General features: G+C 47.9%; 1 protein-coding gene across 1 annotated transcript; it reads left to right on the plus strand.

The window, feature by feature from the left end:
* The first annotated feature begins 828 nt into the window (after nt 1-828).
* Nucleotides 829-60,221, plus strand: LOC136631433 (nicotinamide N-methyltransferase-like). The gene is made up of 3 exons (XM_066605721.1): nt 829-929; nt 46,811-47,018; nt 59,759-60,221. Exons 2-3 carry the CDS (start codon nt 46,921-46,923, stop codon nt 60,201-60,203), a joined length of 543 nt encoding a protein of 180 aa, XP_066461818.1. The 5' UTR covers nt 829-929; nt 46,811-46,920; the 3' UTR covers nt 60,204-60,221.
* Nucleotides 60,222-72,089: the final 11,868 nt, after the last annotated feature.

Here is a 72,089-nt window from a genome sequence, read left to right on the forward strand (position 1 = left end):
ACTGCTTTCATTTTCAAAATGGCCTCTGAAGAATGAGAGCTGGAATCCAATTGGTTACTATGGATAATGACTCTTCTCTTGTATTAGTTGTAAAAAAATTCCCAACACATATTCAACATTATTTTACAGCAAGATGGCTCTGTTCCTAAAAACAACATAGAGCTGTAAATTTCTCACTACAGACCTCTTTACCCTTTGTCTGACTACACATAACAGCAACACACACTCCAGTTCCACTGTGCAAGCATAACGATTGGCCGCAAAATCAAAAGCCACCATCTTTCAAGATTCAGCGGTGAATGGGATAGATGGTCTCCCGTCTGTAAAAGCTCAGTTTTCAAACTGTGCATTTTTTATCAAGTTAAATTAAACAGTCATAATAATCTTATTTATAATCATAAAGGTGGGATAATCATCCAAGTAATATGTTAGTAGCGTTCCCATAGACCTGAATGGGGGTTCAATACATTACAGCTCTATTCAGGTCTGTGAGAGGGCCCAGCACTTGGACTCCTACCAATGCAATTCTTTGAACTATTAAATGTTTTACCTCACTGAAGACACACTCTAAAGTCACACGGTGTCTAGAGCGCCTGTGAACTACAAATACAGACACCAGCATCAACATAAAGCATTTGCACAGCATGTCTCTGATCACACATCAGTCAGAAACCACCTGATATACTGTGAATGACTGGAGTCATAAGATCCAATACATTCCACTAAATGGTTTAGAAGAAAGAAATTGCAGGATTTCTTCACAGCATACAAACCTGTGACAATATTCTACACCTTCCTTAAATATTATCTTGCTGAAGAGCTGAATATCAAAGAATGTATAGGAAGACAATTTTCCCATGGAGATGTCAGCATCATAGACGAATCCATGGTTGACCCCATGAAATAACCACATGAAGTGTATTCTTCAGGTATGTACAACCAAAATGCGTATGAGCTCTGGGACATAGTCATAAGGAGGGAAGATTGGTTTTACAGGGTCTAGTGAAATACAGTGCATTCAGCAGGGGATACTTAGAGGGGGTGTAGAAGTTGTATTCTCACCTTGTGAACTCCGTGATCTTTATGTGACAGTTGAGGGAAAGCCTGGTACTTATCTTGAATGGAAGCCCATTATCATCTTATGGTACTTAGATTTATAACATCTTCACAAAAATCTCTTGGAAAAATATAATTATACTAAAAAAATCCTATAAGTCATCAATAATATACTGATATTCAAGAGTATATCAGCAAGATTACTCATATAAACTGAAAATATACACCAGAATTTCAATATATGCAGCGGGTATAAAAGCAAATAAATAAGTAAAAGGAGTTTTAATTAACAAAAGTGGAAAAAGCAAAAACAAAAAAAGATTTTGGTATTGTGATAATCATACCAGCCTGTGATTTATGCTGCATGATTATGGGCTTATTCAGACGGGCGTATATCAGTCAAGTTTTCTTGCCAGGCCAATATATGCTGCCCCTCTCTGCAAGGGGAGGAGGCGGGACGGGAACTAGTGCACTGAGCTCTCGCCCTCTCTCCGCCCCTTTCCGCTGTTTGCAATGAGAGGGCAGGACGGAGGCAGAGCTAAACTCCACATCCTCCCATTGCAAACAGTTGCAAGGGGCGGAGAGGGAGCTCAGTGCATTAGTTCCGGTCCCATCCTGTCTCCTCCCCTTGCAGAGAGGGGCAGCGTAGATCGGCCTGGCATGAAAATCCGACCGATATATGCCCATCTGAATCAGTCCTAACTCGGAAAAAAAAGAAAAAAAAACACAAAAGACAACAGCAGAATTGAAGTACAACTCGCCATGCAAAAAAACAAGCCCACATATTGCAATGTCAACGGAAAAATTTAAAAGGTAAGGCTTGTGGAAATGAAAATCCCTGTTTTCCCCCTGTTCAGAAATATACCCATAATGTTATATCTGGATGCACAAAGGAAAAGGAGCACCCAGTGGCTTTTGAGATTTTGCTTCTAAGTGTTTTCACAAATAAAAGTGAACACTCCCTGAGACTTTTTGTATATCATGTAGGCATTATAGATTGTGATCTGATTAAGGTAGATCGCTGCCTTTTTGTACCAGGCCCTAGTCCTTTGCTTCACCTGGTCAGACAGGTCTACACCCCCATAAACTTGTTGTATTCTGTGATGCAGGCAGGTTTCTTTTGCACGTGGCAGAACTCCCCCTCCCTTACCACTGATGAGATGACTGTGTACACAGTCAAGATCATGTAGACATTAGAGATGAGCGAGCACCAAAATGCTCGGGTGCTCGTTACTCGGGACGAACTTTTCGCGATGCTCGAGGGTTCGTTTCGAATAACGAACCCCATTGAAGTCAATGGGCGACCCGAGCATTTTTGTATTTCGCCGATGCTCGCTAAGGTTTTCATGTGTGAAAATCTGGGCAATTCAAGAAAGTGATGGGAACGACACAGCAACGGATAGGGCAGGCGAGGGGCTACATGTTGGGCTGCATCTCAAGTTCACAGGTCCCACTATTAAGCCACAGTAGCGGCAAGAGTGGGTGCCCCCCCCCCCAACAACTTTTACTTCTGAAAAGCCCTCATTAGCATGGCATACCTTAGCTAAGCACCACACTACCTCCAACAAAGCACAATCACTGCCTGCATGACACTCCGCTGCCACTTCTCCTGTGTTACATGCTGCCCCCCCCCCCCCCCCACGACCCAGTGTCCACAGCGCACACCAAACTGTCCCTGCCCAGCCTTCAGCTGCCCTCATGCCACACCACCCTCATGTCTATTTATAAGTGCGTCTGCCACAGGAAAAGCAGGCACACACTGCAGAGGGTTGGCACGGCTAGGCAGCGACCCTCTTTAAAAGGGATGGGACAAAAGTCCACAATGCTGTACAGAAGCAATGAGAAATCCAATCCTGTGCCACCTCCATCTGGAGCTGCACACGTGGGCATAGCAATGGGGAACCTATGTGCCACACACTATTCATTCTGTCAAGGTGTCTGCACGCCCCAGTCAGACCGCGTTTTTTTATAAATAGTCACAGGCAGGTACAACTCCGCAATGGGAATTCCGTGTGCACCTACAGCATGGGTGGCTCCCTGGAACCCACCGGCGGTACATAAAAATATCCCATTGCATTGCCCAACACAGCTGAGGTAGTAATGTCGTGCTTAATGCAGGTGGGCTTCGGCCCACACTGCATTCCCCAGTCAGACTGGGGTTCTTTAGAAGTGGAAACAGATGCATTTACAACTCCCTGTGGACCCACAGCATGGGTGGGTGCCAGGAAGTCACCGGCGGTACATAAAAATATCCTATTGCATTGCCCTACACAGCTGAGGTAGTAATGTCGTGCTTAATGCAGGTGGGCTTCGGCCCACACTGCATGACCCAGTCAGACTGGGGTTCTTTAGAAGTGGACACATGTAGGTTAAACTCCGTGTGCACCTACAGCATGGGTGGCTCCCTGGAACCCACCGGCGGTACATAAAAATATCCCATTGCATTGCCCAACACAGCTGAGGTAGTAATGTCGTGCTTAATGCAGGTGGGCTTCGGCCCACACTGCATGCCCCAGTCAGACTGGGGTTCTTTAGAAGTGGACACATGTAGGTTAAACTCCGTGTGCACCTACAGCATGGGTGGGTGCCAGGAAGCCACCGGCGGTACATAAAAATATCCCATTGCATTGCCCAACATAGCTGAGGTAGTAATGTCGTGCTTAAAGGAGATGTCCCGAGGCAGCAAGTGGGGTTATACACTTCTGTATGGCCATAATAATGCACTTTGTAATATACATTGTGCATTAATTATGAGCCATACAGAAGTTATAAAAAGTTTTTTACTTACCTGCTCCGTTGCTAGCGTCCTGGTCTCCATGGTGCCGACTAATTTTTGGCCTCCGATGGCCAAATTAGCCGCGCTTGCGCAGTCCGGGTCTTCTGCTGTTCTCTATGGGGCTCCGTGTAGCTCCGTGTAGCTCCGCCCCGTCACGTGCCGATTCCAGCCAATCAGGAGGCTGGAATCGGCAGTGGACCGCACAGAAGAGCTGCGGTCCACGAAGATAGAGGATCCCGGCGGCCATCTTCAGCGGTAAGTATTGAAGTCACCGGACCGCCGGGATTCAGGTAAGCGCTGTGCGGGTGGTTTTTTTAACCCCTGCATCAGGGTTGTCTCGCGCCGAACGGGGGGGGGGTTAAAAAAAAAAAAAACCCGTTTCGGCGCGGGACATCTCCTTTAATGCAGGTGGGCTTCGGCCCACACTGCATGCCCCAGTCAGACTGGGGTTCTTTAGAAGTGGACACATGTAGGTTAAACTCCGTTTGCACCTACAGCATGGGTGGGTGCCAGGAAGCCACCGGCGGTACATAGAAATATCCCATTGCAGTGCCCTACTCAGCAGAGCTAACGTCAGATACAATACAGGTGGGCTTTGGCCCACACTGCATGCCCCAGTCAGACTGGTAATATGTACCTTAACTGTAACCTCGTTGGTGGTAATGTGGTGGTGACTGCGGACCTAGTAGCGCGGTTTTATGTAGTTGGTTTTCGGAATGTGGCCATGATTAAGTGGGCCGTGGCGGGGGGATGGTGGTGGTGCTCTCTTGTAGTGTCGTTAAAGGTGAAATTCTTGCACTGCCACCAGACGGACCAATGCAAAGGTATTTGCCAAGAATGTTTTCATTGTTGGAGGAGGAGGGGGATGTTTTGGAGGCACTATGTGTCCTCTCCACGTGTCCGTGGTAATATGCACCTTAACAATAACAGCGTTGGTGGGAAATGGCCTCGCCGCCATCATGTCTTTGTGAAGCCTCTGTTTCCACACCCCAGTGACATACCATTAGCTGCGGTATAGGCAGAGCCCAGATTTATTAACATTTCAGCGGTAGTATTAGGGACAGGCCCCACTAACATATCACTAGCAGCAGTATAGGGGGAGCGCAGTCTTAGTTCCATTTCAGTAATAGTAGCACTCAAGACAGGCCCCAGTAACAATTCCGAAGCAGCAGTATAGGAGGAGCGCAGTCTTAGTTCCATTTCAGTAATAGTAGCACTCAAGACAAGCCCCAGTAACAATTCCAAAGCAGCAGTATAGGAGGAGCGCAGTCTTAGTTCCATTTCAGTAATAGTAGCACTCAAGACAAGCCCCAGTAACAATTCCGAAGCAGCAGTATAGGAGGAGCGCAGTCTTAGTTCCATTTCAGTAGTAGTAGCACTCAAGACAAGCCCCAGTAACAATTCCCATTGCAGCAGTTTAGGGAGATAACAGTCTTTTTCACATTTCAGTAGCTGCAGTATAGACAAGGCCCCAGTTACATTTATGTAGCAAAAGTGTAGGCCAACCCCACACACCTTTCTGTACGATGAGTGCAGGCGAAGAACATAGAAATTACTATGATTACACTGTAGGTGAGGGCCCAAAAAAATTGGTGTAGCAACAGTACTAATGTACCTCAGAAAAAATTGGCCATGCCCAACCAAGATGGCAGGTGAAACCCATTAATCGCTTTGGTTAATGTGGCTTAAGTGGTAACTAGGCCTGGAGGCAGCCTAGCTTAACGAAAAATTTGTTCAAGTTTAAGTTTCATCGCTTGTAAGAGCATTAAAACGTATAAAAATTGTTTGGAAAAATTATATGAGTGAGCCTTGTGGCCCAAAGAAAAATTGCCCGTTCGGCGTGATTACGTGAGGTTTCAGGAGGAGGAGCAGGAGGAATATTATACACAGATTGATGAAGCAGAAATGTCACCGTTTTGGATGGTGATACAGAACGATGCTTCCATCCGCGGGTGCAGCCTATGTATTGCTTAGGTATCGCTGCTGTCCGCTGGTGGAGAAGAGAAGTCTGGGGAAATCCACGCTTTGTTCATCTTGATGAGTGTAAGCCTGTCGGCACTGTCGGTGGACAGGCGTGTACGCTTATCTGTGATGATTCCCCCAGCCGCACTAAACACCCTCTCTGACAAGACGCTAGCCGCAGGACAAGCAAGCACCTCCAGGGCATACAGCGCGAGTTCAGGCCACGTGTCCAGCTTCGATACCCAGTAGTTGTAGGGGGCAGAGGCGTCACGGAGGACAGTCGTGCGATCGGCTATGTACTCCCTCACCATCCTTTTACAGTGCTCCCGCCGACTCAGCCTTGACTGGGAAGCGGTGACACAGTCTTGGTGGGGAGCCATAAAGCTGTCCAGGGCCTTAAAGAGTGTTGCACTGCCTGTGCTGAACATGCTGCTCGATCTCCGCACCTCCCCTGCTACCTGGCCCTCGGAACTGCGCCTTCTGCCACTAGCGCTGTCGGAGGGGAATTTTACCATCAGCTTGTCCGCCAGGGTCCTGTGGTATAGCAACACTCTCGAACCCCTTTCCTCTTCGGGAATGAGAGTGGAAAGGTTCTCCTTATACCGTGGGTCGAGCAGTGTGTACACCCAGTAATCCGTAGTGGCCAGAATGCGTGCAACACGAGGGTCACGAGAAAGACATCCTAACATGAAGTCAGCCATGTGTGCCAGGGTACCTGTACGCAACACATGGCTGTCTTAACTAGGAAGATCACTTTCAGGATCCTCCTCCTCCTCCGCCTCCTCCTCCTCCTCAGGCCATACACGCTGAAAGGATGACAGGCAAGCAGCATGGGTACCGTCAGCAGTGGGCCAAGCTGTCTCTTCCCCCTCCTCCTCATCCTCCTCATGCTCCTCCTCCTCAACGCGCTGAGATATAGACAGGAGGGTGCTCTGACTATCCAGCGACATACTGTCTTCCCCCGCCTCCGTTTCCGAGCGCAAAGCATTTGCCTTTATGCTTTGCAGGGAACTTCTCAAGAGGCATAGCAAAGGAATGGTGACGCTAATGATTGCAGCATCGCCGCTTACCACCTGGGTAGACTCCTCAAACTTTCCAAGGACCTGGCAGATGTCTGCCAACCAGGCCCACTCTTCTGAAAAGAATTGAGGAGGCCGACTCCCACTGCGCCGCCCATGTTGGAGTTGGTATTCCACTATAGCTCTACGCTGCTCATAGAGCCTGGCCAACATGTGGAGTGTAGAGTTCCACCGTGTGGGCACGTCGCACAGCAGTCGGTGCACTGGCAGATTAAACCGATGTTGCAGTGTCCGCAGGGTGGCAGCGTCCGTGTGGGACTTGCGGAAATGTGCGCAGAGGCGGCGCACGTTTCCGAGCATGTCTGACAAGCGTGGGTAGCTTTTCAGAAAGCGCTGAACCACCAAATTAAAGACGTGGGCCAGGCATGGCACGTGCGTGAGGCTGCCGAGCTGCAGAGCCGCCACCAGGTTACGGCCGTTGTCACACACGACCATGCCCGGTTGGAGGCTCAGCGGCTCAAGCCAACGGTCGGCCTGCTCTGTCAGACCCCGCAGCAGTTCGTGGGCTGTGTGCCTCTTCTCTCCTAAGCTGAGTAGTTTCAGCACGGCCTGCTGACGCTTGCCCACCGCTGTGCTGCCACGCCGCGCCGCGCGACACCGACTGCTGGCGACGTCCTGCTGCTGCTGACACATCTAGATAGCGAGACAGAGGTTGAGGAGGAGGAGGAGGGTGCTTTAGTGGAGGAAGCATACACCGCCGCAGATACCACCACCGAGCTGGGGCCCGCAATTCTGGGGGTGGGTAGGACGTGAGCGGTCCCAGGCTCTGACTCTGTCCCAGCCTCCACTAAATTCACCCAATGTGCCGTCAGGGAGATGTAGTGGCCCTGCCCGCCTGTGCTTGTCCACGTGTCCGTTGTTAAGTGGACCTTGCCACTAACCGTATTGGTGAGGTCGCGTACAATGTTGCGGGAGACGTGGTCGTGTAGGGCTGGGATGGCACATCGGGAAAAGTAGTGGCGACTGGGAACTGAGTAGCGCGGGGCCGCCGCCATCATACTTTTGAAGGACTCCGTTTCCACAACCCTATACGGCAGCATCTCAAGGCTGATAAATTTTGCTATGTGGACGGTTAACGCTTGAGCGTGCGGGTGCGTGGCGGCGTACTTGCGCTTCCGCTCAAAAACTTGCGCTAGCGACGGCTGGACGGTGCGGTGCGAGACATTGCTGGATGGGGCCGAGGACACCGGAGGTGAGGGTGTGGGTGCAGGCCATGAGACGGTAGTGCCTGTGTCCTGAGAGGGGGGTTGGATCTCAGTGGCAGGTTGGGGCACAGGGGGAGAGGCAGCGGTGCAAACCGGAGGCGGTGAACGGCCTTCGTCCCACCTCGTGGGGTGCTTGGCCATCATATGTCTGCGCATGCTGGTGGTGGTGAGGCTGTTGGTGGTGGCTCCCCGGCTGATCTTGGCGCGACAAAGGTTGCACACCACTGTTCGTCGGTCGTCAGGCGTCTCAGTGAAAAACTTCCAGACCTTAGAGCACCTCGGCCTCTGCAAGGTGGCATGGCGCGAGGGTGCGCTTTGGGAAACACTTGGTGGATTATTCGGTCTGGCCCTGCCTCTACCCCTGGACACCGCACTGCCTCTTGCAACCTGCCCTGCTGCTGCCCTTGCCTCCCCCTCTGAAGACCTGTCCTGAGTAGGCGTTGCACACCAGGTGGGGTCAGTCACCTCATCGTCCTGCTGCTCTTCCTCCGAATCCTCTGTGCGCTCCTCCCTCGGACTTACTGCCCTTACTACTACCTCACTGCAAGACAACTGTGTCTCATCGTCATCGTCCTCCTCACCCACTGAAAGGTCTTGAGACAGTTGCCGGAAGTCCCCAGCCTCATCCCCCGGACCCCGGGAACTTTCCAATGGTTGGGCATCAGTGACGATAAACTCCTCTGGTGGGAGAGGAACCACTGCTGCCCAATCTGAGCAGTGGCCTGAGAACAGTTCCTGGGAGTTTTCCTGCTCCTGAGCATGTGTCATTGTAGTGGAGTGAGGAGGCTGGGAGGAAGGAGGAGCAGCAGCCAGAGGATTCGGATTTGCAGCACTGGACGGCGCAGAACTGTGGGTGGATGATAGCTTGCTCGAAGCACTTTCTGCCATCCACGACAGGACCTGCTCACACTGCTCATTTTCTAATAAAGGTCTCCCGCGTGGACCCATTAATTGGGCGATGAATGTGGGGACGCCAGAAACGTGCCTCTCTCTAATCCCGCAGCAGTCGGCTGCGATACACCTGGATCAGGAGCTCGGCCTGTGCCCACACCCTCACTTGGGCCTACGCGTCCTCGGCCACGTCCACGTCCTCTAGGCCTACCCCTACCCTTCAGCATGCTGTATTACCAGTGATTTCCCAGGCAGAAAATAAATTGGCGCAAGCCTGCAGGACAAATAGAATTTTTCCCTTTTTTTTTTTAAAGGGAAGGCTGGCCCACTGACTATATTCAATCAGATAAGAAATCTGTTCCAAAGAAATGCAGTTATATGAAGTGCAGCAGAGCAGTGATTTTCCCCAGGCAGGCAGGAAATAAATTGGCACAAGACTGCTGTTAAACGTAGCTGGCTGCGTATGATTTTTTTTACTATCTCCACCCACCACACACGTACACAGAACGCTGAGGACTGACAGAGGCAGGCCACATAGAATTTTTCCCTTTTTTTTTTAAAGGGAAGGCCGGCCCACTGACTATATTCAATCAGATAAGAAATCTGTTCCACAGAAATGCAGTTATATGAAGTGCAGCAGAGCGGTGATTTTCCCCAGGCAGGCAGGAAATAAATTGGCGCAAGACTGCTGTTAAACGTAGCTGGCTGCGTATGATTTTTTTACTATCTCCACCCACCACACACGTACACAGAACGCTGAGGATTGACAGAGGCAGGCCACATAGAATTTTTCCCTTTTTTTTTAAAGGGAAGGCCAGCCCACTGACTATATTCAATCAGATAAGAAATCTGTTCCACAGAAATGCAGTTATATGAAGTGCAGCAGAGCGGTGATTTTTCCCAGGAAGGCAGGAAATAAATTGGCGCAACACTGTTGTTAAACGTAGCTGGCTGCGTATGATTTTTTTACTATCTCCACCCACCACACACGTACACAGAACGCTGAGGACTGACAGAGGCAGGCCAAATAGAATTTTTCCCTTTTTTTTTTAAAGAAAAGGCCCACTGACTATATTCAATCAATAATATATGTCTTCTGGCCCTGCCTACACAATTCTCTCCCTGTAGTATTACTGCAGGACGCAATGCTCTGCACAGCCGATTTTGAAAAAAAAAAATGCAACACTGCTAACAGCAGCCTGCACAGTACTGCACACGGTTAAATGTGGCCCTAAGAAGGACCGTTGGGGTTCTTGAAGCCTACACTCACTCCTAACACTCTCCCTGCCTAACCACCACTTCTGTCCCTGGACTATTACTGCAGGGCACAATGTTCTGCAGACAGCCGATTTTGAAAAAAAAAAAATTGTGCAACACTGCTAACAGCACCCTCCACAGTACTGCACACGGATAGATGTGGCCCTGAGAAGGACCGTTGGGGTTCTTGAAGCCTACACTCACTCCTAACACTCTCCCTACAGCAGCACCAGCAGAAGCACTTTCCCTCAGCTAACTCACAAGGCATCTGAGGCGAGCCGCGGGAGGGGCCGACTTTTATACTCGGGTGACATCTGATCTACCCAGCCACTCACAGCAGGGGGGTGGTATAGGGCTTGAACGTCACAGGGGGAAGTTGTAATGCCTTCCCTGTCTTTCAATTGGCCAGAAAAGCGCGCTAACGTCTCACAGAGGAAAGTGAAAGTAACCCGAACACCGCGTGGTGCTCGTTAAGAGTAACGAGCATCCCGAACACCCTAATATTCGCCCGAGCATCAAGTTCGGACGAGTACGTTCGCTCATCACTAGTAGACATCCTTCTTGCCATGCCACTTAATGGCAAGCAGTGGGTAATTTGCAAGCGCATGTGATGGTTTTCTGTTCCTTGTGTCTGAACACCAGTTGCTGGAATCCACCTCTGTTTTTTATTACTGTCCCACAGACCCCTGTATGTGCGGCATGGAGAGATTTTAATAGTGAGACACTAGTGTAATATTTGTTTATACACTATTCGCTCCCAAACCATTTTTTCATTAATTTCAGCAATTTGGGGGATTAAAGTATCAGTTTTTAAAAAATCATAGGTATTGCCTGTTGTGTTCTCGCTCAACTTATATAATTTGACATTGTGTATTACAGCTGGCACCTGCCCACAACAGTTCCGGTTAGCTGCTCGGCTAACTGAAGCGGTTAACCATTTAAAACCTGCAGTCATTTCTGACAGTGGCATTTAAATCCCCCGACCGATGTTCTGGTGTCCCGTATGGCCCCCCAGGATGAGACTGGGGCTTGCCGTGCGGGTGTCATGGAAGCGGGGGACCCAGGTCTGTCATAGTAGAATGCCTATCAAGCCATGCCTGTGGCATAGCTTGATTAAATGCCTGTCAGATAATTGTATAATGTAAGGCTATGGCATTTCATCATACTGCAGGAGCGATCAAAGCATTGCAAGTTCTTGTACACTCTGGGGACTAAAACAAAAAGTAAAAACAAGTTTATTAACCCCTTCTGTGGCACGCCCGGAAATTTTCCAGGACGAGCTCACTGCCCATAGTGATATAGCCCAGAAGATTTCCGGGCTATGTTTTACTATGGGACCATGCAGGGTACTGGTGTATTATGTCGTCACCAGAAGTAAGTGGTGGCGACATAATACAGCTGTCAAGCAAAGTACTCCAGACCCCAGCTTCTGATTAGCTGGGGGCGGATTTAATTCCCCCAAAGGCAGTTCATACACGCCAGGGAGACAGCGCTGAGTCTGCAATCGGTGCCCTGCCAGAGGAGACCGAGACAGCAGGAGCACAGCAGAGGCTGCAGAGAAGAACCCAGAAGGCAGGAGCAGAGCTGCGACTGTGGGATGGCAAAGGGCAGACTTGCCGCAGGACACCTCTGACGATGCGAGCACTGCAGGCACAGCCAGTTGCACCAGAGGGCAGGGGCAGTAGCGATCTCAGCGAGCAGGAGCTGAGTGGAGAGTCTGGGAGTGGCAGCAGCACAGGGAAGAATGATCACTGCAGTGAGTGACCTGCCAGCCCAGACGAAGCAGATTGCCACACAGCAGTGCAACAAAGTGCCCGGACGGATCACTCAGGAACCGCAGGGACAGCTGCAGTGGGTATTTTGCTTGTGTGGCTGCCCTGTAGGTTTAGAGTTAGGGTTGTTTCCCTATTAGGCTGGGTTCTCACAGGGCGGAATACCGCTGAAAATCTTGCAGTTTTGCCGCAGTGAAAAAACGCAAGATTTTCACCAGGAAAGGGCTACTGCAAAACCCGCAGATTTTGGAGCGGCTTGGCCCCATGCTTTTCCATTGCGGACAGCACTCCCATAGAGAACAGCGTGGCCGCAACAGGAAAAGAAAAACATAGACATGCTGCAGCCAGGGGATCTGCGCCATAGTGCCGGCATCTGTCGGCTTTGCCACAACTGATTGACAGTCCTATGTAGATGAGATTTTTGACAAATCTCATCCATATGGCTGGCTAATTCCGAGATTAGTGGGCGCAGCCGGATTTGCCGCAGCGAAATTCCGCCAGGAATTCCCACAGCAAATCTACCCTGTGTGAACCCAGCCTTAGGCTTAGATACTTAAGCCTAATACGAAAGCTAACCCTAATCCTTAGCCTCCAGGTCAGCCACACAAGCAATACGCATGCTGCTAGGACCTTCCATTATTTTGCCAATCAGGAGCTGGGGGTGTGACAGGGGCGTTCCTACTTGCAACTCCTGTCAACCCCCTAGCTTTCGGTGCGGCAAGGTACACCATTACCATCAGGCAGAACATAATGCCATAAGCTGTGGCATTGTATTCTGCCTGCACAGTCCCGCAGAGGATAGTGCAGGACTTTAACCCTTTACATGCCGTGGGCAGGTGCAGGACATCCAGGGTGTTATCACTGAGGGGGGTGCCAAAAAAAATTTCAGCACCCGGTACACACTTACGGAGGACAAGGGCCGGAGCATGGTGAGGCTTGGGAAGAGGAGATGGGCTGAAGTAGGAGGAAATGAGCACCTCGTCACAGCAGGTAGCCAGCATTGCTTCCCCTCTTCGTACAGTCCGTGGATTATGTGACAGTCTGCGGAGCCTGTGCTATTGGGACGTGAGCCGCTGGATGTTCCAGAGGAGCTCCTGTGGTCACCTGAGTGGCGTGACGTCGGGACCGTGGAAGCTGTCACAAGTGGAGTCTGGTGCTAGTATTGGACTGGATGAAAGGTCAGTGCAGTGGCAGGGGCTGGGTGTCAGGCTGAATGGGAAGGGGGAAGGAGGACAGAGTCATGTGAGGGGGCAGTAATAGTGTCTGAGGGGGGCAGCAATGGTGTGTCAGGGGTGCAGCAATATTGTCTGAGGGGCGCAGCAATGGTGTGTCAGGGGCAGCGGTGAGGGGGCAGTAATAGTATGAGGAGGCATTAATAGTGTCAGGTGTAGCTGTGTAAGAGCAGTAATAGTATATGGGGGCAGTAATAGTGTCAGGGCCAACGGTTAGAGGACAGTAATAGTCTGGCGGGGCAGTGTTAGTGTCTGGTACAGTGGTGCGGAGGCAGTAATAGTGTTGGGCAATGGCATAGGAAGGCAGGTGCGGCAGGTGGCACCCGGAAGCTTGCATATAGCCTCCGGGTCTGCCAGCTTAGGCTATGACGCTCAGACTCTGTCTGAGTGTCATACCCTGTCTAATACCCTGCTATGCTGAGGCATAACAGAGTATTAGAAGAATAAAAAAAAGTATTATGCAAGTCCCGTAAAGGGACAAAAAGAAAAAAAAGAAAAAGAATTATAAAAAAATAATAAAAATACCCAAACCCCACTTTTCTCCCTTTACTTTGTAAAAAATTAAAAACCACATTACACGTGGTATCCCTGCATTTGTAGTGACCCAGAGAAAGAAGTTAGTACATTATTTAACTCCCTAATGACGCAGCCCTGTCTTTTGTCCATTTTCATTTTGTCCTCCCCCTTTTAAAAAATCATAACGCCTTAATTTATTCATTGACGTCGCTATATGAGGGCTTGTTTTTTGCGTGACGACCTATGTTTTTCAATGGTGCTATTTAAAGTACCATATAATGTAATAAAAAAACTTTAAAAAAATCCTAAGTGGAGGAAAATGAAAAAAACAAATGACATTCCACTATCTTTTTTAGTGTGTCTACTTTCTAGGCGCACAAAAAATTGAAACAAAAATGACATAATATCTTTATTCTATGGGTCAGTATGATTACTATGATTATAAACTTGTATAGTTTTTTTTGTTGTAGTACTTGTATTTTTTTTCAAAGACATTTTATTTTTTTTTAATTATTTTTTGCTGCCATCTTCTGCACGTGTTAGAGATGACCATGAGATGTTCGCTATTTTGTGTATTTTCTTTTGTAAGCTGTGAATGTGTTAAGATGGGAGAGGGCAACATTCCCCACAAGAATTAAAGGAGCAGTGTATTGTGTCCAAAAACAGGTAAAACCAGTTTTGACCAGCAGTGGAAAACTTATACAAGGCTCAAGTTACAGCCTCATGGCAAAGAGGAATATCTTTGTGTTAAAGGACAGGAAATGGCTGGAGAGAAAGAGGAAGTATCTCCTTTGGACAGCAAGTCAAGAATGAATAGAGCATGCTTAACAGAAGCTCCTCCTCGGTAAATGAGCTCACAGCTACCTCACATATACCTTCCTATGAGAATGACCTATCCACACACAAAATGCTGTAACTGGACCTTGAATGACCCAATTTCTTGTGTTTCAATGCTTATATAAACCTTTAACCGCCTAAATAAAGGGGAGATCCCTTTTGGTGTATACCATGTAGCTGTGTGTTCATTGCGGGGGGGGGGGGGGGTCTCTGGGCCTGTACATTAATGAGATCTAATATGGCACCCACAGTATATCGAATAGCGAAAATTGTGCTAACATGTGCAATGACCTTTTATTTCCAATAAGTTTTTATTGTGATTCAAGGTAGCTTTACATGTAGTAATCACATCAAATTGTAATATATCAAATCATTATTAAACACATTCTTTTACCATTGGTTTCGTTTACCTAACTTAATCACAGGTATTTAAGATATAATCACTCAAACATAGAAAAGGTGGGAGGGTGTTGGGGGGGTAACTTGGGTTTTTGGAGGTGGTTGGCACAACTCTGTTTCCGACCGTGGTTCGTATACTTTATTTGTTAGTTCCTTTTCAGGACTAAGTCGTCTGCCATGGGATTAAGTTTCTTTTGGTCCCCTCTATCCAAGACTGCCATTTTTCTTTAAAGTTGGTGGTTCTGTCTTGTCTTATTGCATAAAATTTTCAAGCGCTCAATGGTCAGATAACATTTTGATGAGATTTTGTGCTGCAGGTGTTTTTGTAGATTTCCAATTTCTGGCAATTAGTAATTTAGCACATAGCAACATTTGGGTTATAAATTTTCTGCATCGAGGGGGGAGGTTCTCCATCTCTAGTAGTAGGATTGCAGTTTGTGGTTTAGGTTTTATTTTAATCCCCCATATTTTGTATGCAATTATGAGAATTGCGTTCCCAAAAAATATGTAAGTGGGAACCTTTTTCATCACAGCCTCTCCAGCAATTTTTCCGGGGTCCCTGGGAAGAGTTGTGCGAGTCTCAGGGGGGAGTAGTACCATCTCGTGAGGGTTTTTTGGTGGACTTCCAATAGTTTAGCGATTAGGGTACATTTATGGGCCCAGTTGCAGGTTTTGGTCCAGTGATCTAAACTATATGAGGTTTTTAGTTCTTTTTCCCAGTTGAGTATATGGATTTTTTTCTGTTTATTAGGTTCTTCTAAGGCTTCTCCGCTGAGTATTTCGTACCAGTGTTTTAGTTTATTCTTTAGTGGTTTTTGTAAGTAGAGTAAGTTATATAGATATAAAGGTAGCGTTGGCGTGATGTATTTGTTTGTTGAAAGGTAGCTTTTTATTTGCCTATATTGTAGGAGATCTGAGTTGGTAAGTTTCATTTCTTCACATAATGTATCAAAGGGTTTAAGTTTAAAGTCGCTTTGGATGTCTGTCAGTAAATTAATTCCCCTTTGTTTCCAGTTCTTTAGTGATAGGTTGGGGATCAGTCGTTCTAGTGCGTCTATTGGGAGTAGTATAAGTTTCTTCGGAAGATGGGATTTGGAGATTTCAATCATGGTCAGCCATGTTTCTAATGAGGCTTTGATCGTTGGGTTGTTTAGGATTGTAATCTTCGGGTTGATTACGGCCGACAGAAGTAAGGTGCGAAGGTTACCACTGCCACTTAGTTGTTTTTCAATTTCTGGCCAGCTTATGTTATTTTGTGGGGTACACCAGGCGTTTAGTTGTTGAATTATGGTGGCTCTATAATATGCTGCGATATTGGGGGCTCCCATTCCTCCCCTTCCTCTGGAAGCAAATAGTATAGAAGCTACCATTCTTGGTTTCTTTTTTTTCCAAATACATGTTAGCATTTGGTTTTGCAAGAGTTTTAGGTATCTTTGGGGGATAGGTTGCATCATGGTTCTAAATATGTATAAGATTTTTGGTAATACCATAATTTTATATAATACCATTCTTCCTAGCCACGAGGGTTCTGTTTATTCAAATCTATCTAGATCTTTTAGCAGGGAGCTTAATAGGGAATTTAGATTGCTTATCGGCATGTTGCTTAGGGGAATTGTGAGTTTAAGTCCTAAGTAGAGATGAGCGAGCACCAAAATGCTCGGGTGCTCGTTACTCGAGACGAACTTTTGCGATGCTCGAGGGTTCGTTTCGAGTAACGAACCCCATTGAAGTCAATGGGCGACCCGAGCATTTTTGTATATCGCCGATGCTCGCTAAGGTTTTCGTTTGTGAAAATCTGGGCAATTCAAGAAAGTGATGGGAACGACACAGCAACGGATAGGGCAGGCGAGGGGCTACATGTTGGGCTGCATCTCAAGTTCCCAGGTCCCACTATTAAGCCACAATAGCGGCAAGAGTGGCCCCCCCTCCCAACAACTTTGACTTCTGAAAAGCCCTTATTAGCAATGCATACCTTAGCTACGCACCACACTACCTCCAACAAAGCAAAATCACTGCCTGCATGACGCTCCGCTGCCACTTCTCCTGGGTTACATGCTGCCCAAACCCCCCCCCCCCCCACGACCCAGTGTCCACAGCGCACACCAAACTGTCCCTGCCCAGCCTTCAGCTGCCCTCATGCCACGCCACCCTCATGTCTATTTATAAGTGCGTCTGCCAGAGGAAAAGCAGGCACACACTGCAGAGGGTTGGCACGGCTAGGCAGCGACCCTCTTTGAAAGGGGTGGGGCGATAGTCCACAATGCTGTACGGAAGCAATGAGAAATGCAATCCTGTGCCACCTCCATCTGGAGCTGCACACGTGGGCATAGCAATGGGGAACCTATGTGCCACACACTATTCATTCTGTCAAGGTGTCTGCATGCCCCAGTCAGACCGCGTTTTTTTATAAATAGTCACAGGCAGGTACAACTCCGCAATGGGAATTCCGTGTGCACCCACAGCATGGGTGGCTCCCTGGAACCCACCGGCGGTACATAAATATATCCCATTGCATTGCCCATCACAGCTGAGGTAATAAATTCATGTTTAATGCAGGTGGGCTTCGGCCCACACTGCATGCCCCAGTCAGACTGGGGTTCTTTAGAAGTGGACACATGCAGTTACAACTCCCTGTGCACCCACAGCATGGGTGGCTCCCTGGAACCCACCGGCGGTAGTTAAATATATCCCATTGCATTGCCCATCACAGCTGAGGTAATAAATTCATGTTTAATGCAGGTGGTCTTCGGCCCACACTGCATGCCCCAGTCAGACTGGGGTTCTTTACAAGTGGACACATGCAGTCACAACTCCCTGTGGACCCACGGCATGGGTGGCTCCCTGGAACCCACCGGCGGTACATAAATATATCACATTGCAGTGCCCAACACAGCTGATGTTACGTGAGCTGTAATGCAGGTGGGCAAAAAATTAATTTGATTACACTGTAGGCGAGGGCCCCCAAAAATTGGTGTACCAACAGTACTAATGTACCTGAGAAAAATTGCCCATGCCCAACCAAGAGGGCAGGTGAAACCCATTAATCGCTTTGGTTAATGTGGCTTAATTGGTAACTAGGCCTGGAGGCAGCCCAGTAAAAATAAAAATTGGTTGAGGTGAAAGTTTCAACGCTTTAATGAACATTGAAACGTCTAAAAATTGTTTAGAAAAATTATATGACTGAGCCTTGTGGGCTTAAGAAAAAATGCCCGTTCGGTGTGATTATGTGAGGTTTCAGGAGGAGGAGCAGGAGGAGGAGGAGGAATATTATACACAGATTGATGAAGCGAAAAGGTCCCCGTTTTTGATGGGGATAGAGTACGATGCTTCCATCCGCGGGTGCAGCCTACGTATTGCTTAGGTATCGCTGCTGTCCGCTGGTGGAGAACAGAAGTCTGGGGAAATCCAGGCTTTGTTCATCTTGATGAGTGTAAGCCTGTCGGCACTGTCGGTTGACAGGCGGGTACGCTTATCCGTGATGATTCCCCCAGCCGCACTAAACACCCTCTCTGACAAGACGCTAGGCGCAGGACAAGCAAGCACCTCCAGGGCATACAGCGCGAGTTCAAGCCACGTGTCCAGCTTCGACACCCAGTAGTTGTAGGGGGCAGAGGCGTCACGGAGGACGGTCATGCGATCGGCTAGGTACTCCCTCACCATCCGTTTACAGTGCTCCCGCCGACTCAGCCGTGACTGGGGAGCGGTGACACAGTCTTGCTGGGGAGCCATAAAGCTGTTAAGGGCCTCAAAGAGTGTTGCCCTGCCTGTGCTGTACATGCTGCCTGATCTCCGCGCCTCCCCTGCTACCTGGCCCTCGGAACTGCGCCTTCGGCCACTAGCGCTGTCGGAGGGGAATTTTACCATCAGTTTGTCCGCAAGGGTCCTGTGGTATAGCAACACTCTCGAACCCCTTTCCTCTTCGGGTATGAGAGTGGAAAGGTTCTCCTTATACCGTGGGTCAAGCAGTGTGTACACCCAGTAATCCGTAGTGGCCAGAATGCGTGTAACGCGAGGGTCACGAGAAAGGCATCCTAACATGAAGTCACCCATGTGTGCCAGGGTACCTGTACGCAACACATGGCTGTCCTCACTAGGAAGATCACTTTCAGGATCCTCCTCCTCCTCCTCCTCCTCAGGCCATACACGCTGAAAGGATGACAGGCCAGCAGCATGTGTACCCTCACCAGTGGACAAAGCTGTCTCTTCCCCCTCCTCCTCATCTTCCTCCTCCTCCTCACCCGCGCTGAGATATAGACAGGAGGGTGCTCTGACTATCCAGTGACATACTGTCTTCCCCCGGCTCTGTTTCCGAGCGCAAAGCGTCTGCCTTTATGCTTTGCAGGGAACTTCTCAAGAGGCATAGCAGAGGAATGGTGACGCTAATGATTGCAGCATCGCCGCTCACCCCCTGGGTAGACTCCTCAAACTTTCCAAGGACCTGGCAGATGTCTGCCAACCAGGCCCACTCTTCTGAAAAGAATTGAGGAGGCTGACTCCCACTGCGCAGCCCATGTTGGAGTTGGTATTCCACTATAGCTCTACGCTGCTCATAGAGCCTGGCCAACATGTGGAGCGTAGAGTTCCACCGTGTGGGCACGTCGCACAGCAGTCGGTGCACTGGCAGATTAAACCGATGTTGCAGGGTGCGCAGGGTGGCAGCATCCGTGTGGGACTTGCAGAAATGTGCGCAGAGCCGGCGTACGTTTCCGAGCAGGTCTGACAAGCGTGGGTAGCTTTTCAGAAAGCGCTGAACCACCAAATTAAAGACGTGGGCCAGGCATGGCACGTGCGTGAGGCTGCCGAGCTGCAGAGCCGCCACCAGGTTACGGCCGTTGTCACACACGACCATGCCCGGTTGGAGGCTCAGCGGCGTAAGCCAGCAGTCGGTCTGCTCTGTCAGACCCTGCAGCAGTTCGTGGGCCGTGTGCCTCTTATCTCCTAAGCTGAGTAGTTTCAGCACGGCCTGCTGATGCTTGCCCACCGCAGTGCTGCCACGCCGCGTGACACCGACTGTTGACGACGCGCTGCTGTTGCTGACACATCTTGATTGCGAGACAGAGGTTGCGTTGGAGGAGGAGGAGGAGGAGGAGGAGGAGGGTGCTTTAGTGGAGGAAGCATACACCGCCGCAGATACCACCACCGAACTGTTGCCCGCAATTCTGCGGGTGGGTAGGACGTGAGCGGTCCCAGGCTCTGACTCTGTCCCAGCCGCCACTAAATTCACCCAATGTGCCGTCAGGGAGATATAGTGGCCCTGCCCGCCAGTGCTTGTCCACGTGTCCGTTGTTAAGTGGACTTTGGCAGTAACCGCGTTGGTGAGGGCGCGTACAATGTTGCGGGAGACGTGGTCGTGCAGGGCTGGGACGGCACATCGGGAAAAATAGTGGCGACTGGGAACTGAGTAGCGCGGGGCCGCCGCCGCCATCATACTTTTGAAGTACTCCGTTTCCACAACCCTATACGGCAGCATCTCCAGGCTGATAAATTTGGCTACGTGCACGTTTAACGCTTGAGCGTGCAGGTGCGTGGCGGCGTACTTGCGCTTGCGCTCAAACACTTGCGCTAGCGACGGCTGGACGCTGCGCTGACAGACATTGCTGGATGGGGCCGAGGACAGCGGAGGTGAGGATGTGGGTGCAAGCCAGGAGACGGTAGTGCCTGTGTCCTCAGAGCGGGCTTGGATCTCAGTGGCAGGTTGGGGCCCAGGGGGAGAGGCAGCGGTGCAAACCGGAGGCGGTGAACGGCCTTCGTCCCACCTTGTGGGGTGCTTGGCCATCATATGTCTGCGCATGCTGTTGGTGGTGAGGCTGGTGGTGGTGGCTCCCCGGCTGATCTTGGCGCGTCAAAGGTTGCAATAATCCTCCAACAGTTGGTGGATTATTCGGTCTGGCCCTGCCTCTACCCCTGGACACCGCACTGCCTCTTGCAACCTGCCCTGCTGCTGCCCTTGGCTCCCCCTCTGAAGACCTGTCCTCAGTAGGCGTAGCAAACCAGGTGGGGTCAGTCACCTCATTGTCCTGCTGCTCTTCCTCTGAATCCTCTGTGCGCTCCTCCCTCGGACTTACTGCCCTTACTACTACCTCACTGATAGACAACTGTGTCTCATCGTCATCGGCCTCCTCACCCACTGAAAGGTCTTGAGACAGTTGCTGGAAGTCCCCAGCCTCATCCCCCGGACCCCGGGAACTTTCCAATGGTTGGGCATCAGTCACGATAAACTCGTCTGGTGGGAGAGGAACCACTGCTGCCCAATCTGAGCAGGGGCCTGAGAACAGTTCCTGGGAGTCTGCCCGCTCCTCAGAATGTCTCATTTTCATGGAGTGAGGAGGCTGGGAGGAAGGAGGAGCAGCAGCCAGAGGATTCTGAGTTGCAGCAGTGGACGGCGCAGAACTGTGGGTGGACAATAGGTTGCTGGAAGCACTTTCTGCCATCCACGACAGGACCTGCTCACACTGCTCATTTTCTAATAAAGGTCTACCGCGTGGACCCATTAAATGTGCGATGAATGTGGGGACGCCAGAAACGTGCCTCTCTCCTAATCCCGCAGCAGTCGGCTGCGATACACCTGGATCAGGAGATCGGCCTGTGTCCACACCCGGACTAGGGCCTCTGCGTCCTCGGCCGCGCCCACGTCCTCTAGGCCTACCCCTACCCCTCAGCAGGCTGTATTACCAGTAATGCAGAAACAGAACGCTGTAATTAAATGTGCCGCTTATTGGCCTGTGGTTGGAGGCTGACTTCGCTTACGGAACGCCAGGAAATAATTTTGCGCAAGCCTGCTGTAACACTTAGCTGGCTGCGTATGATTTTGTAGAACTACTACACCCAGCACACACACACCCAGAACACTGAGCACAGTAACAGGCAGGCCAAATATATTTTTTGCCCAATATTTTTTGCACTGTTAACTGCAACACAGCGGTGATTTCAGAGCCCAGACAGAGCCAGGAAATAATTTGGCGCAAGCCTGCTGTAACACTTAGCTGGCTGCGTATGATTTTGTAGAACTACTACACCCAGCACACACACACCCAGAACACTGAGCACAGTGACAGGCAGGCCAAATAGATTTTTGCCCAATATTTTTTTAGAAAAGGCCCACTGCCTATATTCAATCAATAATGTGTCTTCTGTCCCTGCCTCCACACTTCTGTCCCTGGACTATGTCACAGAACTGCAGAGTGTTGCACTGTTAACTGCAACACAGTGGTGATTTCAGAGCCCAGACAGAGCCAGGAAATAATTTGGCGCAAGCCTGCTGTAACACTTAGCTGGCTGCGTATGATTTTGTAGAACTACTACACCCAGCACACACAGACCCAGAACACTGAGCACAGTGACAGGCAGGCCAAATGGATTTTTTCCCCAATATTTTTTAGAAAAGGCCCACTGCCTATATTCAATCAATAATGTGTCTTCTGTCCCTGCCTCCACACTTCTGTCCCTGGACTATATCACAGAACTGCAGAGTGTTGCACTGTTAACTGCAACACAGCGGTGATTTCAGAGCCCAGACAGAGCCAGGAAATAATTTGGCGCAAGCCTGCTGTAACACTTAGCTGGCTGCGTATGATTTTGTAGAACTACTACACCCAGCACACACAGAACCAGAACACTGAGCACAGTGACAGGCAGGCCAAATAGATTTTTTGTCCAATATTTTTTAGAAAAGGCCCACTGCCTATATTCAATCAATAATGTGTCTTCTGTCCCTGCCTCCACACTTCTGTCCCTGGACTATGTCACAGAATTGCAGAGTGTTGCATTGTTAACTGCAACACAGCGGTGATTTCAGAGCCCAGACAGAGCCAGGAAATAATTTGGCGCAAGCCTGCTGTAACACTTAGCTGGTTGCGTATGATTTTGTAGAACTACTACACCCAGCACACACAGACCCAGAACACTGAGCACAGTGACAGGCAGGCCAAATAGATTTTTTACCCAATATTTTTTAGAAAAGGCCCACTGCCTATATTCAATCAATAATGTGTCTTCTGTCCCTGCCTCCACACTTCTGTCCCTGGACTATGTCACAGAACTGCAGAGTGTTGCACTGTTAACTGCAACACAGCGGTGATTTCAGAGCCCAGACAGAGCCAGGAAATAATTTGGCGCAAGCCTGCTGTAACACTTAGCTGGCTGCGTATGATTTTGTAGAACTACTACACCCAGCACACACAGACCCAGAACACTGAGCACAGTGACAGGCAGGCCAAATAGATTTTTTACCCAATATTTTTTAGAAAAGGCCCACTGCCTATATTCAATCAATAATGTGTCTTCTGTCCCTGCCTCCACACTTCTGTCCCTGGACTATGTCATAGAACTGCAGAGTGTTGCACTGTTAACTGCAACACAGCGGTGATTTCAGAGCCCAGACAGAGCCAGGAAATAATTTGGCGCAAGCCTGCTGTAACACTTAGCTGGCTGCGTATGATTTTGTAGAACTACTACACCCAGCACACACAGACCCAGAACACTGAGCACAGTGACAGGCAGGCCAAACAGATTTTTTGCCCAATATTTTTTAGAAAAGGCCCACTGCCTATATTCAATCAATAATGTGTCTTCTGTCCCTGCCTCCACACTTCTGTCCCTGGAGTATTACTGCAGGGCGCAATGCTCTGCACGGCCGATATACCAAAAAAAAAAAATGTACAACACTGCAAAAAGAAGCCTCCACAATACTGCACACGGTTAGATGTGGCCCTAAGAAGGACCGTTGGGGTTCTTGAAGCCTAAAATACTCCTAACGCTCTCCCTGCCTAAGCACTTCTGTCCCTGGAGTATGTATAATTACTGCAGGGCGCAATGCTCTGTACGGCCGATATACCAAAAAAAATAAAATGTGCAACACTGCAAAAAGCAGCCTCCACAGTACTGCACACAGTTAGATATGGCCCTAAGAAGGACCGTTGGGGTTCTTGAAGCCTACAATAACTCTTAACACTCTCCCTATAGCAGCTCCAACACTATAGCACTTTCCCTCAGCTATGTCACAACGCATCTGTGGCGAGCCGCGGGAGGGGCCGATTTTTATACTCGGGTGACACCTGATCTCGCCAGCCACTCACTGCAGGGGGGTGGTATAGGGCTTGAACGTCACAGGGGGAAGTTGTAATGCCTTCCCTGTCTTTCAATTGGCCAGAAAAGCGCGGTAACGTCTCAGAGATGAAAGTGAAAGTAACCCGAACATCGCGTGGTACTCGTTACGAGTAACGAGCATCTCGAACACGCTAATACTCGAACGAGTATCAAGCTCGGACGAGTACGTTCGCTCATCTCTAGTCCTAAGTAAGGGATTATCTCTGATTCCCACGAAAATGGGAATTCTTCCTTGATGGTTTTTTTTAGTTTTTTTGGGATGTTAATTCCCAGTATTTGGGATTTGTGGGTGTTTATTTTATAGTACGAGACCTGTCCAAATTCATTTATATTTCTTGTAATTGCTCTGAGGGATGTCAAAGGGTGGGTCATAATCAGTGCAACATCTTCCGCAAACAAGCCAATTTTGTGTTGGCGGAGTGGTAGTGGGATACCTCTGATTTCCGGGTCCGTTCTAACTTTTTCTGCAAATGGTTCTATCGTAAGTACAAATAATAGGGGGGGGGGGGGGCATCCCTGGCGTGTGCCATTAGTAATATGGAAGCTGCTAGACAGGACACCATTGGCCAATACCTTCGCCGTTGGGGATGAATATAGGGCCTGTATAGCTCCGAATATTTCTCCCTTGAATTCAAACTTCTCTAATACAGCGAATGCATACCCCCAGTGAATTGTGTTGAACGCCTTCTCCGCATCCAGGGTGAGGAGCACAGATGGCGTTCGCAGTCTCGTCACCGCGGCCAGAAGGTCTATTATCCTTCTTGTGCTGTCCGACGCCTGTCTACCCAGCGTGAAACCCACCTGGTCGCTGTGTACCAGGCTTGGGATAATTCCCATTAGTCTTTGGGCTAGAATTTTCGCATATATTTTCATGTCACTGTTCAATAAAGAAATTGGCCTATAGTTTGCCGGTGAGGAGTGGTCTTTGTCTGGTTTTGGAATGGTTACAATTGTAGCTTGAAGCATTTCTGTAGGTAACTCCCCAAGTCTCATGGCGTTATTGAAGGATTTAGTGAGACTTACAACTAATTCTTCTCCAAAGATTTGGTAGTACTCATTGGAGTACCCATCAGGGCCCGGGGCTTTGTCTTTTTTTAGGGATTTAATTGTTTTGAGTGTTTCCTGGGAGGAGATAGGGGCGTTAAGCTTTTCCAATTATTTCGTGTCAACCGTCGGGAGGTCTATGCTTTTCAAGAATTCCTTAATTCTTTCTTCGTTGGGTTGAATTGTTGGATTTTCGTTTTTTAGGTTATATAGCTTTGCATAAAATTTGGAGAATGCCTCAGCTATGTCTTTGGGTTTGCTAGTTTTGTGTTCCGAGTCTGGTACTTTAATGAATGGTATCCTGGCTTTAATGCGTTTTTGTTTTACTTTGCAGGCCATATAACTACTAAATTTGTTGTTGTCTGAGTAGTAGGTAGTGTTGTATGCTTTTAGTAGTTTCTCATGATCTAGCATTAGGTGGTCTCTTATTTGTTGTCTCTTGTTTAGCAATTTCTTGTGTGTTAGTTCCGTTGGGTTTTGTTGCACTTGCATTTCTAGATCTTTTATTTGTGTGAGAAGGTCATTCAGTTTTTTAGTTTTTTTCTTTTTTGTGGTGGGAGCCTTGTTTGATCATTATACCTCTTATAACTGACATGTGCGCGTTCCATAGTGTGAACGGGCCCAGGTCGGGGGGTTGGTTAATTGTAAAATATTCCTGAATAGCAGAGTGGATTTGAGTTCTGTAAGGGTCAGCCTTCATTAAGTAGATGTTGTTTCGCCATATTTTTGGGATATGCTCTGATTTTGATAACCCCAGTGATACAAATATTGGGGCGTGGGCCGACCAAGAAGCCGTGCCTATCGAGGCAGTTTTTATTCTTGGTAGTAGGAAGAAATTTGTTAGTAACATATCCATCCTGGTAAAAGTTTTGTGTCTTGTAGAGTAGAAGGTGTATTCTCTTGTGTTTGCATTTATGCATCTAAATGCATCATATAGCTCTTCTTTTAAGAGCCATGGGGCTAACGTTGGGGCGATTGATCTTCCTCTACTGTTGCTATCTAGAGTTTTATCAGAGATTATATTAAAGTCTCTACACAAAAAAAGCTGACCCCTTTGACACCTCCCAACTTTCCGCATTAGTTTGTTAAGGAATCTTATTTAGGATGTATTCGGCGCATAGATATTAACCACAGTTATTAAGAAGCCATCAATTTCACATACTAAGATAATGAATCTACCTATTTCATCAATAATAGAGTTAAGTAGTTTGAATTCAATAGAGTCTTTGATCGCTATAAGGACTCCTGCTTTTTTTTCTTGGCATTAGACATGAATATCACCGGGTACTTAGGATGAGTAAATTTTGGGTGATTGTCTTTTACAAGAGTGAGTCTCTTGTAAGCATAAAATGTCTGCGTGGGCAGTCAAGGCATCTCTCCATACAGAGGATCTTTTGTAAGGGGAGTTCAGTCCCCTCACATTAAGGGACATCAGTTTCGTATCCATAGTTTAGTATTTTTACTTTGCTTTAAACTCGTGGATTCGTTTGCCATATTTTGACCTTTTTGTTTGGGATGTCGGAGAGTTTTCCATTTCAGGTGGTTTTCCATGGCACCTTTTCTTGTTGTGTAGATCAGCCCAGGAGTCAGGATGCGCCTCCATCTTGGGGGGGGGGGGGGGAGGGGTTGGGTTAAAGGGTAGAAACAACCTAAACAGGTGGGGAAAAACAAACTTATGAGAGTTAGAGCGGCGGTTTCCCTTTTTGGACGTGTAAACGCCCGCAGAGGGTAGCCACTCTTTCTTGTGGGGGTAAAATGTCCAGCCATTGTGAGATTTCGGCCTTTCTTATAACGGACTTGAAGAGAGGATTTAAACGTAGTTGCTTGTATTCAACTTCCAGATTCTGGATATGTTGTGGGGCTTGCAACCTGTTCAGAGTCAGCGGTTGGGAGCTTTGTTCCATTCGGTGTCCAAGTGCGTTGGGGCGTTCCCCCGTTTCGGTAGGACCCCCCATTTAATTATGAGCTGCTGCCCTTCTTCGGGGTTTTGGATAACGTAGGTTTTATCATTTCTCATTATAATTAACTTGGGCGGAAAGCCCCACTTGTACATAATTTTGTTGTCACGCATAGCTTGTGTAATGTCTCTGACTTTTCTTCTGGCTTGTATAGTCATCTGTGAGAGGTCTGTAAATAGTTTAATTTGTTCGTAGGGGGCTGGAAGGGTTGTTTCCTTCTTTAGTGTATATAGCATGGCTTCCTTTACGTGAAAAAAATTTATCCTCACAATTACATCTCTGGGGAGGTGGTCAGGCACTGATTTTGGGCGAGGCAGCCTATGCGCTCTGTCAATGGTTCTCTTCTCTGTGGTGGTGCCTGGGAGGATTTGTTTTATAAGCTTTTGGATGTATTCTTTCAGTTCAGGTTGGGTTATTGTTTCTGTGATTCCTCTAATTTTCATGTTATTGCGCCTGTTTCTGTCTTCAATGTCTGCTACTTTGTTATTTAACGCTTCCAACTCATCTTCAACGTTATAATGTGTGTCGATGAGATCATTATGTGAGGATGCAAATTCTGCGAACTTGTTCCCCATGTGGTCTACTCTTGCTCTTATTTCTGCCACTGAATTGTTTAGGGCTGTCGACACCGATAGTAAATCTTTTTGTAAAGAACCTCTCAGGGCTAGGGTCATTTGTTTTATAAATAGCTCTGATGCAGCTTGGTCTGAGCAGCTCATGCTCATTATTGGATCATCAATACTGTTTGTCAGTATATCTTTTTCCAGGTTTTGGGTGTTTTGTCCCCCACTCTCCTGAACGAACGAGGGGTTTCGATTGTTAGGGTCTAGTATGTCCAGCTTCTGTAGCACTTGGAGCGCGGGAAACCTGTTTACAACAGGGGAGGCAGTCGCCATTGTTTGTCCCTGCTAGTGCTTCTGCCCTCTTTTCTGGGTTTGCATTTCCCTGTGTTGGGCTCTTATGGGGTCCCATGTGCAGGGGAGCGGGGGAAGAGCCTTTACCTCTACTGCTCTGTGGAATGTCTCCCCGGTCCTCCGCTCCGGCTGGTCTCCGCTGCTCCCGCGGCTAAGCCTCTCTCACCTCCCATCCTCCTTCTCCTGCTCGGGTTGTGAGGTATGAGGTGAGTCGCTGCGGTCCCGTTTTGGTTCTCCTCCTGGTTGCCATGCTTCCTTGGGTCCTCCGGAAGGATTTACGGTGAGAAGTTTCTCTCTCTTTATGATTTTTATTAGCTTTTATGGCTGTCTTTCTCGGAGCTCAGAGGAGTGCAGCCGCTCCGGTCTCCATCCAGGCCACGCCCCTGTGCAATAACTTTTTTATTTTTCTGTGTGACGTAGTTGTACCAGGGCTCATTTTTTGCGGGATGTCCTATAGTTTAGGTTGGTACCACTTCGAAATACATTTTGATTGCTTTTTATTGCATTTTTTCTGGGAGACAGGGTGACTGAAAAGGTGCATTTCTGGCATTCTTTATTTATTTATTTTTTGGATGATTTTAATAAATCGGACTTTTTTTGAGAAGCGGCGATACCAAATATGAATTGACAGCGGCATTTAAAGGGTTAATAGCTAGAGATGAGCGAGCACCAAAATGCTCGGGTGCTCGTAACTCGGGACGAAATTTTCGCGATGCTCGAGGGTTCGTTTCGAGTAACGAACCCCATTGAAGTCAATGGGCGACCCGAGCATTTTTGTATATCGCCGATGCTCGCTAAGGTTTCCATTTGTGAAAATCTGGGCAATTCAAGAAAGTGATGGGAACGACACAGCAACGGATAGGGCAGGCGAGGGCTACATGTTGGGCTGCATCTCAAGTTCCCAGGTCCCACTATTAAGCCACAATAGTGGCAAAAGTGGGTCCCCCCTCCCAACAATTTTTACTTCTGAAAAACCCTCATTAGCAATGCATACCTTAGCTAAGCACCACATTACCTCCAACAAAGCACAATCACTGCCTGCATGACACACCGCTGCCTCTTCTCCTGGGTTACATGCTGCCCAACCCCCTCCCCCCCCCGCACGATCCAGTGTCCACAGCGCACACCAAAGTGTCCCTGCGCAACCTTCAGCTGCCCTCATGCCACACCACCCTCATGTCTATTTATAAGTGCGTCTGCGATGAGGAGGAACCGCAGGCACACACTGCAGAGGGTTGGCACGGCTAGGCAGCGGCCCTCTTTAAAAGGGGGGGGGGGGCGATAGCCCACAATGCTGTACAGAAGCAAAGAGAAATATAATCCTGTGCCATCACCATCAGGAGCTGCACACGTGGGCATAGCAATGGGGAACCTATGTGCCACATACTATTCATTCTGTCAAGGTGTCTGCATGCCCCAGTCAGACCGGGGCTTTTTATAAATAGTCACAGGCAGGTACAACTCCGCAATGGGAATTCCGTGTGCACCCACAGCATGGGTGGCTCCCTGGAACCCACCGGCGGTACATAAATATATCCCATTGCAGTGCCCAGCACAGCTGAGGTAATGTCATGTTTAATGCAGGTGGGCTTCGGCCAACACTGCATGCCCCAGTCAGACTGGGGTTCTTTAGAAGTGGACACATGCAGTTACAACTCCGTGTGGACCGACAGCATGGGTGGGTCCCAGGAAGCCACCGGCGGTACATAAATATATCCCATTGCCGTGCCCTGGACAGCAAAGCTAACGTCAGGTTTAATGCAGGTGGGCTTCGGCCCACACTGCATGCCCCAGTCAGACTGGGGTTCTTTAGAAGTGGACACATGCAGTTACAACTCCGTGTGGACCGACAGCATGGGTGGCTCCCTGGAACCCACCGGCGGTACATAAATATATCCCATTGCAGTGCCCAGCACAGCTGAGGTAATGTCAGGTTTAATGCAGGTGGGCTAAAAATTACTAGGATTACACTGTAGGCGAGGGCCCAAAAAAATTGGTGTACCAACAGTACTAATGTACCTAAGAAAAATTGCCCATGCCCAACCAAGAGAGCAGGTGAAACCCATTAATCGCTTTGGTTAATGTGGCTTAATTTGTAACTAGGCCTGTAGGCAGCCCAGTTAAAATAAAAATTGGTTCAGGTGCAAGTTTCAACGCTTTAATGAGAATTGAAACGTATAAACATTGTTTACAAAAGTTATATGACTGAGCCTTGTGGGCCTAACAAAAATTGCCCGTTCGGTGTGATTACGTGAGGTTTCAGGAGGAGGAGCAGGAGGAGGATGAATATAATACACAGATTGATGAAGCTAAAAGGTCCCCGTTTTTTATGGTGATAGAGAATGATGCTTCCATCCGCGGGTGCAGCCTACGTATTGTTTAGGTATCGCTGCTGTCCGCTGGTGGAGAAGAGAAGTCTGGGGAAATCCAGGCTTTGTCCATCTTTATGAGTGTAAGCCTGTCGGCACTGTCGGTTGACAGGCGGGTACGCTTATTAGTGATGATTCCCCCAGCCGCACTAAACACCCTCTCTGACAAGACGCTAGCCGCAGGACAAGCAAGCACCTCCAGGGCATACAGCGCGAGTTCAGGCCACGTGTCCAGCTTCGACACCCAGTAGTTGTAGGGGGCAGAGGCGTCACGGAAGAGGGTCGTGCGATCGGCTACGTACTCCCTCACCATCCTTTTACAGTGCTCCCGCCGACTCAGCCGTGACTGGGGAGCGGTGACACAGTCTTGCTGGGGAGCCATAAAGCTGGCAAAGGCCTTGGAGAGTGTTCCCCTGCCTGTGCTGTACATGCTGCCTGATCTCCGCGCCTCCCCTGCTACCTGGCCCTCGGAACTGCGCCTTCTGCCAATAGCGCTGTCGGATGGGAATTTTACCATCAGTTTGTCCGCCAGGGTCCTGTGGTATAGCATCACTCTCGAACCCCTTTCCTCTTCGGGTATGAGAGTGGAAAGGTTCTCCTTATACCGTGGGTCGAGCAGTGTGTACACCCAGTAATCCGTAGTGGCCAGAATGCGTGTAACGCGAGGGTCACGAGAAAGGCATCCTAACATGAAGTCAGCCATGTGTGCCAGGGTACCTGTACGCAACACATGGCTGTCCTCACTAGGAAGATCACTTTCACGATCCTCCTCCTCCTCCACCTCCTCAGGCCATACACGCTGAAAGGATGACTGGCAAGCAGCATGGGTACCCTCAGCAGTGGGCCAAGCTGTCTCTTCCCCCTCCTCCTCATGCTCCTCCTCCTCCTCAACGCGCTGAGATATAGACATGAGGGTGCTCTGACTATCCAGCGACATACTGTCTTCCCCCGCCTCCGTTTCCGAGCGCAAAGCGTCTGCCTTAATGCTTTGCAGGGAACTTCTCAAGAGGCATAGCAGAGGAATGGTGACGCTAATGATTGCAGCATCGCCGCTCAGCATCTGGGTAGACTCCTCAAAGTTTCCAAGGACCTGGCAGATGTCTGCCAACCAGGCCCACTCTTCTGTAAAGAATTGAGGAGGCTGACTCCCACTGCGCCGCCCATGTTGGAGTTGGTATTCCACTATAGCTCTACGCTGCTCATAGAGCCTGGCCAACATGTGGAGCATAGAGTTCCACCGTGTGGGCACGTCGCACAGCAGTCGGTGCACTGGCAGATTAAACCGATGTTGCAGGGTGCGCAGGGTGCCAGCGTCCGTCTTGGACTTGCGGAAATGTGCGCAGAGCCGGCGCACCTTTCCGAGCATGTCTGACAAGCGTGGGTAGCTTTTCAGAAAGCTCTGAACCACCAAATTAAAGACGTGGGCCAGGCATGGCACGTGCGTGAGGCTGCCGAGCTGCAGAGCTGCCACCAGGTTACGGCCGTTGTCACACACGACCATGCCCGGTTGGAGGCTCAGCGGCGCAAGCCAGCGGTCGGTCTGCTCTGTCAGACCCTGCAGAAGTTCGTGGGCCGTGGGCCTCTTCTCTCCTAAGCTGAGTAGTTTCAGCACGGCCTGCTGACGCTTGCCCACCGCTGTGCTGCCTCGCCGCGCGACACCAACTGCTGGCGACGTGCTGCTGCTGCTGACACATCTTGATTGCGAGACAGAGGTTGCGTTGGAGGAGGAGGAGGAGGGTGGTTTAGTGGAGTAAGCATACACCGCCGCAGATACCAGCACCGAGCTGAGGCCCGCAATTCTGGGGGTGGGTAGCACGTGAGCGGTCCCAGGCTCTGACTCTGTCCCAGCCTCCACTAAATTCACTCAATGTGCCGTCAGGGAGATATAGTGGCCCTGCCAGCCTGTGCTTGTCCACGTGTCCGTTGTTAAGTGGACCTTGGCAGTAACCGCGTTAATGAGGGCGCGTACAATGTTGCGGGAGACGTGGTTGTGCAGGGCTGGGACGGCATATCGGGAAAAGTAGTGGCGACTGGGGACAGAGTAGCGCGGGGCCGCCGCCGCCATCATGCTTTTGAAAGCCTCCGTTTCCACAAGCCTATAAGGCAGCACCTCCGGGCTGATCAATTTGGCTATGTGCACGTTTAACGATTGAGCGTGCGAGTGCGTGGCGGCGTACTTGCGCTTGCGCTCAAACACTTGCGCTAGCGACGGCTGGACGGTGCGCTGAGAGACATTGGTGGATGGGGCCGAGGACAGCGGAGGTGAGGGTGTGGGTGCAGGCCAGGAGACGGTAGTGCCTGTGTCCTGAGAGGGGGGTTGGAACTCAGTGGCAGGTTGGGGCACAGGGGGAGAGGCAGTGGTGCAAACCGGAGGCGGTGAACGGCCTTCGTCCCACCTTCGAAAACACCACACGGAGGTATGGTATAGTTCCTCACACGGGGACATGACTGCGCACTTTATTACAGATTACATGGGATCTTATACCCTTTGGTCTCATCACTAGGAATGGGTGATGGGCTCATTGGCTCAAATTCACAGCATGACCATATATGGAAAGTCCGGATTTCCGGCCTGAGACAGTGAAAGTTCAGATGCATAGTTGAACGGTCTTCATCTAGATATGGCGCTTCTGGGAAAACGGCCAAGTACACGGCCTTGTGTCTGGTTCTTCTTTGCTGTGTTTAAAATACATTTTGTCTTCGCCTGGCAAGGCCTTTGGAATATCTGGTATAAGGCGAAGTATTAAGTTTTTCATAGAGTTAGTACATATGAGAATAAAGTTAGTATACATATAAAAAGAAAGGCACATAACTATATCTATATAAATGTATATATTCCAGTGTTTTCTTTTCTACCTACAAGGATATATATATTTCCTTCTCACTGGGAGTCTGCCTGCTCCTCAGAATGTGTCATTGTAATGTAGTGAGGAGGCTGGGAGGAAGGAGGAGCAGCAGCCAGAGGATTCAGAGTTGCAGCAGTGGACGGCGTAGAACTCTGGGTGGTCGATAGATTGCTGGATGCACTTTCTGCCATCCATGACAGGACCTGCTCACACTGCTCATTTTCTAATAAAGGTCTACCGCGAGGACACATTAATTGTGAGATTAATCTGGGGATGCCAGAAACGTGCCTCTCTCCTAATCCCACAGCAGTCAGCTGCGAAACACCTGGATCAGGAGCTCGGCCTGTGCCCACAGCCTGACTTGGGCCTCCGCGTCCTCGCCCGCGTCCACGTCCTCTAGGCCTACCCCTACCCCTCAGCATGGTGTATTACGAGTAGAGCAGAAAAAGAACGCTGTAATAAAATGTGCCGCTTATTGGCCTGTGGTTGGAGGCTCACTTCGCTTACGGAACGCACAGCAGAGCCAGGAAAGAATTTTGCGCATGCCTGTAGTGAGACATAGTGAGACATTGATTTTTGTTGTATACTTTAAATTGTAGTGCACCAAACATAATAGGCGGTACATGTTTAGATGAAATCTATATTGCGCTGTGCTTTATAGGTACCGGTAGTAGGTATGAAATCTGTGAATTTTTCTCTGACTAATGCAAATTGTGGTTTAAATTCTCCTTAGTTCCTTCAGACCAGGACCCACATTTCCTATGCCTATATTTGGGGCTAGATATATGGTATGTACCTGACACCCTGAGTAAATGATCCTTATTAATCATGTGACTACTAGGTGCTTGTTCAATACATATTGTGTTGGACTTGTTTCCTTCTATTTTTGCTGGTGCTTGATAAAAAAAATAATGTCTGTAATTTGAGAAGGACTCTTTGTGAGTCAATATGAGTTTGTCAGTTGTTTATCTGTAACATTGCTGCCACCTTTGGAGTGTGCATCACTTGCTTTCATGCAAATATTCTGATAGTTTATTTTCGCTTTGATATATGTTTGAGCGGTTGCTAGGTAATGGGTGAGATACATGTGACAACAGAGTTATGTGATGGGCGATGGTCACATGTCCACAACTATGTCCGCCCCCACAGTGAAAACTACGTCATCTGTGCTGCTTAGACATGTGCTCTGGCTGTTGCTAGGCAACAGGCATATGCACACTGGTGATGCCTCATTGAATTACAAGTGGCGCGATACTTTGGAAATTTCATGTACGATCATTTAATTGCTCAGAATGCTGAAATGCATAGACACAGCGGAGGAGGTGGCACATACAACTACGGGTCCAGTTTTTTGCCTTTATATGGTACTAGCTGATATACCCGGCTTCGCCCGAGTTAATTTGGTACTGGTGTCTATCTGGTGTTCACACGGAAAATCTTATGAAGTCGTGGTTACTTTAGAGATACCGGAAAAACATATGTTCACCATTTTGCATAGTTCTCTGCATTACCCAGGAAACACCACGGGGAGGTAACCATGCGACGTTTCCTTTATATAAAATGACATCAGGAAGTGAGAGTATTAGATTTCATACGTAAAATTTGGTCGCTAATTCTTTTGCGCTTAGAATTGAATAATCGAGGTGGGACCCATTAACTTTTCCTCTTTATGACATAATCAATGCCCGTTCCAAATTTCATGTTTCTATGACACCAAGAAGTGAGAGAATTAGATTCCGTACGTAAAATTTGGACACTAGTTCTTTTGCGCTAGAATTGAATAATCGAGTTGGGAGCCATTAGCTTTTCCTATTTATGACATATTCAATGCATATGGCAAATTTCATGTTTCTATGACACCGGAAAGTGAGAAAAATACATTTCACACATAAAATCTGGACGCTAATTCTTTTGCGCATAGAATTGAATAATCGAGTTGGGACTCATTAACTTTTCATATTTCTGACACAATCAATGTTCATGCCAAATTTCAAGTTTCTATTACACAAAGAAGTGAGAGAATTAGATTTTGTACATAAAATGTAGACGCTAATTCTTTTGTGCTTAGAATTGAATAATCGAGTTGGGATCCATTAACTTTTCCTATGTATGACATAATAATCAATGCCCGTGCTAAATTTCAAGTAAGAAATTTAGATTACGTACGTAAAATTTGGATGCTAATTCTTTTGCGCATAGAGTTGAATAATCGAGTTGGGACCCATTAACTTTTCCAATATATGACACAATCAATGCCCGTGCCAAATTTCAAGTTTTTATGACACCTGGAAGTGAGAGAATTAGATTCCGTACGTAACATTTGGACGCTAATTATTTTGCGCATAGAATTGAATAATTGAGTTGGGACCCATTCTCTTTTCCTTTTTATGACATAACCAATGCTTGTGCCAAATGTCACGTTTCTATGACACCGGAAAGTGAGAAAATTACATTCCGTTCGTAAAATTTCAACGCTAATTCTTTTGCGCATAGAATTGAATAATCGAGTTGGGACCCATTAGCTTTTCCTATTTATGACATAATCAATGCTCCTGCCAAATTTCACGTTTCTATGACACCGGAAAATGAGAAAAATACATTCCGTACGTAAAATTTCGACGCTAATTCTTTTGCACATAGAATTGAATAATCGAGTTGGGACCCATTAGCTTTTCCTATTTATGACATAATCAATGCTCCTGACAAATTTCGAGTTTCTATGTCACCGGGAAGTGAGAGAATTAGATTCTGTACGTAAAATTTGGACGCTAATTCTTTTGCGCATAGAATTGAATAATCAAGTTGGGACCTATTAACTTTTCCTATTTATGACATATTCAATGCCCATGCCAAATTTTAATTTTCTATGACATTGGGAAGTGAGAGATTTAGATTCCGTACGTTAAATTTCGACACTAATTCTTTTGCACTAGAATTGAATAATCGAGTTGGGATCCAAATATTTTTCCTATTTTGGAGATAATCTATGCTTGTTGCAAAATTCATGTTTCTTTGACATCGGGAAGTTGGAGAACTTTTGGCGAGTCAGTCAGTGAGTGAGTTAGTGAGGGCTTTCGTCTTTATATATATAGATGTAGGCATGTCTTTTAGGTGCTTCTGACTATATTTTGATTAATGTGGCTGTACACTTTGTTACAATTGGTGGTTGTGTATATATGATTTAGTATTTAATTGTCATGTGGTGTATATTTAAGTAAGCTTGAAAAAGGCCTAGTTTGACTGAAATGTAGCTTGCTCAATATAAAGAACTATAGAGTAATAAAGATTTTGATTTTATTTAAAATTTATTGCTTATGCTGCCACTTACTCTATCATTTCTGGATTACTTGTGGAGTCTTCAGGTTTGGACTTGTGTTTCAGTGGCTTGAATTTTTTTCCACCTCACCTAAGGAGGATACAATTGAGTGCTGCTGTTATCCTTTGCATTATCATCACCACTAAGATTGTCAGCGCTTGTGCAGAGCGTTTACACTAAAAGACTTTCCAGCTGTATCTCAGGCTTCTCACTTAGTGTTTCACCCTCTATGGGAAGCGCGGAGTGTTTACACATAATGAGAAGCCAGAGATCCAGCAATGGTTTTGCTAAATGAAAAGTCATCTTAAAAACCTGTGGATGAAAAGTGAACAATTTCTGTGCATTTTCACTTCATGCTTATCGCTAGAGATGAGCGAACGCGTTCGTCCGAGCTTGCTATTCGTGCGAATATTAGGGTGTTCGGGATGTTCGTTATTCGTAACGAACACCATGCGGTGTTCTGGTAAATTAAACTTTCTTCCCTGAGACGTTAGCGCTTTTTTCTGGCCAATATAAAGACAGGGAAGGCATTACAACTTCCCCCTGCAACGTTTAAGCCCTATACCACCCCCCTGCTGTGAGTGGCTGGGGAGATAAGGTGTCACCCGAGTATTGAAATCTGCCCCTCCCGCTGCTCGCTATGGATGCATTCTATATGCGCTCAATGGGGCCAGCGGCAGCAGCGCTGACCCCATTGAGAACATATAGAAGACAAATCCTTCTTCTCTGGCACAGCTGTAACAGCTGTAGCAGAGAAGAACGATGTTTGCCCATTGAATTCAATGGAACCGGCAATACAGCCGACTCCACTGAATGCAATGGGCTGCCGGCGATCGCAGGATGAATGGTCGGAAAGGGGTTAAATATATAACCCCTTTCCTGCAATTCATCCAGAAATGTGTTACACTAAAAATATATACCGGCGTATAAGGCGACGGGGCGTATAAGACGACCCCCCAACTGTCACCTTATACGCCGGTAATACAGTGGAGCAAAGAATAAAAAGCATTACTTACGTTTTTAGATGATCTGCGGCGCTCCTGCAGGCTGTCACTGCCTCCTGGTCCACGGCAGACAAGCTTTCTCCACGAAAGACTTTAAATCCCTGCCTCCAGAAGCACATGTGCCTTCAGCCAATCACAGCCAATGACAATGATGTCATTGAATGGCTGTGATTGGCTGTGTTTCTGGAGGCGGGGATTTCAAGGCTTGAAATCCCCGCCTCCAGAAACACAGCCAATCACAGCCATTCAATGACATCATTGTCATTGGCTGTGATTGGCTGAAGGCACATGTGCTTCTGGAGGCAGGGATTTAAAGTCTTTCGTGGAGAAAGCTTGTCTGCCGTGGACCAGGAGGGAGTGACAGCCTGCAGGAGCGCCGCAGATCATCTAAAAACGTAAGTAATGCTTTTTATTCTTTGCTCCACTGTATTACCGGCGTATAAGGTGACAGTTGGGGGGTCGTCTTATACGCCCCGTCGCCTTATACGCCGGTATATATTTTTAGTGTAACACATTTCTGGATGAATTGCAGGAAAGGGGTTATATATTTAACCCCTTTCCGACCATTCATCCTGCGATCGCCGGCAGCCCATTGCATTCAGTGGAGTCGGCTGTATTGCCGGTTCCATTGAATTCAATGGGCAAACATCGTTCTTCTCTGCTACAGCTGTTACAGCTGTGCCAGAGGAGGACGATCTTTATGCTGACAGTGGGGGGGGGGGGGGGGCACTCTTGCCGCTATTGTGGCTTAATAGTGGGACCTGTGAACTTGAGATGCAGCCCACCATGTAGCCCCTCGCCTGCCCTATCCGTCACTGTGTCATTCCCATCACTTTCCTGAATTGCCCAGATTTTCACACATGAAAACCTTAGCGAGCATCGGCGAAATACAAAAATGTTCCGGTCGCCCATTGACTTCAATGGGGTTCGTTGTTCGAAACGAACCCTCGAGCATCACGGGAAGTTCGTTACGAATAACGAACACCCGAACATTTTGGTGTTCGCTCATCTCTACTTATCGCTCAAAATTTTGTTAGTTTGAACAAATTTTGAGAGATAAGAGTCCCAGTGTAAATTGCCCATAAGGTACAGTTATGACTCACAGGTTGTCAGTTGTGCTCTTGGAACCAGTTGTTCTATGTGTTTCCAGGAGCACACTGCTTTAGGTGTAGTCAATTTGTCTGGCTGATGGTATGGAGTTCTCCAATCAGCCATGTATGTCTGCTGCATGTAATTACCATCCCCTCTGACTAGAGTTTGTTAGTCATTTATACTCAGAACCCTGGTCTTGGAGTCATGAATGTTTTGCTGGGTGTTGCTGCATGCATTAGGTTCTAGGTGGGATCCCCTTATATGTAATTCCCTCTTTCTGTTGGTGTGAACAGCTACATGTTCAGAGTCTGTGTGGATAACAATACATGAAGTGTGAACAGTTACCTGTTCAGGGTGTATGTCTATTAGTGCATGTGAAAGATGTCCTGTCTCTTACCATCTAGGGCGAGCGAGGCCCTTAGGTTCCAACATGGGGTCATCCCTATTGGAATGATTGCCCCACTTGCAGGCAGGACTCCTGGCGTTAAGTTGTCTTAAAAAATCAGGAGACAATGTGGACCCTGATTAAACGTATTGTTCATTGAATATACGCAGTGGGGCCTTCCCTTTGCTAAAAAGCGAAAAAATTATATTTGGCCTGCCTGTGTCAGTCCTAAGGTCTCCGTGTACGTGTGTGCTGCGTGGAGAACGTACAAAAATCAGACGCAACCAGCTACGGTTTACTGCAGGGTTGCGCCATTGTCTTTCCTGACTGGCAAATACCTGCTCTGCCAGAGTTAATAACTCTGCTACACTAAAGTTGTGTGACCCTTTTTCAGGGCCACACCACAGTTATAAAAGTAATTGTTCATTGAATAAACGCAGTGGGGCCTTCCCTTTGCAAAAAAGCGAAAAAATTATATTTGGCCTGCCTGTGTCAGTCCTAAGGTCTCCGTGTACGTGTGTGCTGCGTGGAGAACGTACAAAAATCAGACGCAACCAGCTACGGTTTACTGCAGGGTTGCGCCATTGTCTTTCCTGACTGGCAAATACCTGCTCTGCCAGAGTCAATAACTCTGCTACACTAAAGTTGTGTGACCCTTTTTCAGGGCCACACCACAGTTATAAAAGTAATTCTTCATTGAATATACGCAGTGGGGCCTTCCCTTTGCAAAAAAGCGAAAAAATTATATTTGGCCTGCCTGTGTCAGTCCTAAGGTCTCCGTGTACGTGTGTGCTGCGTGGAGAACATACAAAAATCAGACGCAACCAGCTACGGTTTACTGCAGGCTTGCGCCATTGTCTTTCCTGACTGGCAAATACCTGCTCTGCTAGAGTTAATAACTCTGCTACACTAAAGTTGTGTGACACTTTTTCAGGGCCACACCACAGTTATTAAACGTATTATTCATTGAATATACGCAGTGGGGCCTTCCCTTTGCAAAAAAGCGAAAAAATTATATTTGGCCTGCCTGTGTCAGTCCTAAGGTCTCCGTGTACGTGTGTGCTGCGTGGAGAACGTACAAAAATCAGACGCAACCAGCTACGGTTTACTGCAGGCTTGCGCCATTGTCTTTCCTGACTGGCAAATACCTGCTCTGCTAGAGTTAATAACTCTGCTACACTAAAGTTGTATGACACTTTTTCAGGGCCACACCACAGTTATAAAAGTTATTGTTCATTGAATATACGCAGTGGGGCCTTCCCTTTGCAAAAAAGCGAAAAAATTATATTTGGCCTGCAGGCTTGCGCCAATTTATTTCCTGCTTGGGAAATCAAATCACTGGTAATACAGCATGCTGAGGGGTAGGGGTAGGCCTAGAGGACGTGGACGCGGCCGAGGACGCGGAGGGCCAAGTGAGGGTGTGGGCACAGGCCGAGCTCCTGATCCAGGTGTGTCGCAGCCGACTGCTGCGCGATTAGGAGAGAGGCACGTTTCTGGCGTCCCCACATTCATCGCCCAATTAATGGGTCCACGCGGGAGACCTTTATTAAAAAATGAGCAGTGTGAGCAGGTCCTGTCCTGGATGGCAGAAAGTGCTTCGAGCAACCTATCGTCCAGCCACAGTTCTGCGCCGTCCACTGCTGCAAATCCGAATCCTCTGTCTGCTGCTCCTCCTTCCTCCCAGCCTCCTCACTCCACTACAATGACACATGCTCAGGAGCGGGAACACTCCCAGCAACTTTTCTCGGGCCCCTGCTCAGATTGGGCAGCAGTGGTTCCTCTACCACCAGAGGAGTTTATCGGCACTGATGCCCAACCATTGGAAAGTTCCCGGGGTCCGGGGGATGAGGCTGGGGACTTCCGGCAACTGTCTCAAGACCTTTCAGTGGGTGAGGAGGACGATGACGATGAGACACAGTTGTCTTGCAGTGAGGTAGTAGTAAGGGCAGTAAGTCCGAGGGAGCAGCGCACAGAGGATTCGGAGGAAGAGCAGCAGGACGATGAGGTGACTGACCCCACCTGGTGTGCAACGCCTACACAGGACAGGTCTTCAGAGGGGGAGGCACGGGAAGCAGCAGGGCAGGTTGCAAGAGGCAGTGCGGTGGCCAGGGGTAGAGGCAGGGCCAGACCGAATAATCCACCAAGTGTTTCCCAAAGCGCCCCCTCGCGCCATGCCACCCTGCAGAGGCCGAGGTGCTCTAAGGTCTGGCAGTTTTTCACCGAGACGCCTGACGACCGACGAACAGTGGTGTGCAACCTTTGTCGCGCCAAGATCAGCCGGGGAGCCACCACCAACAGCCTGACCACCACCAGCATGCGCAGACATATGATGGCCAAGCACCCCACAAGGTGGGACAAAGGCCGTTCACCGCCTCCGGTTTGCACCGCTGCCTCTCCCCCTGTGCCCCAACCTGCCACTGAGATCCAACCCCCCTCTCAGGACACAGGCACGACCGTCTCATGGCCTGCACCCACACCCTCACCTCCGCTGTCCTCGGCCCCATCCAGCAATGTCTCGCACCGCACAGTCCAGCCGTCGCTAGCGCAACTGTTGGAGCGCAAGCGCAAGTACGCCGCCACGCACCCGCACGCTCAATCGTTAACCGTCCACATAGCCAAATTTATCAGCCTTGAGATGCTGCCGTATAGGGTTGTGGAACGGAGTCCTTCAAAGCTATGATGGCGGCGGCGGCCCCGCGCTACTCAGTTCCCAGTCGCCACTACTTTTCCCGATGTGCCGTCCCAGCCCTGCACGACCACGTCTCCCGCAACATTGTACGCGCCCTCACCAATGCGGTTAGTGGCAAGGTCCACTTAACTACGGACACGTGGACAAGCACAGGCGGGCAGGGCCACTACATCTCCCTGACGGCACATTGGGTGAATTTAGTGAAGGCTGGGACAGAGTCAGAGCCTGGGACCGCTCACGTCCTACCCACCCCCAGAATTGCGGGCCCCAGCTCGGTGGTGGTATGTTCAGCGGTGTATGCTTCTTCCACTAAAGCACCCTCCTCCTCCTCCTCAACCTCTGTCTCGCAATCTAGATGTGTCAGCAGCAGCAGGACGTCGCCAGCAGTCGGTGTCGCGCGGCGTGGCAGCACAGCGGTGGGCAAGCGTCAGCAGGCCGTGCTGAAACTACTCAGCTTAGGAGATAGGAGGCACACGGCCCACGAACTGCTGCAGGGTCTGACAGAGCAGACCGACCGTTGGCTTGCGCCGCTGAGCCTCCAACCGGGCATGGTCGTGTGTGACAACGGCCGTAACCTGGTGGCGGCTCTGCAGCTCGGCAGCCTCACGCACGTGCCATGCCTGGCCCACGTCTTTAATTTGGTGGTTCAGCGCTATCTGAAAAGCTACCCACGCTTGTCAGACCTGCTCGTAAAGGTGCGCCGGCTCTACGCACATTTCCGCAAGTCCCACACGGACGCTGCCACCCTGCGCACCCTGCAACATCGCTTTAATCTGCCAGTGCACCGACTGCTGTGCGACGTGCCCACACGGTGGAACTCTACGCTCCACATGTTGGCTAGGCTCTATGAGCAGCGTAGAGCTATAGTGGAATACCAACTCCAACATGGGCGGCGCAGTGGGAGTCAGCCTCCTCAATTCTTTTCAGAAGAGTAGGCCTGGTTGGCAGACATCTGCCAGGTCCTTCGAAACTTTGATCAGTCTACCCAGGTGGTGAGCGGCGATGCTGCAATCATTAGTGTCACCATTCCTCTGCTATGCATCTTGAGAAGTTCCCTGCAAAGCATAAAGGCAGCCGCTTTGCGCTCAGAAACAGAGCCGGGGGAAGACAGTATGTCGCTGGATAGTCAGAGCACCCTCCTGTCTATATCTCAGCGCGTTCAGGAGGAGGAGGAGGAGCATGAGGAGGATGAGGAGGAGGAGCATGAGGAGGATGAGGAGGAGGGGGAAGAGACAGCTTGGCCCACTGCTGACGGTACCCATGCTGCTTGCCTGTCATCATTTCAGCGTGTATGGCCTGAGGAGGAGGAGGAGGAGGAGGATCCTGAAAGTGATCTTCCTAGTGAAGACAGCCATGTGTTGCGTACAGGTACCCTGGCACACATGGCTGACTTCATGTTAGGATGCCTTTCTCGTGACCCTCGCATTCAACGCATTCTGGCCACTACGGATTACTGGGTGTACACACTGCTTGACCCACGCTATAAGGAGAACCTTCCCAGTCTCATTCCCGAAGAGGAAAGGGGTTCGAGAGTGTTGCTATACCACAGGACCCTGGCGGACAAGCTGATGGTAAAATTCCCAGCCGACAGCGCTAGTGGCAGAAGGCGCAGTACCGAGGGCAAGGTAGCAGGGGAGGTGCGGAGATCGAGCAGCATGTACAGCACAGGCAGTGCAACAGTCTTTAAGGGCCTGGCCAGCTTTATGGCTCCCCAGCAAGACTGTGTCACCGCTCCCCAGTCAAGGCTGAGTCGGCGGGAGCACTGTAAAAGGATGGTGAGGGAGTACGTAGCGGATCGCACGACCATCCTCGGTGACGCCTCTGCCCCCTACAACTACTGGGTGTCGAAGCTGGACACGTGGCCTGAACTAGCGCTGTATGCCCTGGAGGTGCTTGCTTGTCCTGCGGCTAGCGTCTTGTCGGAAAGGGTGTTTAGTGCGGCTGGGGGAATCATCACAGATAAGCGTACCCGCCTGTCAACCGACAGTGCCGACAGGCTAACACTCGTCAAGATTAACAAAGCCTGGATTTCCCCAGACTTCTCTTCTCCACCAGCGGACAGCTGCAATACGTAAGCAAAACGGGGACATTTCTGCTTCATCAATCTGTGTCTAATATTCCTCCTCCTCCTCCTGCTCCTCCTCCTGAAACCTCACGTAATCACGCTGACGGGCAATTTTTCTTAGGGCCACAAGGCTCACTCATAATTTTTCTAAACAATTTTTATATGTTTCAATGCTCTTAAAAGCGTTGAAACTTTAACTTGAACCAATTTTTCGTTAAACTGGGCTGCCTCCAGGCCTAGTTACCACTTAAGCCACATAACCATAGCGATTAATGTGTTTCACCTGCCCTCTTGGTTGGCCATGGCCAATTTTTTTGATGTACATTAGTACTGTTGATTCAGCAATTTTTGTGGGCCCTCGCCTACAGTGTAATCAAATTAATTTTTAGCCCACCTGCATTACAGCTGACGTTACATCCGCTGTGTTGGGCAATGCAATGTGATATTTCTGTGTACCGCCGGTGGCTTCCTGGCACCCACCCATGCTGTGGGTCCACAGGGAATTATAAATGCATCTGTTTCCACTTGTAAAGAACCCCAGTCTGACTGGGGCATGCAGTGTGGGCCGAAGCCCACCTGCATTAAGCACGACATTACTACCTCAGCTGTGTTGGGCAATGCAATGGGATATTTTTATGTACCGCCGGTGGGTTCCAGGGAGCCACCCATGCTGTAGGTGCACACGGAGTTTAACCTACATCTGTCCACTTGTAAAGAACCCCAGTCTGACTGGGGCATGCAGTGTGGGCCGAAGCCCACCTGCATTAAGCACGACATTACTACCTCAGCTGTGTTGGGCAATGCAATGGGATATTTCTATGTACCGCCGGTGGCTTCCTGGCACCCACCCATGCTGTGGGTCCACAGGGAATTATAAATGCATCTGTTTCCACTTGTAAAGAACCCCAGTCTGACTGGGGCATGCATTGTGGGCCGAAGCCCACCTGCATTAAGCACAACATTACTACCTCAGCTGTGTTGGGCAATGCAATGGGATATTTTTATGTACCGCCGGTGGGTTCCAGGGAGCCACCCATGCTGTAGGTGCACACGGAGTTTAACCTACATCTGTTCACTTGTAAAGAACCCCAGTCTGACTGGGGCATGCAGTGTGGGCCGAAGCCCACCTGCATTAAGCATGACATTACTACCTCAGCTGTGTTGGGCAATGCAATGGGATATTTTTATGTGCCGCCGGTGGGTTCCAGGGAGCCACCCATGCTGTAGGTGCACACGGAGTTTAACCTACATCTGTCCACTTGTAAAGAACCCCAGTCTGACTGGGGCATGCAGTGTGGGCCGAAGCCCACCTGCATTAAGCACGACATTACTACCTCAGCTGTGTTGGGCAATGCAATGGGATATTTTTATGTACCGCCGGTGGGTTCCAGGGAGCCACCCATGCTGTAGGTGCACACGGAGTTTAACCTACATCTGTCCACTTGTAAAGAACCCCAGTCTGACTGGGGCATGCAGTGTGGGCCGAAGCCCACCTGCATTAAGCACGACATTACTACCTCAGCTGTGTTGGGCAATGCAATGGGATATTTCTATGTACCGCCGGTGGCTTCCTGGCACCCACCCATGCTGTGGGTCCACAGGGAATTATAAATGCATCTGTTTCCACTTGTAAAGAACCCCAGTCTGACTGGGGCATGCAGTGTGGGCCGAAGCCCACCTGCATTAAGCACGACATTACTACCTCAGCTGTGTTGGGCAATGCAATGGGATATTTCTATGTACCGCTGGTGGCTTCCTGGCACCCACCCATGCTGTGGGTCCACAGGGAATTATAAATGCATCTGTTTCCACTTGTAAAGAACCCCAGTCTGACTGGGGCATGCAGTGTGGGCCGAAGCCCACCTGCATTAAGCACGACATTACTACCTCAGCTGTGTTGGGCAATGCAATGGGATATTTTTGTGTATCGCCGGTGGGTTCCAGGGAGCCACCCATGCTGTCGGTCGACAGGGACTTCACAATAGGGAGTTGTACCTGCCTGTGTCTATGAATTAAAAAGCCCGGTCTGACTGGGGCATGCAGAGACACCTTGACAGAATGAATAGTGTGTGGCACATAGGTTCCCCATTGCTATGCCCACGTGTGCAGCTCCTGATGGCAGTGGCACAGGATTCTATTTCTCATTGCTTCTGTACAGCATTGTGGGCTATCGCCCCGCCCCTTTTAAAGAGGGTCGCTGCCTAGCCGTGCCAACCCTCTGCAGTGTGTGCCTGCGGTTCCTCCTCATGGCAGACGCACTTCTAAATAGACATGAGGGTGGTGTGGCATGAGGGCAGCTGAAGGCTGCGCAGGGACACTTTGGTGTGCGCTGTGGGGGGGAGGGGGGGGTTGGGCAGCATGTAACCCAGGAGAAGTGGCAGCGGAGTGTCATGCAGGCAGTGATTGTGCTTTGTTGGAGGTAGTGCGGTGCTTAGCAAAGGTATGCCATGCTAATGAGGGCTTTTCAGAAGTAAAAGTTTTTGGGAGGGGGGGGCCCACTCTTGCCGCTATTGTGGCTTAATAGTGGGACCTGTGAACTTGAGATGCAGCCCAACATGTAGCCCCTCGCCTGCCCTATCCGTTGCTGTGTCGTTCCCATCACTTTCTTGAATTGCCCAGATTTTCACACAAGGAAACCTTAGCGAGCATCGGCGAAATACAAAAATGCTCGGGTCGCCCATTGACTTCAATGGGGTTCGTTACTCGAAACGAACCCTCGAGCATCGCGATAATTTCTTCCCGAGTAACGAGCACCCGAGCATTTTGGTGCTCGCTCATCTCTACTACAAATGTATTTTTCGGGTGACAGAGACACTGGATTTGGAGAAGAGACTTTAGATTTCACTATGAAGAAGATACATGATGTATTGGCTGCAGGTTTGTATCTACAATCTCTGATTAAATCATAGGAGACATTTTATCTATAGATATAAATTCTAATTATGGCCATCAGACTATAACACATCAGTGGACACTTGTATGGTCTTAAAACAACTCATTGACTGCTGATACTGATTTGAGTCTTTTTTTTTTCTCTGCAGGTGATTTTAAAGGAAAAAGTGTTTATGATTTTAGCTTTGCCTCCCTTATTCATCAGCTGTATACAGTCTGTGATTACTACCCAGATATTACAATACTAAAATCGAATGACATGTGCATTATGGAGCTGAATAAGTGGCTGGCCATGCGTACTGGGGCTTATGATTGGTCTCACGTACATGCTTATGCGAAAGGACTTCAGTGCACCAGGTATGATACTATCAAATCATATATCATCAAGAGGAAGCTATGCTAGACCGCATTCTACTTTCCAGCACAAAATGCTGGAAATTAATGAAAATCTTCTGAAATGTAAACCCGCTGTTTTGGTCTCTGTTTCAGCAGATTTGCAAAATAATAGAGACAACTTTCTTTCAGGGGTTCATCCAAAACTCTTTTTGGAGATAAGCACATAAACCATGACAAGACCAATAGACATCAGGGTAAATGTAATGAGAACAAGCCATTAGACATATGGAAAAAATGTAATATGAAAATAACCTGATGCTTATGAGGGTCTAAACTTTTCCTCAATGACAGATGTTGGGACAAAGAATTATCAAGCTTATTATCAAGGATTTCAATATACATGATCCATTTGTTTTCAGGGTAGATAAGCTGCCACCAGAGGTATCTGGCAACAGCTTTTTCCCTTCACCCCTTCAAGAACAGATGATTGCTCTATTGATCATTCATGTTTATTTAGGGTAGGTCAGGAAGGTTCATGTATGAATAGAGTAGAAGTCGTACATGTATGCAGCCACTTTGTTAGTTTCAGTGGGAGACTGAAGATTGCTGAATGCTTGTACTTGGCAAATTACTGGGAACTGAGGGTCTTAGCAATTGTATTCCCTCTAATCCTATAATTATAATTTTAATTCTAATCCATGAAGATGAGTATTTTAAAGGGTCATCCAGCAAAAACACATTTTTTTTTAACACTGCACACTTTCCTTGCCTGTCACGCTTCAGACATCTTCTATACACAGTGAGTCTGGAAAGTCTTCAGACCCTTTGCACTTTTTTATGTTTTGTCATGTTGTAGTATTGTGCAAATTAAAAAAATAAAGTTTTCCATCTCCTTCTGCACTCAGTACCCCATAATGACAAAATGAAAACATTGTGTTAGCTTTTCATTTTAAAAAATTTACAAGGATTTCTAACATTTTGCTTTGACGTAAGAATTCAGACCCTGGACTCAGTACTTAGTTGAAGCACTTTTCTCAGCACTTACAGCCTCCAGTTTTCTTGGTATTATCATACACGATTTGCACACCAGGATTTGGGGGTTAACTGCCATTCCTCTCTGTAGATCCTCTCAAACCCTGTCAGTTTAGATGGTGAGTGTCTGTGGACAGCCCTTTTTAGGTATTTTCAGAGATGTACAACTGGGTTTCAGTCACTGCTCTGGCTGGGCCACTCAAGGACATTCATAGAGTTGTTCCTAAGACTCTACTGTGTTGTCTTGATTGTGTGCTTAGATCACTGTCCCATTGGAAGGTGAAGATTCTGCACATTCTGAGTAGTGCTGTAGAGTTACTTTTCATTAAGAATCTCTCCATACTTTGCTCCAGTCAAATTTCCATCACCCCTAACCAGTATTCCCTTCTGAGACAATGAAAAACATCCCCAAAGCATGATGCTGCCACGACCATGCTGCCACCACAGTGGTATTGGGCAGATGATGAGCAGTACGTAGTTTCCTCCAGCAATAATGCTTAGAATTGAGACCAAAAAGCTAAATTGTGGTTTCAAACCAGAGAATCTTGTTTTTCAAAGCCTGAAAGTCCTTTAGATACTTTTGGGCAAACTCCAGGGGGACTTTCATGTGTCTTTTACTGAGTAGAGGCTTCTTTCTGGCCACTCTGCAATAAGCCCAGATTGGTGGAGAACTGCAGTGATGGTTGACCTTCTTGAAGTTTCTCCTGTCTGCGAGCAGGATCTTTGGAACTCAAACAGAGTGAACATGGGGTTCTTAGTCCCCAGTCCCTATCTTACCAAGGCCCTTGTCCCCTCCGATTATTTAGTTTGGGAGTTGGTTAACTCTAGAAAGAGTCCTGGTTGTTCCAAACTTCTTCTATGTAAGGATTATTGAAGGCATTGTGCTCTTGGGAACTTTTAGTGCGTAGAAATTTTTGTAGCCTTCTCCAGATCTGTGGCTCCACACAATCCTGTCTCAGCTATACAGCCAGTTTTTTGTTTTTTTTTTCTCCTCATGGCTTGATTTTGGCTCTGATATGCAGTATCAGCTGTGAGACCTTAGATTTACAGGGGTGTGTCTTTTAAAATTGTTCCCAATCAGCTGAATTTATCACATATGAATGCCCATTAAGGTACAGAAACATCTCAGAGATGATCAAGAGAAATGGGAGATCGTCAGAGCTAAATTTCAAGTGTCATACCGAAGGGTCAGAATACTCATGTCCATGCAAAATGTTAGTGTTTCATTTTTATAAAATATAAAAAGATTTATAACACTCTGTTTTCACTTTGTCAGTATGTGATATTGAGTGCAGAATGATGGGATACAACTTGAATTCTCAATTAATTTGCACAAGGCTACTACATACCAAAATGCAAAAAAGGTGAAAGGGTCTGAAGACTTTCTGGTCCTACTCTATATTCAACCGCCTCCATGCAGTGTGGCATCCAGTCTGATTATGTTTATCAGACATCATCTTGAGGGTGCGTTCACACGAACGTATATCGGCTCGGTTTTCACGCCGAGCCGATATACGTTGTCCTCGTGTGCAGGGGGGGAGGATGGAAGAGCCAGGAGCAGGAACTGAGCTCCCGCCCCCCTCTCTGCCTCCTCTCCGCCCCTCTGCACTATTTGCAATGGGGAGAGGTGGGGCGGGGGCGGGGCTAAGTGCCGCAAATTAGCCCCACCTCCACCCCGCCTCTCCCCATTGCAAATAGTGCAGAGGGGCGGAAAGGAGGCAAGGAGGAAGCGGGAGCTCAGTTCCTGCTCTGAGGCTCTTCCATCCTCCCCCCCTGCACACGAGGACAACGTATATCGGCTCGGCGTGAAAACCGAGCCGATATACGTTCGTGTGAATTCACCCTGATGCTGAGATTTCTTCCTGCTTTATCTCATCTATGCTATACTAGCCTTCCCATGATGCATCAACACTGAATCACATGACCATATGAGCTAGATCCAGTGTCATCTCTGCCTGCAGGGAGGATAGTGTGATTTTTCACTATTTTACATATTCATATAAATAAGCTATAGACCTAAAAGTATACAATGAGGAGAATTACCTGTACTCTCCTTCATTATATTTGTGTGCCAATGGCAGTATGATCATCATCAGTTTTTTTGATAGGTGTTTCTATGACCCCCAATCCCTTTCCACACAAGTCAATCCACAAATGAATCACATAAGTGATGAAGCTGTTTTGTACAGATGAATGAAATAAAATTTTTCCAAGCTAATGTGCAGGACTAATCAACAATTAGCAGAAATGTTTAATTGCATTTATTGCTGCACAGGGGGAGCAGAAATGGAGGGGGGAGTCACACCATTTACTAAAAGCAAAGGTTTGCATACTTTTGACACTCATAACGTGATATTGTATCAATTTCCTCAATAATTGTCCAAGTCTAATATCTTTGACTCATTTGTTTGATTTAGTTCTCTCTATCTACTTTTAAGACTTGTGTGAATTATGTAATATTAGGTCAAATTTAGAGAAAATTGTAAAAAATTCAGAAGGGTTCGCAAAGTTTAAAGCACCACTATGAGTTCTGTGGCTGGCAATGTTGTGTGGACCCTATATAATGGCCCAGATTTGGTGGTGGTGTGGCTGTCATTGTTCTGGAAAAACTGTGGCTGACATTCTATAGCTTGAATAAGGAGCTAACAAACTGGTATTATCATGCAGATACTGTGGCTGGTGCTTTATGGGGGCACTAAGACAGACACTGTTGTATGGGAACTGTGACTATTAGAGATGAGCGAGCACCAAAATGCTCGGGTGCTCGATACTCGAGTCGAGCTTTCCGCGATGCTAGAGAGTTCGTTTCGAGTAACGAACCCCATTGAAGTCAATGGGCGACTCAAGCATTTTTGTATATGACCCATGCTTGCTAAGGTTTTCATTTGTGAAAATCTGCAAAACCTACAAAAGCGATGGAAATGACACAGAAACGGATAGGGCAGGTGAGGGGCAACATGCAGGGCTGCATCTCAGGTTCCCAGGTCTCACTATTAAGCCACAATAGCGGCAAGAGTCCCCCCCCCCCTAACAATTTTTACTTCAGACAAACCCTCATTAGCAAGGCACACCTTAGCTAAGCACCACACTACCTCCAACCAAGCACAATCACTGCCTGCGAGACACACCGCTGCCTCTTCTCCCGGGTTACATGCTGCCCAACCCCCACGCACGACCCTGCGTCCGCAGCACACACAAAACTATCCCTGTGCAGTATTCAGCTGCCCTCATGCCACACGCTTGCTTCATAGCCACACCACCCTCATGTCTATTTATAAGTGCGTCTGCGATGAGGAGGAACTGGAGGCACACACTGCAGAGGGTTGGCAGGGCCAGGTAGCGACCCTCTTTAAAAGGGAAGGGGGGGCAATAGCCCACAATGCTGTTGAGAATTGATAACAGATTGACGTTCGATCTTCATTCCAATCCTGTGCCACCTTCGTCAGGAGTTGCAAACATGGGCATAAAGGGCAGTCCGCTGCCAGCCCAGCACTTCTACACATCTCCACAATGCAGCAATACTCGGTGTGGGAAGTCTGTGAGCGGGCCCTGGGTCAGCCTCTGTCCCAGCAAACACCTTGTGTGGCCCAAGGTGCTGCGAGTGACATAGCAATGGGGAATCCATGTGTCCACACACTATTCATTCTGTTTGGGTGTCGGATACCTCATCGACAATGCAAGGGGTAAACCATCTGCACTCTGCACCCTACCCAAGTCTGTCAGTGTTTTGGTGGACATACAGGTAAAACACCTCAATGGGAAGTCTGTGTGCACCCACAGCATGGGTGGCTTCAAGGAACCCACAGATGGTGCATAAAGAAATCCCATTGCAGTGCCCTGGATAGCTGAGGTTACGTGAGAGAAAATACATGTTGGCTGCAGCCCACACTCTATGCCCTAGTCAGTCTGGGTTTTTTTTAAGTGCCAGGCAGGTACAACTCCGCTATGGCAAGTCTGTGTGCACCCACAGCATGGGTGGCTAGCAGGAACTCACAGACGGTACATAAAGAAATCCCATTGCAGTGCCCCGGATAGCTTAGGTTACGTGAGAGAAAATACATCTTGGCCTCGGCCCACAATCCATGCCCTAGTCAGTCGGGGCTTTTTTTGGGGCCAGATAGGTAGAACACCGCGATGGGAAGGCTGTGTGCACCCATAGTATACACAAACCCCTGTAATATTCCTGTAGCAAAGGTATAAGCTGACCCCAGTAACAGTTATTTTGCAGAAGTCTAGGGAGACCCCAGTAACATTTCTGTAGTAACAGTATAGACTGACCCCAGTAACATTTCACTAGCAGAAGTATAGGCAGACCCCTATAACATTTCTGTAGCAGAAGTAAAGGCAGACCCCTGTAACATTTACGTGCCAGAAGTATAGGCAGTACCCCAGTAACATTTTAGTAGCAGAAGTATATGCAGACCCCCTAGTAACATTTATGTAGCAGCAGTATTGGCAGACCCCTGTAACATTTCAGTAGCAGCAGTATATGCAGACCCCTATAACATTTCAGTAGCAGCAGTACAGGCAGAGCCCAGTATTTGTAACATTTCAGTAGTAACAGTATAGACAGACCACAGTAACATTTCTGTTGTAACAGTATAGACACAGCCGAGTAACATTTCTGTAGTAACAGTATAGGCAGACCCCAGTAACATTTCTGTAGCAGCAGTATAATCAGACACCTGAAAGATTTACGTAGCAGAAGCATAGGCAGACCCCTGTACCATTTTTGTAGCAGCAGTATAGGCAGACCCAGTACCATTTCTGTAGAAGTAAAGGCAGACCCCTGTAACATTTACGTGCCAGAAGTATAGGCAGTACCCCAGTAACATTTTAGTAGCAGAAGTATATGCAGACCCCCTAGTAACATTTATGTAGCAGCAGTATTGGCAGACCCCTGTAACATTTCAGTAGCAGCAGTATATGCAGACCCCTATAACATTTCAGTAGCAGCAGTACAGGCAGAGCCCAGTATTTGTAACATTTCAGTAGTAACAGTATAGACAGACCACAGTAACATTTCTGTTGTAACAGTATAGACACAGCCGAGTAACATTTCTGTAGTAACAGTATAGGCAGACCCCAGTAACATTTCTGTAGCAGCAGTATAATCAGACACCTGAAAGATTTACGTAGCAGAAGCATAGGCAGACCCCTGTACCATTTTTGTAGCAGCAGTATAGGCAGACCCAGTACCATTTCTGTAGAAGTAAAGGCAGACCCCAGTAACATGTCTTTTGCCGCAATATGAGCAGACCCCTGTAATGTTTCTGCAGCAGAAGCATAGGCAGACCCTAGTACCATTTTTGTAGCAGAAGTATACATAGACCCCTGTAACATTTATGTAGCAGAAGTATAGGCAGACTCCTGTAACATTTAAGTGGCAGCAGTATAGGCAGACCACTGTAACATTTATGTGGCAGAAGTATAGGCAGACCCCAGTAACAGTTATGTAGCAGCAGTATAGGCAGACCCCAGTATCATTTCTGTAGCAGTAGTATAGGCAGACCCCACCACCATTTCTGTTGTAGAAGTATAGGCAGACCCCAGTAACATTCATGTAGCAGCAGTATAGGCAGACCCCTGTAACATTTAAGTGGCAGAAGTATAGGAAGACCCCAGTAACATTTATGTAGCAGCAGTAAGGCAGACCCCAGTATCAGTTCTGTAGCAGCAGTATAGGAAGACCCCGGCACAATTTCTGAAGTAGAAGTATAGGCAGACCCCTGTAAAATTTACGTGGCAGCAGTATAGGCAGACCCATGTAACATTTTTGTAGCAGAAGTATACGCAGACCCCTGTAACATTTCTGTAGTAACACTATAGACAGATCCCAGTTACATTTCTGTAGCAGAAGTACAGGCAGACCCCTGTAACCTTTACGTTGCAGCAGTATAGACAGACCCCAGTAACATCCTTGTGGCTGCAGTATAGGCAAACCCCTGTAAAATTAACATGGCAGCAGTATAGGCAGACCCCAGTAACATCCTTGTGGCAGCAGTATAGGAAGACCCCTGTAACATTTACGTGGCAGAAGTATAGGCTAACTCCTGTAACATTCAAGTGGCAGCAGTATAGGCAGACCCCTGTAAATTTCTTGTAGCAGTAGTATAGGCAGGCAGACCCCAGTAAAATTTCTGCAGTAATAGTATAGGCCAACCTCTGAAACATTGGGATACCATGAGCGTAGGCGAAGGCTGGAAAAATTAGTTGGATAAGAGTGTAGGCACGGGCCCCAAAAATTAGTGTACCAAGAGTACAAGTGTGCCTCTGAAAAATGTATCAACCAAGAGGGCAGGTGAAACCCATAAACATTTTTTTAAAGATACAGCTCACTGTTGCTTAATTTGTAACAGAGCCTGAAGGCAGCCCTGTTGAAAAAATTGGTTCATGTTACAGTCTCAATACTTTTGAAACTTAGAAAAATTGTTAAAAAATTGGTAGATGTAGATGAGCCTTTTGGGCCGCAGAAAAATTGGTCGTTCAGCGCGATGACATGTTGTTTCTGGAGGAGGAGTAGCAGGAGGAGACAGATTGACAAAGATAAATGCCCCATTTTCCCAGTGATAGAGAAGAGTGCTTTTATCTGCGGTTGCAGCGAAAAGAATCTTTAGGTTCCGCTGCTCTCCGCCGGTGGAGAAGAGAAGTCTGGAGAAATCCAGGCTTTGTTCATCTTTATGAGTGTAAGCATGTCGGCACTGGCAGTTGACTGGCGGGTACGCTTATCCGTGATGATACCTCCAGCTGCACTAAACACCCTCTCTAACAAGACGCTAGCGGCAGGGCAAGCCAGCACCTCCAGGGCGTACAGCGCAAGTTCGTGCCACGTTTCCAGCTTTGACACCCAATAGTTGTATGGAGTTGAGGCATCACGGAGGATGGTGGTGCGATCGGCTATGTACTCCCTCACCATCTTTTTACAGTGCTCCCTCCGACTCAGCCTGGACTGGGGAGTGGTGATGCAGTCTTGCTGGGGAGGCATAAAGCTGGCAAAGGCCTTGGAGAGTGTTCCTCTGCCTGCACTGAACATGCTGCCTGATCTCTGCGCCTCCTCCTGCTACTTGGCCCTTGGAACTGCGCCTTCTGCTGCTAGCGCTGTCAGATGGGAAGATTACCATCAGTTTGTCCACCAGGGCCCTGTGGTATTGCATCACTCTCGAACCCCTTTCCTCTTCGGGAATTAGAGTGGAAAGGTTCTCCTTATATTACACCCAGTAATCTATGCTGGCCAGAATGTGTCTAACGCGAGGGTCGCGAGAAAGACAGCCTAACATGAAGTCAGCCATGTGAGCCAGGGTACCAGTATGCAACACATCGCTGTCCTCACTAGGAAGATCACTTTCAGGATCTTTCTCCTCCTCCTCCTCATTTACAGGCCATACACGCTGAACAGATGGGAGGCAAGCAGCATGGGTACCCTCTGCAGTGGGCCCAGCTGTCTCTTCCCCCTCCTCCTCCTGCTCCTCCCACTCCTCCTCCTCCTCCAAAACACGCTGAGTATTAAACATGAGGGTGCTCTGACTATCAAGCGACATACTCTCTTCCCCCGTCTCCTGTTCCGACCGCAAAGCGTCAGCCTTTATGCTTTGCAGCGAACTTCTCAGCAGGCATAGAAGAGGAATGGTGATGCTAATGATTGCAGCATCGCTGATCACCATCTGGGTAGACTCCTCAAAGTTTCCGAGGACCTGGCAGATGTCTACCATCCAGGCCCACTCCTCGGTAAAGAATTGGGGAGGATGACACCCACTACGCCGCCCATGTTGGAGTTGGTATTCCACTATTGCTCTATGCTGCTCATACAGCCTGGCCAACATGTGGAGCGTAGAATTCCCCCATGTGGGCACGTCGCACAGCAGCCGGTGCTCTGGCAGATTAAACCGATGTTGCAGGGTCCGCAGAGTGGCAGCGTCCGTGGTGGACTTGCGGAAATGTGCGCAGACGCAGCGAACCTTGCTGAGCAGGTCTGACAAGTGCGGGTAGTTTTTCAGAAACCGCTGAACCACCAGATTGAAGACGTGGGCCAGGCATGGCATGTGTGTGAGGCTGCCGAGCTGCCGAGCCGCCACCAGGTTACGGCCGTTGTCACACACGACCATGCCCGGTTGGAGGCTCAGCGGCGAAAGCCAGAGGTCGATCTGCTCAGTCAGACCCTGCAACAGCTCGGGGGCTGTGTGCCTCTTGTCACCTAGGCAGAGTAGTTTCAGCACGGCCTGCTGACACTTGTCCACCACTGTACTGCCGCGCCGCGCCACACCGACTGCTGGCAACGTGCTGCTCACATTTCTTAATTGAGTGGTAGAGGTTGCGTAGAAGGAGGAGGAGGGGGAGGGTTTAGAGGAGGTGGCATAGACCGCCGCAGATACCAGAACCGAGGAAGGACCCGCAATTCTGGGTGTGCGAAGCACTTGTGCGGTCCCAGGCTCTGACTCGGTCTCAGCCTCCACCAAATTCACCCAATGTGCTGTCAGGGAGATATAGTGGCCCTGCCCGCCAGTAGTTGTCCACGTGTCCGTGGTTAAGTGGACCTTCCCAGTAACCGCATTGGTGAGGGCACGACTAATGTTGCGGGAGACGTGCTGGTGTAGGGTTGGGACGGCACACTGGGAAAAATAGTGGCGACTGAGGACAGAGTAGCGTGGGACTGCTGCCGCCATCATGTTTTGGAAAGCCTCTGTTTCCACAAGCCTGTACTGCAGCATTTCCAGGCTGATGAATTTGGCAATGTGCACGTTTAATGCTTGAGTGTGAGGGTGCGTGGCGGCGTATTGCGCTTGCGCTCCAACGCTTGCGCTAGCGACCGCTAGACGCTGCGCTGTGAGACATTGCTGGATGGGGTCGAGGACAGCGGAGGTGAGGGTGTGGGTGAAGGCCGGGAGGAACTCGTGCCTGTGTCCTGAGAGGGGGGTTGGATCTGCGTGGCAGGTTGGGGCATAGGGGGAGAGGCAGTGGTGCGACCCTGAGGCGGTGAACGGCCTTCGTCCCACCTTGTGGGGTGCTTGGCCATCATATGCCTGCGCATGCTGGTGGTGGTGAGGCTGGTACTGGTGGCTCCCCGGCTGATCTTGGCGTGACACAGGTTGCACACCACTGTTCGTCGGTCGTCTGTGCTCTCACTGAAAAACATCCACACCTTTGAAGACCTAGGCCTCTGCAGGGTGGCTTGGCGCGAGGGGGTGCTTTGGGAAACAGTTGGGGGAGTCTTCGCTCTGGCCCTGCCTCTCCCCCTGGCCACCCCACTGCCTCATCCAACCTGTCCTGCTGCTGCACTTGCCTCCCCCTCCGAAGACCACTCCTCAGTTGGCTTAGCAAACCAGGTGGGGTCAGTCACCTCATCGTCCTGCTGCTCTTCCTCCGAATCCTCTGTGCGCTCCTCCCTCAGACTTACTGCCCTTACTACTACCTCACAAATAGACAACTGTGTCTCATCATCATCGACCTCCTCACCTTCTGAAAGCTCTTGAGACAGTTGCCGTAAGTCCCCAGCCTCATCACCCGGACCCCAGGAACTTTCCAAAGGTTGGGCATCGGTCACGACAAACTCCTCAGGTGAGAGAGGAACCATTTTTTCCCAATCAAGGCAGGGGCCTGAGAACAGTTCCTGAGAGTCTGTCTGCTCATCAGAATGTGTCATTTTCATGGAGTGAGGAGGCTGGGAGGAAGGAGGAGTAGCAGCCAGCGGATTCAGAGTTGCAGCAGGGGACGGAGTAGAAGGCTGGGTGGTCGATACATTGCTGGATGCATTTTCTGCCATCCACGACAGGACCTGCTCACACTGCTCAGTTTGTAATAAAGGTCTACCATGTGGACCCAAAAATTGTGATATGAAGCAGGGGACCCCCGAAACTTGCCTATCTCCTAATCCCGCAGCAGCCAGCTGTGATTCACCTGGACCAGAAACTCTGCCTGTGCCCACACCCTCACTTGGACCTTTGCGTCCTCGCCCGCATCCACGTCCTCTAGCCCTACCCCTACCCCTCAGCAGTTGGAGGTTGACAGCAATTATGTAATGCACACTGCAGTCTGAAAAAAAATATACGCATGGCTGCAAAAAGGCCTGGCTGGGTAATAGTGAGCCACTACAACTCCCAGCAGCCAGGCAGTAAAATGCACACGGTCACAGGTAGGCCTAAGAAGGAGCTTTTTTTCAATTTTTTTAAAAAAAGCAAACAGCCTATATAGCGTGTATATGTCTTTCCCTCTATCAGGGGCTGTCGCCGCACGCTGTGCGTGAAGTTGATGGCACACACAGAGTGGTGTAAAAAATTATGCAAATATTGACCTGCAGTTGGAGGCTGACAGCGGTTATGTAATGCACACTGCACTCCGAAAAAAATTATACGCAAGGCTGCAAAAAGGCCTGGCTGGGTAATAGTGAGCCACTACAACTCCCAGCAGCCAGGCAGTAAAATGCACACAGGTAGCCCTTAGAAGGACCATTGGGGTACTTGTTGACAGGATTCTACACTACCACTGTCCCTGCCTCACCAGTACTGCCCCTATACTCTGTATAATTGACTGCAGACTGAGAACACTATAGCCTGCACAGCCCAAGATGAAAAAAAAAAAAATTGTGCAAAACTGCTCCCAGCAGCCAAAACAGTAATGCACACGGTCAGATGTGGCCCTAAGAAGGACCGTTGGGGTTCTTGAAAACGCCAACACTCTCACTATAGCACCAGCAGCACCCTCCCTAATCTCTGCCAGCGTGTGTCTGAGGCGAGCCGCGGGCGGAACCGCTTTAAATACTCGGTGGTCACTTGATCTCGCCAGCCACTCACTGCAGGGGGGTGCGATAGGGCTTGCACGTCACAGGAGGAAGTGGTAATGCCTTCCCTGCATGACTATTGGCCAGAAAATGGCGCTAAACATGCAGGGAAGGAAATGGAATTGACTCGACTACTGCGTGGTGCTCATCTCGAGTAACGAGCACCTCGAGCACCCTAATGCTCGAACGAGCATCAAGCTCGGACGAGTACGTTCGCTTATCTCTAGTGACTATCATTTCCATAGGGGCTTTATTATTAGCGCTCTAAGTGTAAAGCCCCATTTACACTGATAGATGATCACTCAAAAGTGGCTCAAACGATGGTTTGAGTGACAGTTTTGAGTGATCATCTTTCCATACTTTATAGCAGGTAAGCAGCTACTATAGAATATGCAAGTGGGTGGGACACTGCCGCGGGCCGCTAATAGTCCAGTACTGCTGTTTTGCATAAAAAACAGCTATATTCTTTTCCACTCTGACTTACAGTGTCCCCGCTGTGAATTAACAGCGGGAAACGAGCAGAGAGAATCTTATCAGCAGAAACTGCTGTGATAACAGCCGCCTCCGCTGATAACAGCTGATCGCTCAATTCTAGCAAGCTAGAATTCAGCGATCAATGACTCGTGCACGAAAACTTCACGATGTCAGTGCATTTAGACATAACAAGAATCACTCAAAAGACGGCTTTAAGAGATTTTGAGCGATTGTCCAAAAGGGCCTTAGGCTGCACATTTATTTTTGTCTTTGATAAGACAGAAATCTGCATACTGCCCTGAGGCATTTACGTCCTGCTAAGCCTATCTCCTTTTTAAATCCTCCTCACTACCATATATCATAGGTTGAACCTAGTATATACTCTGACATTAGGTTGTGTAGCTATTCTCTTTTATGCAACAGATGTCTCAAGTGCATGGAAATTTAATATTTATTCCATTTCTTAAAATATCTTCTATTTCAGTGATCAAGAAGATCTTAATAAGGAAGAACATTTGAAAACATGCATTAAGCGGGTTCTGAAAATTGACCTCCAGAAAGCTAACATCACAGATCCGGAGGTGCTGGAACAAGCCGACTGCATAGTCACATCAGGGTTACTGGAGGCGGTCTGTCAAAACCAAAATGACTACATCAAATATTTCCAATGCATAACAGAGTACCTTAAACCCCAAGGGCTGCTAATTCTTGTTGGGTATTTAAAGTCTTCATATTATAAAGTTGGTGAAGACAGATATCACGCCTTTACTTATGATGAATGTTTTTTAAGGCAAAACCTTGCCAATGGGGGGTTTAAGATTCACTCCTGGGAGGTGTTAGACAGTAAAATGCAAAGTGATGTCACCGATTACAAACATGTTGTTGTTGTCACTGCTATCAAGGAGTGTAGGGTGTCTAATCTCACCTAAGCTACTGCCATTCATAGACATGAAGCATACATCTGATTTATTGCAATAAAATATATTATAATGCAATCAAATGCTATAAGATATATAGAATAGATGGGGTGGGCAACATTATACTTACTTTGATTGTATGAGATTAGCTTTATAGCTTCATTTTGCCGCTTTTGTTCAAAGGTTGCATCTGGTACTGTATCTGCTTTTCCTCAGTCCAATATTAGCATCAATTTAACTATGCAGAAGAAAATATGATTGTGTGTCATGAAAGTGGTGAATTAATTGAATTAGTTTGATTATTCACCCAGCCATACTACTTACACGGGTGGTTTTTCACACGTAAAGTCTGGCTGAAAAGAAATCATAGCATGTCCCATTCCCATGCATTTTCATAGGCCAGAATAGCAGATGCAATATTGGGCACCATTGTACGTCAGATAGCACTTAAATGGAGCATGTATGTTCTCCCATATTTTGGGAGCAAATTCTTTACAGCTACAACACGAATATTCATGTTTCAGAGTGCTCTTATCTCATTTCTTCTCAGGCTTAGTTCACATGGTGCATTTCTCAGCGGATTTGATACAGAACACATATGGAATCTAAGACAATTCTGTATGAAATCCAAGACAAAACCTGTCTCAGTCATTTGAATGGAAATCCATGCCATAGATTTTTCTGTAGATGGATCTTAAATGCTTGGTGTGGCAAAAAATAATTCAAATATAATTTTGTGCTGCAGATTATGTATTGGGTTTAGTGTACACTGATTTTTCTTACTGTATGAGGCTAAAATATGCATACAAATCAATGGCACATTGAAAGCACAGAGATTACTACCATGGCAGATTTTAATTGAAATCTGTATCAGAAAGATTAGATGAGGATGTCCTGAAATGGGCTTAAAGGGGATGTCTCGCGGCAGCAAGTGGGGGTATACACTTCTGTATGGCCATATTAATGCACTTTGTAATATACATCGTGCATTAAATATGAGCCATACAGAAGTTATTCACTTACCCCTCCGTTGCTAGCGTCCTCGTCTCCATGGATCCGTCTAAAATCGCCGGCGGCTTGCTTTTTTAGACGCGCTTGCGCAGTCCGGTCTTCTGGTCTGAGCACGAGCCGCTTCAGCGTGCTCCCCGCTACAGCTCTTCTGCGCATGCGCAGACGAGCTGTCACTGCTCGGGAGCGCGCTGGAGCGGCCATTCTGTACCATCCTCTGTTAGAGGAAGGTGCAGAGCCGCCCAGCTGTCCGGAGAAGCCGCCGGGGGCGGGCTGCGCCGGGGGGGGGGGCTGCCGCTGTGATGGGGCTGTCGCTGCGATGGGGGGCTGCCGCTGCGTTGGGGGGGCTGTCGCTGCGATGGGGGGGCTGTCGCTGCGATGGGGGGGCTGCCGCTGCGATGGGGGGGCTGTCGCTGCGATGGGGGGGCTGTCGCTGCGATGGGGGGGCTGTCGCTGCGATGGGGGGGGCTGCCGCTGCGATGGGGGGGGCTGTCGCTGCGATGGGGGGGGGCTGTCGCTGTGATGGGGGGGCTGCCGCTGTCCTGGGGGGGGGGCTGCGCCGGTTACCTGCTGCCTGGCGGTGGGTGACTGGTCGGCCGTGTTCACTCCAGGGGTCCGGTCAGCGGCTGCGTGGCGTCTGGTTGTCAAGGAGACACAGCTGGTAGCGTCTCGGGAGCGCGCACGTCGGGCTACAGCAAGCGACGGGAAAAGAGCCGGCGGCCATCTTGGGGAAACTTTTATAAGTTGCTGAAACGCTGGAACGGTAAGTACAAACCAGCTAGAAAAGTCATTTACAGGGGGGCTTAGTAACGTTTGCTTAATTAGGGGGGGCAATAAAAAAAAATCCACTCCTGTCTCGAGACATCTCCTTTAATAAAATTTGCCTCAGCGCATGAAGCACTGAATACATGAAGAGGTAAATAATGGGTGTACAATTTGAAGAATTCACTCTATTTACCAGCATAGCTTTTGCATGTCTATTTAGTCCACAACAATAAAAGGCTCCCTGTGGCTGGATATGCCAATCTGCTCCAACCACCTCAAGAACAGGGTGTCTGGTCCTTTTTTGTTTCTGCATTTACCATGAACTTCAATAAAAAGTAATCAACCTTGTGCAGCTATCCTTGGTTTTTGTGGGGGTTCTGGAAAACAAAGACTCACAATCTGTGTTAGACTTTCAGCAAGATAAACAGTAGATGCATAATAAAAACTTCATTGACCGATATCTATTGATTCCTGTGCTCTTCTAAATTGTCCAAGTAATACCTTGGTCGCATTCCCATAGACCTGAATTGGTATTCGATGCATTGCGACTCATACAGGTCTATGAGTGGGCCCAGCACCTGGACTCACAACAATGAAGTTCATTAAAATATATTATAAGTTGTACTTTCCTGACAACACACTATGAAATTACAAGGTGTCTAGAGCGCCTATGAACTAGAAATACAGTCACACATTGAAATATTTTTTTAACGATCATGTCTGAGCAAATAGTTACAAATCAACTGACATACTGTGCAGTCATAAGATCCTATATAATTCTGTAGTGGGGGTACAGCCGCATTCCTCCTTAAGAGACTTTAACTTCTTTTATTACACTTTGTTGTTGTACCGCAAGGTATGTTATTTCTTAAAATATATATGTGTGGGACAGAGCAGCAGGAAGTGATATAAGGAAGGGCTGCGTGTTGCAAGTGAAGAGTAGAAGAGAGTTAAGGCGGCTTCATTTGGGTGTATACGCTCTCATTTCCCTTTTTATTGAGAGCACATTTCTTGTACACATAAAAAAATAGGACCTGCACTATATTTGTGCGCATTTGCACCTCAATGGTCTACATAGTAATTTATGGGTGATGCGCAAATGCACAATATGCTGCACAATTCAGTGAGAAAAGTGCATCTTTGGACTTCATTAGGCTAAATAGCCTTTTAAATCAGGGAGTGGGTGGGTTTGCACATAACCAGGCGCTGCATGCGCAAAAAACTACAGTACAATGGGAAGACATGCACACAAATCAACCTCATTCGAAGCACAAATATGTTGCACTGAAACATGTGCATTTGCTAGTGCAAAGCCTCACTTAAGGCCCATTTACATTGGATGAGTGTCGGGCAAACAATGCCCGACACTCGTCCCTGTATCCATGCGCTCTCGTGCTCCTGCATGGGAGCTAGCATAGCTGGCTCGCACATGAAGCGCCCAGCAGGGGGGCGGGGCAGTGCAGGAGATTTTAGTGTGCAAATATTATGCACCGTTTTGTGCTCTGGATTGCAGATAGAGAGCTGTGCTCAATCAGGGAGTGCTGGACGCGTTGTCCAGCAAATAGTCTGTACCCAGATTACATTGTACACAGGAAAAGGGAGTAAGTCTAGTAATAAATACTTTTTTGAAAAATCCAGACAGACATAGAGGAACAAAAAGCACTTGCCATCTTACATGTTTAAACCAAATATGTTGCCCTTAATCATAGGCACCAAGACACAAGTGAGCAGCACTTAAATAACAATATACAGCCAATGAGGTGCTTGAAACAAGAACACATGACACTAAAGGTAAAATAAAATAACAAGGTAAAAATAATAGTGCAATAAATAATCAAGTTGGTGATTCATTCCCCTTTTTTTTAGGTTTTCAAAATATACATCCAAAATGCCTCTCTATTAGAGATGAGCGAGCACCAAAATGCTCGGGTGCTCATTGCTCGAGTTGAACTTTTCGTAATGCTTGAGAGCCTGTTCCAATAATGAAGCCCATTGAAGTCAATGGGCGACTCAAGCATTTTTGTATTGGACCGATGCTCCGCATAGGTGATGACTTGTGAAACACCAGAAAACATCAGAAAGTCATAGAAACACCACAGAAATGGATACGGAAGGGCAGGGACAGCATGCATGGCTGTATCTGAGGCTCCCAGGTCCCACTATTAAGCCAAAATGGGGGCAAGAGCCTGGCGGTCACCCCCCTAACAATTTACTTGGGACAAACCCTCCTTAGCAAGGCACACGCGCTGGCACATCTTAGCTAAGCATCACACTACCTGCAACCAAGGACAATCACTGCCTGCGGGTGACACCGCTGCCTCTTCTCCTGGGTTACATGCTGGCATTACTGTCCAACCCCCCCGCACGACCCTGCATCAACAGCGCACCCAAAATTTTCCCTGCGCAGCGTTCAGCTGCCCTCATGCCACACGCTCGCTTGATAGCCACACCACCCTCATGTCTATTTATAAGTGCGTACTGGATGAGGAGGAACCGGAGGCACACACTGCAGAGGGTTGGCAGGGCTAGGCAGCGACCCTCTTCGAAAGTGTGGGCGATAGCCCACAATGCTGTTGAGAATTGATGATAAATTGACGCACGATCATCATTCCAATCCTGTGCCACCTCCATCACAAAATTGTCAGGAGCCGCAAACGTGGGCAAAAAGGGGACTCAGGTGCCAGCACTTCTACACATCTCCACAATGCAGCAGCAATACTTTGTGTGGGAAGCACGTGAGCAGGCCCAGGGTCAGGCTCGGTCCCAGCCTCTATCTTGTGTGACCCAAGGTGCCGCGAGTTACGTAGCAATGGGAAATTCATGTGTCCCCACACAATTCATTCTGTGTAGGTGTCAGATAGCTCAACATCGCACTGGGTAGTCTTTGAGTTACTTGGACTCGCCTATGCTGTGGTATTACACAGGAAGAAATCAGTGTGCCCAAACATGGCAGTTTCACCTTGCCAAGGACCTCGGCCTCGGTTCACATTTCCGCCCTAGTCAGTCAGTGTATTTGTGCCAGACAGGTAAAATACTGCGATGGGAAGTCTTTGTGCACCCACAGTATAGGCGAGCCCCTGGAACCCAGGGACAGTATTAAACGGGAAGAAAAGAGAGTGCCCAAACATGGCCGAGTTTCACCCCGCCAATGACCTCGGCCTTGCTTCACATTTCTGCTCAATTCATTCTTTGTATGTGTCAGATAGCTGAACAATGCAATGGGAAAGCCTTTGTGCACCCACAGCATAGGCAAGCCCATGAAACTGAAAGACATTATTTAACATGAAGAAAAGAGAGTGCCCAAACATGGCAGAGTTTCACCCCGCCCAGGACCTTGTCCCACACTTCTGCCCTAGTCATTCAGTGTATTCGTGCCAGATAGGTAAAACACCGCAATGGGAAAGCCGTCACCAGCCTAGCCAAGTCAGCCAGTGTATTTCTGCCAGACAGGTAAAACCATGCAATGGGAAGTCTTTGTGCACCCTACAGCATAGGTGAGCCACTTGAACCCACTTGAATGACAGCTGAGAGCAGCCCCTGATTGGTCCCTGCGCTGAGCCAATCAGACACAGCACTCACTCACCCATTCATGAATTCATGAATGGGTGAGTGAGAGCTGCCTCTGATTGGTGAGGGCTGTGACCAATCAGAGGCAGCTCATTCAGCAGGCGGGGATTTTAAATCCCTGGCTGCTGAATACTACTCACAGCAGTTCAGAACTGCCAGACGGCCGCGGCTGAACTCCGTCTGCCGGGACAAGGTGAGTATATAGTTTTTTTTTACTTTTTACACAGTTTTGGATGATTTTCAGGGAAGGGCTTATATTTTTAAGCCCTTCCCGAAAATTCATCCTGAGATCGCCCGCAGCCCATTGCTTTCAATCGAGCCGGCTGTGTTGCCGGCTCCGTTGAATTCAATGCGCTGGACAGCGCTGCACTGCTCCGGCCCATTTCCAATGAAACGCGGCAAGGAGCAGATTTTTCGGGCCATTTTTCGGCCCCGGTCACGCGATTTGCGGATGCGCATCCGTCATGCGATCCGCAAATCGCGGGAAAAAACGCCCGTGTGAGCGAGGCCTTAAGGATAATAGGCACCTTTGACACCAGGCATTCTGAGATCAGAAGCATTCTAAACAAATACTGGGAGATTTTAACAAATGATAAAGATCTTGTATCGCTTATTCCAAAATCCCCCAACATCACATATCGAAGAGGACGCAACATCCGTGATCACCTGGTAAAAAGCCACCATAAACCAGAGTCAACAAAAAACTGGCTCGACACGGCCAAACCGAATGGTACATTTCCTTGTGCAAATTGTGCCGCATGCTGCTACATGTGCGGAGGTGACACATTCACTTCAGCAACTAATAATAAACAATATCAAATTAGGGACTTCATAAATTGCTCAACCAAAAATGTTGTTTATTTAATCACTTGCCCATGCCTATTGCAGTACGTGGGCAAAACATGCGAACAGCTAAGGAGACGAATATTAGCCCATATAGGAAATATTCGTCATAAAGAAAACACGACTTTGGCAAATCATTTTTGGGAAAAGCATAATGGGAACTCTGATTGCCTGAAAGCTCAAGGCATTGAATTACTCAAAATAGATAGGAGGAAAGGAAATATTGATCCATTGCTGCTCCAAAAGGAAGCAGCTTGGATCTTTAGGTTGGACACAGTTCACCTAAAGGGAATTAACGAAAACCTACTGTTTAATTGTTTTCTCTAAACATAATTGATATAATTATCCTGCTCACAAACAAACCGTAGATAATCAATTTTCATCAACATATATGGACTACCTATTTGTAATATTGTTCATCAACTATATATTCGTAGTTTAGATAGATAATAAAATCAAATCCACCTATTGCATTTCATAACTTAATATGGTCTATCATCTCATCTAGATGTTAATTTATTAATATCAGCTTTGCTGTAATAGGTGCCTAAGTGCTAAATAGTTTACATCCATTATATATATCAATATAAATTTCTATTCATCTAGTTGTAGATTCATCAATAATAATTTTATGGCTATAAGAGCTGTCAAAATCCTAAAATCCATTGTGCACATTTAAAATGAGTACCCCGGGTGACATTACGAACTTCTATAATTGTTCTGTTGCCTCCCCACGTCTCTTTCATGCTCCTGCCAGTTTCCAAAATGTCGCTTTCATATAGGACGATAGTCATGTGATCATCACCCATGGTCACATGACTGGTGAGCACATGTGACTTTATTCGTCGTGCGTGTCATGACGTCAACACGCCGAGCACACGTTGACTGCATTATGCCGCCACTCAGCGATGCTGGACACAATCATTGGAGACTGTCTCCAATCATGGAGCTCAGGAACTACAATTCGATACAGTGGGGACTCGCAAACATGGCGGTATAACATTAAGCGACCTACTGGCGACATTGCGCCGCCGTGATATATATAACATGACGGCATCGTCCGTCCTTAAATTTCAACTTTGCTCTTTATATTTATTACACTAAGTTCTCCTTTTTTTTAACTAAAAAATTATACCCCTGATATTATAACTGAGGACACAAGTGCACAAGATGATGTGAATGGCTCAAGATTGTATTTACATACATAATAGGTGGTGATAGAGGATTGGACAATAGACAATAGGCCCATCCCGTGGGCAGTCCTGAGGTTACTATATAAGCCCTGAAGCAGCAGGGAGCTTCAGATACTCTGGCCCATCACTGAGGCCAGTAGCGTCTGGTTCTCTATCTGATCTAGACTAAACCTTGCTTGAATGCTTGAGATGGGGTACGATCCCATAATGTATGATTGTAATTCCAATTGAATGCTTGAGATGGGGTACGTTCCCATAACAGATTGATTTGAGTGCTTGCTGGATTAGTGTGAACTACTTAGTGGAGGATTCCTGGTCTAAGACTGTCAGACACAGGAACTATCCTTAGTAGAGGATTCCTGGTCTGAGACTATCAGACACAAGAGTTACCTTTACTTCTAACCTGCTCTTTAAATAGCAGGCTTATAACCTTACTAAATAGCTCCTAATACTTTTTGATATGCATTAATTTGCTGGGCCGTTGAGCACACTCTAACCATGAGGGTGCATTCACATGAACGTATATTGGCTCAGTTTTCACGCCGAGCCGATATACGTTGTCCTTGTGTGCAGAGGGGGGGAGGATGGAAAAGCCAGAGCCAGGAACTGAGGCTCCCGCCCCCTCTCTGCCTCCTCTCCGCCCCTCTGCACTATTTGCAATGAGAGGAGGCAGGACAGGGGCGGGGCTAAGGTCCGGGAATTAGCCCCACCCCCGTCCCGCCTCTCCCCATTGCAAATAGTGCAGAGGGGTGGAGAGGAGGCAGAGAGGGGGCGGGAGCACAGTTCCTGGCCCTGGCTCTTCCATCCTCCCCCCTCTGCACACGAGGACAACGTATATCGGCTCGGCGTGAAAACCGAGCCGATATACGTTCGTGTGAATGCACCCTCAGTTAGTACGCACTATAATCGCAAACAAGCAGAGCTCAGAACCCTGAAGGTTTTTTGCAACAGGCCAGTATTAGAATAAATCTGGTGGTTAGACCTGGTATTAGCTCAAGCACAATTAACTTGGAGATTGATCAGCCAAATAATACGATCTCATAGCATTCTATGCACAATCATTATAGGGATTGATTAGCCACACAGGCAATCAATTGACTGAGTTTGATCAGTTAAACAACATTATCTCATAGCAGTCTATGCATAATCATTAAAGGGATTGATTAGCCATACAGGCAATCAATGTGGTGGTTAACCAATGTAAACCCCATATAAAGGTTCAGATAGATCTTACTTAGTTAGAGCTCCCTTGGTCATTAAGACAACATGACACTAAGTACATTGTGATTCATGATTCAATAGCATAAAAGGTTGATTGAGTGAAAGGATTCAAACATACTGGTGATAAATCTAAATCAAGGTTTCATTTTTTGTATTCTCATTCTAACTCCAATACAAGGTTATACATTTCACTTCCTGATGATCCGCCTCATTGGCAAGGAAACGCGTCGAAGTTTCACAAAACCGAATAGGATGCACATGTACCTTCCTTAAAGTTTTATAAAACCGAATAAGATATACATGTACTTGCCTTCATAACTAAATAAAAGTTTGAACATAAATGAACTACAGATACTAATCCTCATGAGACAAGTGCATCAACACACTAACTGAAAGCTATAAATGATACAGGCACCATCAGGCCTCATTGAATAATAGTAAAAGTGTGTTTTATACTCATCCAAATCTTTTTACAACCAGTGGGACTGCGTTAATCATCATGTCTGGTTTATAACGCAACAACAAAGAGTACCACTGGTAGGTTCCCCCATTGTTTCCTCATTAAAGGGGTAACCTGGTATTGATTTAGTCCCCAATAAAGGGTTTTAATTATATGTTTGTTTTTGTTGGTGTGCCCCCACGTGGCGGTGTTTTAATATCTGGAAATAAAATCTAGTTTTAATGTAAAAATAGTCTACACTGAGAAAGGCCAGTAATATTTCTGTAACAAGAGTATAGGTAAACCCCTCAAACCATTCAGTACCAAGTGTATAGGCGGACCCCAGTAACATTTCTGTAGCAAGTGTATAGGCAGACCCCAGTAATATTTATGTAGTAAGACTATAGGCGGACCCCAGTAACATTTCTGTAGCAAGAGTATAGGCAGACCCCCGTAAGAGTTCTATAGCAAGAGTATAAGCGGATCCCAGTAACATTTCTGTAGCAAGAGTATAAGTGGACACCAGTAACATTTCTGGAGCAAGAGTATAGGTGGACCAGAGTAACATTTCTGGAGCAAGAGTATAGGCGGACCCCTGTAACATGTCTGTAGCAAGAGTATAGGCGGACCCCTGTAACATGTTTGTAGCAAGAGTATAGGCGGACCCCAGTAACATTTCTATAGCAAGAGTATAGGCGGACCGCAGTAACATTTATGCAGCAAGAATATAGGCGCATCCCTTTAACATGTTTGTAGCAAGAGTATAGGCAGACCCCAGTAACATTTCTGTAGCAAGGGTATAGGCGGATCCCTTTAACATGTCTGTAGCAAGAGTATAGGCAGACCCCAGTAACATTTATGTAGCAAGAGTATAGGTGAACCCCTCAAACCTTTCAGTATCAAATGTATAAGCGGACCCCTGTAAAAAGTCTGTAGCAAGAGTATAGGTGAACCCCTCAAACCTTTCCGTACCAAGTGTATAGGCGGACTTGGGTAACATTTATGTAGCAAGAGTATAGGCAGACCGCTGTAACATTTCTGTAGCAAGAGTGTAGGCAGTCCCCTGTAACATGTCTGCAGCAAGAGTATAGGTGAACCCCTCAAACCTTTCAGTATCAAATGTATAGGGGGACGCGAGTAACATTTATGTAGCAAGAGTATAGGCAGACCCCTGTAACATGTGTAGCAAGAGTATAGGCGGACCCCTGTAACATTTCTGTAGCAAGAGTATAGGCGGACCCCAGTAACATTTCTATAGCAAGAGTATAGGCGGACCGCAGTAACATTTATGCAGCAAGAGTATAGGCGGATCCCTTTAACATGTTTGTAGCAAGAGTATAGGCAGACCCCAGTAACATTTCTGTAGCAAGGGTATAGGCGGATCCCTTTAACATGTCTGTAGCAAGAGTATAGGCAGACCCCAGTAACATGTCTGCAGCAAGAGTATAGGTGAACCCCTCAAACCTTTCAGTATCAAATGTATAGGGGGACACGAGTAACATTTATGTAGCAAGAGTATAGGCAGACCCCTGTAACATGTGTAGCAAGAGTATAGGCGGACCCCAGTAACATTTCTGTACCAAGAGTATAGGCGGACCCCTGTAACATTTCTGTAGCAAGACTATAGGCAGACCGCTGTAGCATTTCTGTAGCAAGAGTATAGGCGGACCCCAGAAACATGTCTGTAGCAAGAGTATAGGAGAACCCCTCAAACCTTTCCGTACCAAGTGTATAGGCGGACCTGAGTAACATTTATGTAGCAAGAGTATAGGCGGACCCCTGTAACGTGTGTAGCGAGAGTATAGGCGGACCCCACTAACATTTCTGTAGCAAGAATGTAGGCGAACCGCTGAAACATTGGTGTACCAAGAGTATAGGCGAATACCTGAAAAAATTTGGTTACCAAGAGTGTAGGCGAAGGCTGGAAAAATTAGTAAGATAGCAGTATAGGCAAGGGCTTGAAAAATTGGTGTACCAAGAGTACAAGTGTACCCCTGAAAAATAGCTTAACCGCGAGAGCAGGTGAAACCCATAAACATTTTTTAAATATATAGCTCACTGTTGCTTAATTTGGAACAGAGCCTGGAGGCAGCCCTGTGAAAAAAATGGTTTTCTGTTAAAGTATAAATAATTTAGAAACTTTGAAAAATTGTAAAAAAAACTTTTAAACAGAGTCTTTTGTGCCGCAGAAAAATTGACTGTTCAGCATGATGACATGCTGTTTTAGGAGGAGGTCAGAAGAGCAGTCAAAATAAACGCGGGTGCAGCTGGAGAACCAAACTAACACTGACAAGGGCTGGAATGAAAACACACACTTTTAACTGCTGTCAGAGCTCCCGCCCCAGCAGCTGATTGGGGCGGGGAGCCTGACAGCAGCAGGGCCCATCAAAGAGGTGCTGGGGACACGCCCCCAGCCTTGCTGAACAGACAGTTACCAAGGAAGCATGCTAGGTAGTCAAGGAAATAGAGAAGCACCTGCTGCCTCCCTAGCAAGCCGGCGGCGACCAGTTTTACACCGGCCCGGGGAGATCACTGGAACCGGGGCTCCCCTACACCACACTCCTGTAACCCGGGTGGCAGGACCGGTGGTATGGGCACGGCGGCCCCGAGAGTTGCTGGTTCTGACAATTTCAGTGTGTGGGCACGTCATACAGCAGTCATTGCTCTGGCTGCTGAAAGTTTTTGCAGGGTCCTCAGGGTGGCAGCGTCCGTGGTGGACTTGCGGAAATGTACGTAGACGCGGAGCACCTTGCTGAGCGGTCAGACAAGTGTGGGTAGTTTTTCAGAAACCACTAAACCCCCAGATTGAAGACGTGGGCCAGGCATGGCAAGTGTGTGATGCTGCAGAGCGCTACCAGGTTA

The sequence above is a fragment of the Eleutherodactylus coqui genome, chromosome 6, assembly GCF_035609145.1.
Source record: "Eleutherodactylus coqui strain aEleCoq1 chromosome 6, aEleCoq1.hap1, whole genome shotgun sequence".
In the NCBI taxonomy this organism is placed as follows: Eukaryota; Metazoa; Chordata; class Amphibia; order Anura; family Eleutherodactylidae; genus Eleutherodactylus; species Eleutherodactylus coqui.

Excerpts from the sequence above, each read along its gene's own strand:
- LOC136631433 (XM_066605721.1), top strand. The coding sequence starts at position 46,921 with ATGTGCATTATGGAGCTGAATAAGTGGCTGGCCATGCGTACTGGGGCT. Across the intron at positions 47,019-59,758 it reads AAAGGACTTCAGTGCACCAG|TGATCAAGAAGATCTTAATA; the intron begins GTATGATACTAT and ends CTTCTATTTCAG.